At 50.1% G+C, this 70958-nt stretch overlaps 2 protein-coding genes across 4 annotated transcripts in view; both read right to left on the bottom strand.

Moving 5' to 3' along the window:
* The window catches only part of LOC140906236 (sphingomyelin phosphodiesterase 5), a 35223-nt gene extending 26532 nt beyond the window's left edge, over positions 1-8691 (bottom strand). The window contains exon 1 of one of the 2 annotated variants that reach the window (XM_078851379.1): positions 8525-8691. In XM_078851379.1, the coding sequence (XP_078707505.1) occupies positions 8525-8546 (22 nt within the window). In that variant the 5' untranslated portion in view covers positions 8547-8691. The remainder of the gene's footprint in view (positions 1-8524) is intronic. The other variant, XM_073329804.1, reaches the window with a different exon arrangement.
* A 24002-nt stretch (positions 8692-32693) lies between these two features.
* LOC140906235 (sphingomyelin phosphodiesterase 5) lies at positions 32694-65894 on the bottom strand. Of its 2 annotated transcripts, none has more exons than XM_073329801.2 (8): positions 65743-65894; positions 40552-41525; positions 39385-39478; positions 37698-37838; positions 37136-37225; positions 36711-36774; positions 36298-36454; positions 32694-34908 (listed from the first exon to the last, which is right to left on the bottom strand). In XM_073329801.2, exons 2-8 carry the CDS (start codon positions 41353-41355, stop codon positions 34813-34815), a joined length of 1446 nt encoding a protein of 481 aa, XP_073185902.2. In that variant the 5' UTR covers positions 41356-41525; positions 65743-65894; the 3' UTR covers positions 32694-34812. The 2 variants fall into 2 exon arrangements, with proteins under 2 accessions (XP_073185902.2, XP_073185901.2); XM_073329800.2 differs by lacking the exon at positions 65743-65894 and adding an exon at positions 60891-61260.
* Positions 65895-70958: the final 5064 nt, after the last annotated feature.

Genomic DNA, 70958 nt, shown 5'->3' with positions numbered 1-70958 from the left:
AAAAGTTAGCACATGTGACTCCATTTTGGTTTGGGGCCCACCATTGTCTAAAAGCAAGCACATCATGCACCAGGAGGAGTGTTCCTTAGATACTGCATTCCTGTGAAAATCCTCCTCCTTGTCTCCAGCCTGCCTTGACTCCCGGTATCTGTTCTTTGTCTGTCCGTAACTCCCTATCTCCTGGCCTTTGATGTGAGGCCTCCCATCCTGATAATAAAAGTTACTGATGCATCGCTTTAGGACCATGCTGTGTAATTAAACATACTAGTTTCGCATGAGGAATGTACCAAGCAGGGATAGGTGGTAGATAAGAAAAGGGTTTGTTTATTGGCTAAGGTTTCCGATGCACGAGGGCAACATGCTTTGCTAAGAGGTATATAACCTTTGTATAATCTGTATTCGGGGTCCTCTCCTGGCTAGCAGGGGGGCACCACGCTCGAGCATAATAAACTTGGGTTTTTTTGGGAACTTTGCAGTTGTGGACTTTGTTTATATGCCTAAGCCTAGATTAGAACTGTGTGTGACCTATTAGGTATAATTCGTAGCATTTGTGTGCATGTCCTACCAGGTGTAATTCATAGCAGTTGTGTGCATGTCCTATCAGATATAATTCGTAACATCACCCAGACCACACCACACGATCCATTGTCTACAGCCAAGCTCTACGATACAAACCGCATTTGCTCCAACCCCTCAGATGGAGACAAACACCTACAAGATCTCTAACAAACATTCTTAGAACTACAATACCCACCTGCTGAAGTGAAGAAACAGGTTGACAGAGCCAGAAGAGTACCCAGAAGTCACCTACTACAGAACAGGCCCAACAAAGAAAATAACAGAACGCCACTAGCCGTCACCTTCAGCCCCCAACTAAAACCTCTCCAACGCATCATCAAGGATCTACAACCTATCCTGAAGGACGACCCATCACTCTCACAGATCTTGGCAGACAGGCCAGTCCTTGCCTACAGACAGCCCCCCAGCCTGAAGCAAATACTCACCAGCAGCCATACACCACACAACAGAACCACTAACCCAGGAACTTATCCTTGCCACAAAGCCCGTTGCCAACTGTGTCCACATATCTATTCAGGGGACAGCATCATAGGGCCTAATAACATCAGCCACACTATCAGAGGCTCATTCACCTGCACATCTACCAATGTGATATATGCCATCATGTGCCAGCAATGCCCCTCTGCCATGTACATTGGCCAAACTGGACAGTCTCTACGTAAAAGAATAAATGGACAGATCAGTCGTCAAGAATTATAACATTCAAAAACCAGTCGGAGAACATTTCAATCTCTCTGGTCACTCGATTACAGACTTAAAAGTGGCAATTCTTCAACAAAAAAACTTCAGAAACTGACTCCAACGAGAGACTGCTGAATTGGAGTTAATTTGTAAACTGGATACAATTAACTTAGGCTTGAATAGAGACTGGGAGTGGATGGGTCATTACATAAAGTACAACTATTTCCCCATGTTTATTCCCCCCCCCCGCCCCCGCACTGTTCCTGACATGTTCTTGTCAACTGCTGGAAATGGCCCACCTTGATTATCACTACAAAAGTTCCCCCCCCCCCCGAGCTCACCTTACCTGATCACTCTCGTTACAGTGTGTATGGTAACACCCATTGTTTCATGTTCTGTGTGTATATAAATCTCCTCACTGTATTTTCCACTGAATGCATCCGATGAAGTGAGCTGTAGCTCACGAAAGCTTATGCTCAAATAAATTGGTTAGTCTCTAAGGTGCCACAAGTACTCCTTTTCTTTTTACCTACATGAAAGCGTCACCTGCCGGATCCCCCTGTGTCCTGCTGCAGTGTCCAGGGAGCTCTTCCCATGGGGCCTCCCAACCAGTCTGGAAAAGAGATCAGGTCGGTCAGTGATTGCAAGTGACCCTCCGAGAACCCAGCCGGCCCAGGCACGGCGCCATGTGCCACGGTGCCAAGACAGGCCACCCACGCTCACCAGGAGCAGCGGGAAGCAAGAAGGAAAGCAATAATTTCACAGTTCATCCATCTGCCTGTCCATTCCCCCCACCCGTTCTGTCTGTCCATCCCTCTACACCCCTTCTGTCTGTCCATTCCCCCCTCCTGTCTGTCCATCTCCTCTTCCCATTCTGTCTGTCCATCCATACACAGCCCCTATCTACCTGTCCGTCCATCCCCCACCCCACCCCCAAGCTCTCTGTCTGTCTGTCCGCATGAACATCCCTCTGTCTATCTACTGCTTCCCCTGGCCAGGCTGAGCCTTCCCCTTGGCAGTGAGCAGCTCCCTAAGCCAGAGCTGGCAAGGACACGGAACAGGGATTGGGGGCAGAGACGGTCATAGCTGCTAGGGCCCATGCAGCCCATCTTCTGGGTGATGCAGGACCGTTCCCTGCTGCCCTTGTGCATCCCAGGGCTGGCAGGCAGTGCCCAGGCTCCTGCCCCTTCCAGTGGGAGCTCAGCCAAGGGATGGCTCTGACCGACCCTGCCCCAAACTGGCCCTGTGGTGTGCCAGGATCCTTCTCCCCCCGTCTCTTCTCCTCTTGCAGCAAGTCCACGCTGCTCCCCCTGGGTCCTGCACAGCACAGCTCCTACTGGCAGCCCTGCCCCCTCCCACTCCTTATGCTCCATCCCTGCCGACTGCTCCCAGCGTTTCCTTCCTGCCTGCCTGACCTTGCTCCTCTGGATGTCCCAGCGCCTGGAGCATGGCCCAGTTAGCGCTGGCCGAGCACCTCCCAGCCGCCCCTCTGGAGGGGTGTCCAGCTGCAGGGTGCACACAGCTCTCGTCCCTGCCCAGCCCGCGCTGTGCTGAGCCCACCGCCCCTCCCCTTCCGGCTCTCCCGTCACTGTACAGCGCTGTGCACGCCTGCAGCACTGGCATCAGAACAGCAGGTGGGGAGGAACGGAGGGCACAGGGGAGGCAAGATGTCAGCCAGGCAGTGCCCCGCCTGGGGAGGGGCTCTGGCAGCCAAAACCAAGCCGGACACCCGCAGGCAGCCAGTACAGATCCCAGGGGTTACATACCCAAGGGCAGATCAACAGGCTTCCCCCTTCTGCCCCTGGGCTGCGAGAGCCATTCTGGAGCAGCAGGGAGCTGCTGGGGGTGAGATGCAGCGTGCTAGCCCCACGGCCACACTGAGGTTTCTGGGGGCCCAGGGAACAATCTGAAACTGAGGCCAAAATAATTACCATGGGGCGGGGACCCAGCACGTGAGATCGCAGCGCCACTCAGGTGTAGCCTGGCCACAAGGGTCACAACACCACTCGGTTGGGAGGCCCTAAAATGTGGGGCCAAGGGAAAACTGCCCTTTTGGCCTCCCGGGTGGCCCCAGCAGCCCCCTGAAGCGGACATAGGAATGGCCAGACTGGGTCAGCCCAGTTTCCTGTCTCTGACAGAGACCAGCCCCAGTTGCCTCAGGGGAAGAAATCCAAGATATTCTTCCTCATGCCGGCCTCCTTCTGACCCTAATCACAAGTGAAGGGCTGAAGCCCTGAGAGGCCTCACCCTTCTTAGCACCAACTCCTTTCACTCAGGCTATTCTCTCTATCCCTATAAGTGTCCAATCCTTTTCAGAATCACGCTAAGTTCTTGACCTCAACAGCTTCATGTGGCAGTGAGTTCCACAGGCTAATCGCATGTGGGAACACAGCTTTCCTTTCATCAGTTTGGAATTAGCCACCTTTACATATTCCCTCCCGGCTGTCTTCTGTTATGAGATGGGGAGAACCAGAGCTGCCCCTCTCCTGTCTATATCCCATTCGTTATTTTATCATGTCCCTTCTTGTTCAAGTGCTAATCCTCAGAAACGCTTAGATCCAGCACCACTCAGCACCCACTTTATTTTGATTTTTTAAGGCTCTTGTCACCAAGGTACCCAAGGGCCTCAGAACCCTTAATGTGTTTCTCCCCACACACTCCTATGGGGCAGGGCAGCGCTATTAGCCCATGTTACAGAGGCAGAGAGAGGCTAAGGGTATGTCTACAGTATGAAATTATTTAAAAATTATTCTATTTGAATTTTCGGAAGCGATTTTATACATTCGGTCTTGTGTGTCCCCACTAAAGGGCGTGAATTTGGCAGAGTGCGTCCACAGTTCCGAGGCTAGCATCAGATGTCAGAGCGGTGCACTGTGGGTAGCTATCCCATAGTTCCTGCAGTCCCAGCCGCCCATTGGAATTCTGGGTTAAGCTCCCAGGGCATGATGGGGCAAAAACATTCTCGCGGGTGTTTCTGGGTGTGTGCCGTCAGTTGCTCCTCCCGCCGTGAAAGCTATGGCAGACAATCGTTTTGCGCCTTTTTGGCTTGCAGACGCCGTATGGCTTTCAGCAGACGGTGCAGTACGGTGCACCGCTTCTCTCCTGGTAATATGAATCCACCTCGCATTTACTCTCGTCTTTCTGTGGAGTCTCTATAAGTATCTGCTCTTTCTCTTCCTCATTGACCGCTTCCGCTGCCAACTGTGCTCTCCCACTCTTGCCGCACTACCGAGCTTCTCCATGTTGTCCGTCCTGGGCTCCCACCTCCGTGAAAGCTACAGAAGACAGCCATTTCCCACCTTTTTCAGCTATCGTGAACCGAACAGCACCTCTTCTGCTGCCACTCTGCTCTCCTACGTTTCGCGCCCTTTTTCCAGGATTACCCGGGCAGGCGCCATAGTGCGGCAAGCATGGAGCCCGCTCAGATCCCCGCTGCAGTTGTGACCGTTGTAAATACCTCGCGCGTTATCCAGCCGTATGTGCAGTACCTGCGAAACCGGGCGAGGAAGCGACGACAGCGCGATTACGATAGTGATGAGGACATGGACACAGCCGTTCCTAGAAGCACGGCATGTGGCGATTGGGAGATCATGGTGGCGTTGGGCCAGGTTCATGCCGTGGAATGCCGATTCTGGGCCCGGGAAACAAGCACAGACTGGTGGGACCGCATAGTGTTGCGGGTATGGGATGATTCCCAGAGGCTGCGAAACTTTCATATACGTAGGGCCACTTTCATGGAACTTTGTGACTTGCTGTCCCCTGCCCTGAAGCACAGAGACACCAAAATGAGAGCAGCCCTCACAGCTGAGAAGCGAGTGGCCATAGCCCTGTGGAAGCTTGCAACGCCAGACAGCTACCTGTCAGTCGGGAATCAGTTTGGAGTGGGCAAATCTACTGTGGGGGCTGCTGTGCTGCAAGTAGCCAGCGCAATCATTGACCAGCTGCTATCAAGGGTAGTGACTTTGGGAAATGTGCAGACCATTGTGGATGGCTTTAATGCCCTGGGGTTCCCTAACTGTGGCGGGGCCATAGACGGAACGCGTATCCCTATCTTGGCCCCGGAACACCAGGACGGCCAGTACATAAACCGCAAGGGGTACTTTTGCACGGTGCTGCAAGCACTGGTGGATCACAAGGGACGTTTCACCGACATCAGCGTGGGATGGCTGGGAAAGGTGCATGACGCTCGCATCTTCAGGAACTCTGGTCTGTTTGAACAGCTGCAGGAAGGGACTTACTTCCCAGACCAGAAAATAACCGTTGGGGATGTTGAAATGCCTATAGTGATCCTCGAGGACCCAGCCCACCCCTTAATGCCATGGCTCATGAAGCAGCCTGGTCAGTAGTCAGGAGCTGTTCAACTATAGGCTGAGCAAGTGCAGAATGGTGGTAGAATGTGCGTTTGGACGTTTGCAAGCGTGCTGGCGCAGTGGAGGAGGAGGGAAGGACAAGTCCAGAAACCAAATCAAAATTTCAGATATGCCAGTTTTCTGCTGCTTGTGCAATCCTCTGGGGTTGACTGTGTGAGTCCCTGTAGCCTCCCCGCCCATATTCTTGGGCGTCTGGGTGAGGAGGCTATGGAACCTGGGGAGGAGGGAGGGCAGTTATACAGGGGCTGCAGCGGCAGTCTGTGGTCTTGTTGCCTTTCCTGCATTAGATCCACCATACAGCGGAGCATGTCAGTTTGCTCCTCCATGAGCTTGACCATAGCATCCTGCCTGCTCTCATCGCGCATGTCCCTCCTCTCTTCGTGTTCATGTAATGGTTTATGCGACTCCGCAATTGTTTGCCTCCACGCGTTCAGCTGGGCCCTATCAGTGCGGGAGGACTGCGTGAGCTTGGTAAACATGTCGTCCCGAGTTTGTTTTTTCTGCCTTCTAATCTGGAGCAGCCTCTGGACGGAGTAGATAGGAGCCACATAGTCAACTTGCCCGCTATTCCTACCTACATGCCTCCAGCTTTCACTGTTAAGGAAAAGTTAGCACGTGTGACTCCATTTTGGTTTGGGGCCCACCATTGTCTAAAAGCAAGCACATCATGCACCAGGAGGAGTGTTCCTTAGATACTGCATTCCTGTGAAAATCCTCCTCCTTGTCTCCAGCCTGCCTTGACTCCCGGTATCTGTTCTTTGTCTGTCCCTAACTCCCTATCTCCTGGCCTTTGATGTGAGGCCTCCCATCCTGATAATAAAAGTTACTGATGCATCGCTTTAGGACCTTGCTGTGTAATTAACATACTAGTTTTGCATGAGGAATGTACCAAGCAGGGATAGGTGGTAGATAAGAAAAGGGTTTGTTTATTGGCTAAGGTTTCCGATGCATGAGGGCAACATGCTTTGCTAAGAGGTCTATAACCTTTGTATAATCTGTATTCGGGGTCCTCTCCTGGCTAGCAGGGGGGGCACCATGCTCGAGCGTAATAGACTTGGTGTTTTTTTGGGAACTCTGCAGTTATGGACTTTGTTTATATGCCTAAGCCTAGATTCGAACTGTACATGACCTATCAGGTATAATTTGTAGCATTTGTGTGCATGTCCTACCAGCTGTAATTCATAGCATTTGTGTGCGTGTCCTACCAGGTATAATTCGTAACATCACCCAGACCACACCACATGATCCATTGTCTACAGCCAAGCTCTACGATACAACCGCATTTGCTCCAACCCCTCAGACAGAGACAAACACCTACAATATCTCTATCAAGCTTTCTTACAACTACAATACCCACCTGCTGAAGTGAAGAAACAAATTGACAGAGCCAGAAGAGTACCCAGAGTCACCTACTACAGGACAGGCCCAACAAAGAAAATAACAGAACGCCACTAGCCGTCACCTTCAGCCCCCAACTAAAACCTCTCCAACGCATCATCAAGGATCTACAACCTATCCTGAAGGACGACCCATCACTCTCACAGATCTTGGCAGACAGGCCAGTCCTTGCTTACAGACAGCCCCCCAGCCTGAAGCAAATACTCGCCAGCAGCCACACACAACACAACAGAACCACTAACCCAGGAACCTATGCTTGCAACAAAGCCTGTTGCCAACTGTGTCCACATATCTATTCAGGGGACACCATCATAGGGCCTAATCACATCAGCCACACTATCAGAGGCTCGTTCACCTGCACATCTACCAATGTGATATATGCCATCATATGCCAGCAATGCCCCTCTGCCATGTACATTGGTCATACTGGACAGTCTCTACGTGACCTCAAAAACTTCTAAGGAAGGAGATTCCACCACCTCCCTAGGGAACCCATTCCAGTACTTCACCACCCTCCTAGTGAAAAAGTTTTTCCTTATATCCAACCTAGACCTCCCCCACTGCAACTTGAGACCATTATTCCTTGTTCTGTCATCTGCTACCACTGAGAACAGTCTAGATCCATCCTCTTTGGAACCCCCTTTCAGGTAGTTGAAAGCAGATATCAAATCCCCCCTCATTCTTCTCTTCCGCAGACTAAACAATCTCAGTTCCCTCAGCCTCTCCTCATAACTCATGTGTTCCAGACCCCTAATCATTTTTGTTACCCTCCGCTGGACGTTTTCCAATTTTTTCACATCCTTCTTGTAGTGTGGGGCCCAAAACTGGACACAGTACTCCAGATGAGGCCTCACCAATGTCGAATAGAGGGGAACGATCACGTCCCTCAATCTACTGGCAATGCCCCTACTTACAAATCCCAAAATGCCATTGGCCTTCTTGGCAACAAGGGCACACTGTTGACTCCTATCCAGCTTCTCATCCACTGTAACCCCTTGGTCCTTTTCTGCAGGACTGCTGCTGAGCCATTCGGTCCCTAGTCTGTAGCAGTGCATGGGATTCTTCCATCCTAAGTGCAGGACTCTGCACTTGTCATAGAATCATAGAATATCAGGGTTGGAAGGGACCTCAGGAGGTCATCTAGTCTAACCCCCTGCTCAAAGCAAGACCAATCCACAATTTTTGCCCCAGATCCCTAAATGGCCACCTCAAGGATTGAACTCACAACCCTGGGTGTAGCAGGCCAATGCTCAAACCACTGAGCTATCCCTCCCTCCCTGTCCTTGTTGAACCTCGTCAGATTTCTTTTGGCCCAATCCTCTAATTTGTCTAGGTCCCTCTGTATCCTATCCCTGGTCCTGCCCACATTTGGTGCCAGAGGCAGCAGCCCACCTTCCCCCAGGTGTCTAGAGGAATGCAGCACACTGATACAAGTTCCCGCTGCTGGCTCCCCATCACATTCCCTATTCTGTGCTCAGTTTTATGACAGCACTTACCTCCGCCTCCGACAGAATTCATCACCAGCAGGCCATTTGGTGTGACTGAGTTACACGTTCAAGTCCTTTGGAAGAACTGCGACCAGTTAGCAGCTCTGAGTCAGGATGTGCAACGTGCATTGGGCTCCCTCTGAAGAAATGTCTCTCTGCCATCAGGGTGACCTGTGCGCTCAACAGCGACAGTCTTAATCATGTTTCCTTGGGAAACGCCCTGCACACCTGGCTGCTCAACACACACATTCTTGCTGTAGGCGTGTTTGGAACTCCACTCGCGGAACGCCCTCTGGTCTGCTGACTCACAGGTCTTGCTTCCAGACCTCCTGCACGTTAGTATTATTACAGAGTCATTTTACTGCACCCACAGCAGGAGTCCAGGGCACAGGGTCTGCCACAAGGAAACTACAGCCTAATTATAGACGTGCCCCAAGCACCACCGTTAACAATCACACAAAAGGAGGACAGCAGTGGGGAAGGGGAAGGGTTACGTTGTTACCTGGTTACTCAGCTGGCATGGCTTTGGCTCACTCAGTCCATTTACTGTCTGCTGAGCCTTCCATGCTGAAGAACATTCACAATGGGAGAGGTTAATTTGTCACTTTTTGCACCTGCCTCTTCGTGCTAGTAACATCCATATCAGACCGTTTAAAGGGGCCCCATTTCCCAAAGCTAAAGAGTATTAGGTGCAAAACTGATTAGCAGAAGAATGTCAGGAGAGATGGGACCCAAATCAGGGACCTTTTCTAGGTGTCCCAAAGCCACAATTTCCCAGTTGCCAAAAAAAAAAAGCAAAAAAAAAAGCTGCTTTCCTTAAAAATCGTTTGATTAAGAGGAGACATGAAAGCGGCAATGAGGAAGGAAAAGCAAATCCATTATCTGCCAAAGGGGAGGCAGAGGGCAATGGGTACCGGGCAGAAGTTAAAAGCCTCCAGCGATTGATACAAGAAGCTGAAGGTAGCAATGAAATGTCTATGGTCAGTAGAGTTAAAGACAATGAGCAAGAAGGTTTTAAATATACCACAAATAAAACCCATGACTAGGTGGAGATGGAAAATTGTCAGTAATGATGCAGAAGAGCCAGAGGTGTGAAAGAGTTCAGAGTTTGGAACCATGCTGGAAGCCATATTCATATCTTACAAGGAGGATGAAAGACTTTCTTGTCCAACAGGAACTAAGGCGGATGTCAAACAGGATCTGCTAAGCAGGTAATCTGCATCAACGAGTTTCATTTAAGAGATGGCTGAAGAACTCTCAAGGTCACTCATGTGCATTTGTAATAAGAGTGTAGGAAACTAGGCAGGGGCCAGAGGATTGTGGAAAGTCAATGTCCTGTCAAACAGGGCAAACAAAATGGCCTAGGTAACTTTAGGCCAGTTACCTGACACTGATCCTGGGTAAAATAATGGAATGACGGACACAGGACTCTATCAACAGAGAATGGAAGGAGGGAAATATAGTCCATGCCAGTCAGGGAACACAGTCATTCCCTGGCAAGATCACAAGTCTGGCTGATGAAGGGAACTAGGATTCCAGCTTGGTTACAGTCTCTGAACTCTTCCACACTTCGGGCTCTTCTGCATCATTACTGACACGTTTCCATTTCCAGCTATGATCCTGAAATTTTGGCCAGGTGTTTGGCTTTGCGTCGCAGGACATTCGGATGCTGGAAAGAGCTGTCGGGTGGCAAATAATGAAGAGGACAGTCCAGCCTGGGAGTTGGACGCAGAGAGGAGAATGGGGACATGAGAAAACTGCACTACAAAGCCCATGAGGCATCATGGCAGCATTTACAAATCAAAATGAAAAGGGGACCAAGGCCAGAGGGGTTGGTCCTGCTTTTGGGAGGGTGAGGTGTGGGGTTTGGACTAGATGACCTCCTGAGGTCTCTTCTAACCCTGATCTTCTATGAGTCTATGATCCCTCTCTAGTCCCAGTCCAGAAGCTTCCCTCTGGTTCTAGCCACCCACATTTAACAAACCCAAGGGGCCCCTCCTTAGTTCTTTGTTCTTATTCCTGGGAAACCTGGTCACCTGGCCTCCTCCTCAGCCCTTTGTTCTCCAGCTCGTCACACCTGGCTGGCTTCCTGCAGAGAGCCAGTTAGTTGCTAGGTACCAAATGTCTGGGTAATTGGAGTGGCCATTGTCTTTACCAGGCTCTCCATGGGCCCAGGCCCCAGACAGCCGAGTGTCAGTCACACCTGGCTCTCTGCAGAGTAAACAACCTTTCCCCCAACCCAGTGGCAATTCTTCAACAAAAAAACTTCAAAAACAGACTCCAAGGAGAGACTGCTGAATTGGAATTAATTTGCAAACTGGATACAATTAACTTAGGCTTGAATAGAGACTGGGAGTGGATGGGTCATTACACAAAGTAAAACTATTTCCCCATGTTTATTCCCCCCCTTCCCCCCCCTGCACTGTTCCTCACATATTCTTGTCAACTGCAGCAAATGGCCCACCTTGATTATCACTACAAAAGGTCCCTCCCTCCCCTCCCCCCCCTCGGCTCTCCTGCTGGTAATAGCTCACCTTACCTGATCACTCTCCTTACAGTCTGTATGGTAACACCCATTGTTTCATGTTCTCTGTGTATATAAAACCTCCTCACTGTATTTTCCACTGCATGCATCCAATGAAGTGAGCTGTAGCTCAGGAAAGCTTATGCTCAAATAAATTGGTTAGTCTCTAAGGTGCCACAAGTCCTCCCTTTCTTTTTGCGGATACAGACTAACACGGCTGTTACTCTGAAACACTGCAAAATCCATAGACTAAAGTGGGAATTTACAAGTATAAAGCTGGGGTGTTTTGCCATAAGACTCTGGGTTCAGTCCTGCAAAGCCTTGAAGCATCGGATCGCGACCAACAGAGCCCAGCTCTTCAACTTGCCCTCAATCTAACTGGCCATTAGATTGACTCGAGCTACGGCAGACTGATAACATGTGTGTGTGTGTGTGTAAGAGTGATTAAATGCATGTGTTAACTGTTGTATTTTCAATAAATGCAGCGTATTGCCTTTTCCCCTGAAAAAGATCCCGTGTGCTTCTTGTAAGCAAAACACTGGGAAAGCCCAGGCACTGGGTATTCCGGTAACCACATTCCAAAGAGCAGGCCCATGGCCACCCCAGCACAGAGGTACGGCACAGACCAAGGGTGGGCAAACTATGACCTGGGGGCTGCATCCAGCCCCCCAGACGTTTTAATCTGGCCCTCATGCTCCCATAAGGCAGCAGGGTCCAGGGCTCGCCCCACTCCACGCAGCTCCCCGAAGCAGCAGCATGCCCTCCCTCTATCTCCTGTACGTAGGGGCAGCCAGGAGGCTCCGCATGCTGCCCCCACCCCAAGTGCTGCCCCTGCAGCTCCCATTGGCTGGGAACTGCGGCCAAGGGGAGCTGCAGGGGCAGCACCTGTGGACAGGGCAGCGTGCGGAGTCGCCTGGCTGCACCTCCGCATAGGAGTTGGAGTGGGGACATACCGCTGCTTCTGGGAGCTGCTTGAGGTAAGCGCTGCCTAGAGCCTGCACCCCTCACCTCCTCCCGCACCCCAAACCCCTACCCCAGCCCTGATCCCCCTACCACCCTCCAAACCCCTCCGTCCCAGCCCGGAGCAACCTCCTGCATCCCTAACCCCTCATCACCAGCCCTACCCCAGAGCCCGCACCCCCAGCTAGAGCCCTCCCCCCCCACCACAACCCCCTGCCCCAGCCCAGAACCCCCTCCCACACCCTGAATTCCTCATTTCTGGCCCCACCCTAGAGCCTGCACTCCCAGCCAGAACCCTCACCCCCTTTTCCACCCCAACCCCCAATTTCGTGAGCATTCATGGCCCGCCATACAATATCCATACCCAGATGTGGCCCTTGGGTCAAAAAGTTTGCCCACCCATGGCATACACCCAGTCCTGAGCGGTGGCCCAGGGCCACCCCAGCACAGAGGTACGGCATAGCCTCATTCTGGGGAGCTGGCCCAGGAACATACCGACCCCAGGTAAGACAAGGACGGAAGGACAGGATGATGGATGGGAATGTTTTGTTCGATTCAGCAGGTGCAAGGTCGGTAACTAACCACGGCAGGAGCAGGACACGTAACTAGAAGGAGAAGTCACTGGAGGGGCCCCTGTGTCCAGCCGAGGGGGCAGCAGAAAGTCCCATTCCTGGCTGAGCTGGGCCATTGTGACAGGCACACGTGTGTTGTGTACTTGTAACCCTGGAGCCAGGGTGCGAGGACCGAGCTTTCTTGTCCTTGCAATAGACCTGGCCGAGCGCCCTCTTTGTCTGTGGGCTGTCCGGGGTGTGCTAGCGGGGGCCTGCTGAGCCAGCTACCTGCGCAGGGCTGGGACAGTGCGTGGAGAGAACACGCACGCCAACTGACAACACCCCCTCCCCTCCCCATCCCCTGCACTGCCCCACTGCCCCAGACCCCCTCCCCTCCCCGCTTGCTACCCCCTGCACTGCCCCACTGCCCCAGACCCCCTCCCCCAGCCTGGGGTCACTGGCTGAGGGTCTCGGGGCTGCGTGGTGCAGGGGCAGGCTGGGTTTCCAGAATGGTCCCTTCTGGCCTTCATCTATGGCATCTTTTGCCCGACCACAGTTCCCGAGAGCCAACTCCTCAGGCCCAGCGGCCGCAGGCGCACTCAGAGCCGCGGCCCTTGCTGCTTTCACAAGCTCTTGGCAGAGCCCCATTACCTGGGATTTAATATGCAAGCGGGAACAGAGGCACCCCCGGGGAATGCTGTCAGCAATCTGATGTGTTCCGTACCCCTAGACGAAGGTGGAAATCTCTTGGACATGGTACAAGAGGTCTCTGGCCCGATTGCATGCTGCTCCCAGATGCAATGTTGCAATCCACCAGGTGTCTACATGGAAAGACAGGTCTGGGTGGGTTTGGGAGCTTTCCAGCTTCCTCTCTTCCAAACCTCTCCCCTCATGCCCAGCGGCAGCCCATACACAAGTGCACCTGGGCACTCAGCATTGCCACTTCGGGTTAGGTAGAGCCCCAGCAAGGAATGGGGAGTTGGACCCAAACTCAAAGCTTTAGGCCCAAGGTGACAGAAGCCGCCCTGCCCGGACGCAGGGTCACCCGGGCTGCAGTACCTGAGCGCTTCCCACTGGCACCAGAGAAGTCCCTGGTGGAGTCTTTGGCTCATCCACCTTTGACTTAGCCAGAAATAGCCAGCAAGACAGGTGAGCAGGGTAGACTGAGCTCGCCCGTGAGCCAGAGTGACGAGCTGGGGGGGACTTCAGCAGCAGCCGGGTTCACACAGACGCGCCTCCTCTGCCTGGGGCACAGAGGGTGGGGCTGCCTCTGCCTCACCAGCCTGATCCGTTTGGGCTGGTTTGTGTGATAATCACTCTGATATCGCGCGCCGGGGTAATGCAGTGTTGGGCTCCTTACCGTACAGTGATGGGACTGGCTCTCCCTGGCGCCCCCACATGCCAGCTGCTACTGAATTATTCTGCATGCAACTGAGCCCTGGGATCCCTGTGGGACAAAGCAGGAATTTTCTGAAACATTTGATGATGCCAGTGTGTGCCTCAGTTTCCTCTATATTTCGCAGGTTACCCGGTGGGGAAGGGGGAAGGACAGGTCAGGCTGAGAGACCTGGCTATGAATGTCATTGGGCTGTATGAGGCGGGATGCACCATTGAAAAGGACTGGCCCAGCTGACCCCATATCAATGGAGGACCCAAGAAGACAATGGCAAATCCAATTACAGGACACTGACACCTGGCACCCAAGGCGGGGGAGGCTGGGGAGGGGTTTCCCCACCTCTGCAGGGAGGCTGAGCAAAGACCCCCCAGCTTGAGAGCACAGGCCTGGGAGGTGGGAGGGGGAGGGAAGTGCTGGCTGCTGGAAGGAGCCTGGGCTCACCTGGGAACTGCCCAAGGAGGACAGACGGACAGAGCTGGAACAACGGGGCTCTTACAGCTGGGCTCTGGGCTCCGGGCTGACCCCACCAGTCGGGGCTTTAACCCGCGTTTCCCTGGGCCACCCTGAGCACATCCCGTGCTGTGAGCAGCTAGCTAACAACCCGGCTGTGACCGCGCGGAGAGTGTCCCTGCGAACGCCGGGCGAGGGGCACTAGCCCCTGCTGTGTGGCCGGGTCTCCCCAGGGGTCTGGCCCAGTTGGACTCGCTGGGCAGAGCTGAGGGTGTGGGGCAGGAGCCCGGGGGATCAGTCTGAAGTAGCCTGGGGATAGACACAGTGCAGGGGGGACCGTGGGAGCCGCAGCCCATGCCCTGCGGGTCTGGAGGCCCTGGGAAGGGCAGGCTGGCCCGTAGACTGGCTCTTGGGGCAGGGGCTGTCATTGTCACCCGTGAGTGCAGTGCCTGGCCCAGCAGGGCCCTGGGCAGGGACTAGGTGAACTCCTTCCTGACTTGGGCAGGACAGTCTCACTAATATACATTGCAAATGCCAGTCCCGGGGCGAATGGTTTCGGGACAGCATTTGTCCCAGATTCCCTGCGATGCCACTCAGCCCCGCTGCCACGAGGCCTCGCCCCCCGCTCCTCCTCTGCCCGCTGAGGCCCTGCCTGGCCAGGCCAGAGGCCGGAGCCAGGCCATGGTAAGAGCCACCCAGGGAACCCAGGCTGCGGTGGGGAGCCCAAACCCTCCACCTGCCCTGAGCAGCACACTCCTGGGGGTGGGGACGCAGGCTGGAGGCTGCTCTCGGGCGCCCCTCCCTCCCACCCACCGCCTGGCTCTGGCTTCTGGCCTGGGAGCAGGGCCTTGGGGGAAGAGGAGGAGCAGGGGTGTTAACTATCAGCTCCGTGTTCTTGGGGAACAAGGGCGCAGCTCCCAGCCTGTCTGACTCATGGAAGACCTTTCCCCGCCCCCAGCCTCTGCTCGAACCAAAGCCTATCAGAAGAAAGGCTGACAAAAGGCAATGAAAAGGCCATGGGAGACCCCTAAACCCCTGGGACAAGGGTGACAAGAACAAAGGCAACTCCCCTAGGCTCATTTGCATCGAAGATGGGACAGGGAGGCATCTCCATTAGCATACAGATTGGAGAACAGAGACTCCGAGGCAAGAACCGCAGGGAACGCTGGGACCAGAAAAGCAGGGAAGCACCGCATGATGGGGGATCTCTGCTCCAGATGTTAACGAACCCACGCCTGCACAGACCCAGCTCAGCAGTTATCAGACCAATTCTAATAATAAATCCTTGACTGATATCCAAAATAGTGAAGCTTCCTAATTGCACTGTGAGCTCCCTCCAAGGAACACCACCCATAGCCAGGAATGATCCGTTCCTATTGTCTAGCCTGAACAAAACAACTTGGGATACTCCCCTGAGCCATCAGCTCAAACTTTCTGCACATGGAATCACAGAATATCAGGGTTGGAAGGGACCTCAGGAGGTATCTAGTCCAACCCCCTGCTCGAAGCAGGACCAATCCCCAATTTTTGCCCCATATCCCTAAATGGCCCCCTCAAGGATTGAACTTACAACCCTGGGTTTAGCAGGCCAAAGCTCAAACCACTGAGCTATCAGTTTACCCATAAACAAATCCCTTGAACCCTTGTTCTTTCCCTACACAAACCCCGACCCATGCTCAAGTAAGTGCTCTAATGCCTGGATCCAAAGTGTGCATCCGTTCCACTGGGACCTCATCTTCTCCTGACTGATCGTGCTGGGGGCTCTGCCTGTCTCCAGCACTCCGGACCCTCATCTACCCCCACCTGGGCCCCCCCGATCGATTCCAGCTTCACGGAGTGGTGAGAACCCAGCTCTCTCTCTCTCTCTCTCTCTCTGTGTAGCCTTCTGACCCTGACTTGTGGGATCAGTTATAGGTTTCTAAATCTGACTTTTATAATCAAGTTTAAGTTAGATTTAGTATTATCCCTGTTTTGTTTGTTTGGCTCCCCTCTGGTTATTACCTGGCAATAAATAACTTTCATGGTCAAGCTGGTTGCTTCTCTCTCTCTCTCACATGTACTCTGTTAATGTGTGCGTGGGCTCATCTGATTCTGGGGCTGGAGGAACCCAGCCCTGGGAACCGAGGTCCGGCAGGACAGCGCCACTGGGCGGGAACTTGCAGCAGGGAGAAGCAGAGCTCCATATGAGAACACAAGGGACACAAGCAGGACATGGATAGAATTACAGAACCCCCCCTCCCAGAAGAGTAACCTTAATAAATGAGCATACCCCAAAGTAACAGGCAAATCTGCTAACAGGGGGTGGGACCAAAGAGGGGGAGCAGGGCCTCATTTCCCCCCACACATACTTCTCCTGATAGCACCCCTGCATCCGGCCCTCTGCCCAATCCGTCACCAAAGGGGGCATGTGGGGTCCCTCCCCAAAGTGAGGAACTCGCTAGTCATCATGGTGATTGCATGGGAAAATGGTAGCGTTACGTGACCCAGAACACGGGGCTCCACATCTCCGGGAGGTGAAACGTCACTCGGGGTGGGGTGGTCTCGGGCTGGCTCAGTCGACGCTGAGAACAGCGGAGATCTGTCGGCACAGCCCCGTGGTTACAGCCTGACCAGAAGCAGGTGTGAGCACTACCAGAGAGAAACGCAGCCCAAGGGCGACTGCTGGCCAGGGCCCAAGAGGGCCCAGATGAAGTTGATGGACTGCCCCACTCATGAAAAGAGACAAAAGCCTGGGGCTGAGAGAGAAGACCGGACACAGGCTGGCATCGACTCCGGCAGAGATCCTCTGCCAGCAGTGAGGGGTTCAGCCCCACATTCTACCCGGCCTTTCCCCTCCCAGGCACTAGTGCCCCTTTGCAGGTTCCTCCTGCTGCCCGCCTGCTCTGAGAGCCAAATTCGGTGTCCTCAGTGAGTATTTTAAATAAACTTTACTAAAGAAATGAGAGGAAACCCATAAGCACTGGAGCCCTGGGGGCCAGGCAGAGTCACAAGTGGGACAACCACATGCAGCCAGATTGCCAAAGAATTGGTCACCGTGTACAAGAGCTGTACATGATCAAGGGACCAGTCAATGCAGGCAAACAGGTTCCCAGCTCAGAACCTCTTGCTGGGAAGGTAAGAAACTGGGGCTAGATAGGGTTGCCAACTTTCTAACTGCACAAAACCAAATCCCTGCCCTGCCCCTTCTCCGAGTCCCCACCCCCCACTCACTCCTTCCCCCTCCCTCTGTCGCTCGCTCTCCCCCACCCTCACTCACTTTCTCCAGGCTGGGGCAGGGGGTTGGGGTGTTGGCTCCATCTGGGGGTGTGAGCTCTGGGGTGGGACCAGGGATGAGGGATTTGGAGTGCAGGAGGGGGCTCAGGGTGTTGGGAGGGGGGTGAGGACTCTGGCTGGGGCTAGAAATGAGGGGTTCAGGGTGCAGGAGAGGGCTCGGGGCTGGGGGGTTTGGAGTGCTGGAGGAGGTGAGGGCTCCAGGTGGGTTGGGGATGAGGAGTTGGGCTGAACAAGGGGGCTCAGGGCTGGGGCAGACTGTTGGGAGGGGGGTTACGACTCCGGCAGGGGGCGTGGGCTCCAGGAGGGAGTTTGGGTGCGGGAGGGGACTCTGTGGTGGGGCAGGGGGTTGGGAGGGAGTTTGGGGTGTGGAATCCCAGCAGCGCTTACCGTGGCTCCCAGGAAGCAGGTCCCTGGAGCTCCTAGGTGCATGGGTGGCCAGGGAGGCTCCGCGCGCTGCCCTGCTGCCCACAGGTGCCGCCCCCGCAGCTCCTATTGGCCAAGGTTCATGGCCAATGGGACCTGCAGGGGCGGGGGCAGCATGCAGAGCCTCCCTGGTGCCCATGTGCCTAGGGGCCGCAAGGAGCTGGTGGCTGCTTCCAGGATCCGTGCAGAGCTAGGGCAGGCAGGGAGCCAGCCTTAGCCCCAGGCCCCTGCTTCGCCACCGGTTGGACTTGTAATGGCCCGGTTGGAGCCGCCAGGGTCCCTTTTCGACCAGGCGCTCTGCTCAAAAGCCGGACACCTGGCAACCCTAGTGATGGGCAGAGGACTAGCAACGTTCCCTGAGTCCCAGTCACACCAGGAGCTGTCCTGCACACCTCTGGCCTGGAGGCCTTTCTGTAAGTGTGCAGATCCACAAAGGTCCCTATTAGGAGGCTTATTCCTTCACCCACTTACTTCCCTGGTCCTGCTCGCATGAACAAAGAGCAACAATACCCGAAGTCCAAAGGTGCAAACAATTCAATGTTTATTGGGGTGAACTTCCAGCAAGCATGATTCCAGTTTCCTTCCTTCGTGTCCCCCTTCCCAGCTCTGACACCACAGAGCCTTACACTTGTGCCCCTGTTCCCATTCCCCCCTTAGCAAAACATGATTCCCATTTCCCCACCCCCATTCCCTGTTCCCATTTCTCCCCCACACAGCCACCCACTTCCTGATTAACTGCAGACTATATAGTAAAACTTGAGTTCTGCTTAGCTATACCTTAACCAATCATTTGACTGAAATTTAATTAACCAATCCGAACATATTGTAACATGATTATTTAACCAATTATATCCCACCATCTTAATTAGTGTACACCCAGCAAAATTAATACAGCAGACAGAAACAATCACAGAACCAGACAGAGATTATACAGACAAACAATAGCAAAGTGGGAACTATAATGATAGAACAACACAGAAGTGAGGATTTCACATCCCAGCTATTGATAAGTGAGTTCTTGCCAGACAGGATGCTCTCAAACTGTTTCCTTTTATATTTTCTAGGCACTTCCCTTTCTCTGGAGGTGATAGGCACCTTGATTATCATACACATTGTAAGAAGAGTGATCACTTTAGATAAGCTATTACCAGCAGGAGAGTGGGGTGGGAGGAGGTATTGTTTCATGGTCTCTGTGTATATAATGTCTTCTGCAGTTTCCACAGTATACATCCGATGAAGTGAGCTGTAGCTCACGAAAGCTTATGCTCAAATAAATTGGTTAGTCTCTAAGGTGCCACAAATACTCCTTTTCTTTTTGTGAATACAGATTAACACGGTTGTTACTCTGAAACAGGACAGGACTGTATCCCTAACAGCCCAACAGCACCTTCTTTCAATGTGAGGATGTGACCGGTCGCTTCCCAGCTTATGGCTGCCTCTGTTGCTTAGCCAAAGGCCTTAGCCTAAGAACAGGGGCTCAGACTGTCACAGGGAGAGAAGGCCCTTACACCAGCAGTGATTTTGATTCTTTCTTTTAGACCTCTAGAACTAACCAAGTGATAAGAATACACCTAAATTCTTAGAGTATGGGCCTTTACAGGCAGGCCTGGATACCTATATCCTAACACTCCACCCCCTTTTTTTTTCTTTTACTTTTGGGATCCTCCTGCCCAGGTATCCCTGGAAAAGCCCAGGAGATATGGCAACACATTTCCTGATAGGGCCAGGCATCCAGGTGGAAGGTGTCGATATTCCATTTGTCCCACTGCCCCTTGTGTAGTACCATGCTCTGCACCTTCTCTCACACGGGCATACCACACCTATTCCAATTAGTGTTCCAGCCTTCCCATTATAGTGGGCCCGAGAAGGTTGGGTCTGGGTTGTCTAGAACATTGTAGGGGGTGGAGGGCTTACTACATAACCTATAAGTAATCTCCATATGCAATGTAACACAAGTATAGTTAACAATACAAAATCCACAGCAACACCGAGTCCTGACCACTGCAGTATGGTCCAACATCCGAGCCACCCCCAAAACACTGCCCCTCCTCCTTCGACGGGGTCAAGATTGTGTGTGTCCAGTTGCTGGCAGTTGCGACAAGCTGCCCCTGCAGGTTTTGCCTGTTTTTGTCCATATCATAAGTCCATTGAATGTTCACAGAGAAATGGGATATTGTCCAAACCAGCTTAACGACTTGGTATGGAATCAGGCCGTATGCCCTGGTTTGATTATTTACAGCAATAAGATTCACAGATCCATTTGTGCACCAAAGTCCAGATAGCAGCGTGTAGATGGGTGTTGTTTGGTTATGGGCTGGTGTAATTCCCACCAAAACCCCTCATACACAGTACACGCAATTGTCTACCCCTTGCCATAGGCCACTGATCCTGCTCCTCCATAGTCATAGGAGAGGGGCACATCCAAATATCTTCTCTTGCTGTACACTATTGTACACACCCCTCTACTGATTCCCAGTGAGCTCCTCCCCTTCTCATTATTCCTATAGGGCTTGTGGGGACCACCTTAGTTGCTGTTCCATTTCCAGGTACCACGGTAGCTATTACACAGGTGCTGGCCTCCCAGTTGAGTATTTTGCATTTCCATACACATCTCCCCCCCACCCCACCCAGGTTAGTCTTTTGAAGCCATCCCCCACCCACGTCATGAGGTTTTCTGTTCATTGAAACACAACAATGCTAGCAACAAGACAAACACAAAACATAGATCCATGGTATTCTGGGTTATTCTTCTGCTGGTGCCAGCTTGCTTGTAGAGTGTCTGAAAAACAAAAGAAACAATTTCCACCACCCCCTAGTGGGGGACAGATTATTGCTTAATAATAATACCACTTCCTTTTACAAATTTCCTTGCTAATTGCAGGAAAAACAGAAGAATTACCTCCTGGCTGTCCTTATTTTGTTATATAATCAGGCTAGCGAATTACCCCACTCACTGGTCATTTATGAAATTCATGAGGTGGTGTACCTCAGTTTCCCCTCTTGTACAACAGACCAGGTTTGCAATAGTTTCTCTGCTGTACCAAGCTTTACATTTATTCTCAGGTAATAGCAGAGACACAGCTTCAGACTTTAGCACTGTACACCTCCCCAACCCCCACCCTTAGGATTAAACTGTTCCCCTTATTTTCAAGCTTGACTTGTTTTTTCACCTCCCTTTCCTGGAGGGCCATAATCTGAGTCTTCTAGTAGCTTGATTGCTGACCAGATGTATTCATTATTTGCAGCTCCTTTGTGCCCATCAGCTAGGTAATTTGCATTTACATAGAGGCTTTCTGGCTTGCTTTTGGATCCAAAGCTATTAGCAGCTCAGAGACTGTCTTAAAAGGGAAACAGTCCACTTCCACTAGAGTTCTGATGAAAGTGAAAAGTAATCTCCTGCTCCAAAACACACAGATCTGAAAAAGAAAGCACAACTTATTGTGGCTCCTTTTGGAGCCCTAATAGGATTTTAATTAAGTTACCATGTTTTGTTTGCATTTTTTTCCCCCCACCCCTTCTCTAATATACACTGCACACGTCCTGGGAAAATGCACATTCCTTCCCTAGTTTAACCTCCATAACATTGTATTAGCCATATTAATTTTACACAAGGTGTAACTGCCTCCCCCATGCCCAGAGTTTTTATGCACACCCACCAAAGCAACAATCTGATCCCACAGAGACACCCCAAGGCTCAGTGTTCCCATCATTCCTCCCCCTTTTCTTTTCTTTTCCCTGTGCACACACACAAAATTCTTTTTTTGCCAAACATCCCTTGCACTGTGATTACTCCTTTTTATACAACTGTACCCTGATTACACTTCCATCTTGTACAACTGGACACAACCGGGGCAGCCAAGTTAAGTTCCAATAGAAACCCCTTACATCCTTTAGTGATTTTGATTACATTACCCAATAGTCATAATTTTGATCAGATTCTCTCTCTGCCTGCAGCAGTCCCTTATAGATCATTTATAGCTGGATGAGCTATAGCTGGACGAGCACAAGTCCATGGGGCCGGATGCATTGCATCCGAGAGTGCTAAAGGAGTTGGCGGCTGTGATTGCAGAGCCATTGGCCATTATCTTTGAAAACTCATGGCGATCGGTGGAGATCCCAGATGACTGGAAAAAGGCTAATGTAGTGCCCATCTTTAAAAAAGGGAAGGAGGAGGATCTGGGGAACTACAGGCCAGTCAGCCTCACCTCAGTCCCTGAAAAAATCATGGAGCAGGTCCTCAAGGAATCAATTCTGCAGCACTTACACGAGAGGAAAGTGATCAGGAACAGTCAGCATGGATTCACCAAGGGAAGGTCATGCCTGACTAATCTAATTGCCTTAGATGACGAGATAACTGGCTCTGTGGATGAGGGGAAAGCAGTGGACGTGTTGTTCCCTGACTTTAGCAAAGCTTTTGACACGGTCTCCCACAGTATTCTTGCCAGCAAGTGAAAGAAGTATGGGCTGGACTATAAGGTGGATAGAAAGCTGGCTAGATTGTTGGGCTCAACGGGTAGTGATCAATGACTCCATGTCTAGTTGGCAGCCGGTATCTAGCGGAGTGCCCCAAGGGTTGGTCTTGGGACCGGTTTTGTCCAATATCTTCATTAATGATCTGGAGGATGGTGTGGATTGCAACCTCAGCAAGTTTGCAGATGACTCTAAACTAGGAGGAGTGGTAGATACGGTGGCAGGTAGGGATAGGATACAGAGGGACCTAGACAAATTGGAGAATTGGGCCAAAAGAAATCTGATGAAGTTCAACAAGGACAAGGGCAGAGTCCTGCACTTAGGACGGAAGAGTCCCATGCACAGCTACAGACTAGGGACCGAACGGCTCGGCAGCAGTTCTGCAGAGAAGGACCTAGGGGTTACAGTGGACGAGAAGCTGGATATGAGTCAACAGTGTGCCCTTGTTGCCAAGAAGGCCAATGGCATTTTGGGATGTATATGTAGGGGCACTGCCAGCAGATCGAGGGACGTGATCGTTCCCCTCTATTCGACATTGGTGAGACCTCATCTGGAGTACTGTGTCCAGTTTTGACACACTACAAGAAGGATGTGGAAAAATTGGAAGGAGTCCAGCGGAAGGCAACAAAAATGATTAGGGGACTGGAACACATGACTTATGAGGAGAGGCTGAGGGAACTGGGGATGTGTAGTTTTCAGAAGAGAAGAATGAGGGGGGATTTGATAGCTGCTTTCAACTACCTGAGAGGTGGTTCCAGAGAGGATGGTTCTAGACTGTTCTCAGTGGTAGAAGAGGACAGGACAAGGAGTAATGGTCTCAAGTTGCTGTGGGGGAGGTTTAGGTTGGATATTAGGAAAAACTTTTTCACTAGGAGGGTGGTGAAACACTGGAATGGGTTCCCTAGGGAGGTGGTGGAATCTCCTTCCTTAGAAGTTTTTAAGGTCAGGCTTGACAAAGCCCTGGCTGGGATGATTTAGTTGGGGATTGGTCCTGCTTTGAGCAGGGGGTTGCACTACATGACCTCCTGAGGTCCCTTCCAACCCTGATAGTCTATGATTCTATGATTTCTGCGGGAAAAGGGCCCATTTCCCCTTAGAATAGCAGTAAAGGCTTCTGGGGACAGAAGCCTAGTGGTGGTAGTAGCCACTCTACCTGTCCCCCTGGAATAATTTAATTACCAAGCTTCCATCCAATGTGACTGCACAGAGTTGCACACACAGTTACATTGATAAAAAGAAAAGGAGGACTTGTGGCACCTTAGAGACTAACCAATTTATTTGAGCATGAGCTTTCGTGAGCTACAGCTCACTTCATCGGATGCATGCCGTGGAAACTGCAGCAGACTTTATTTATACACAGAGAATATGAAAAAATACCTCCTCCCACCCCACTGTCCTGCTGGTAATAGCTTATCTAAAGTGATCATCAGGTGGGCCATTTCCAGCACAAATCCAGGTTCTCACCCTCCACCCCCCCACACAAATTCACTCTCCTGCTGGTGATAGCCCATCCAAAGTGACAACTCTTTACACAATGTGCATGATAATAAAGTTGGGCCATTTCCTGCACAAATCCAGGTTCTCTCACATCCCCCCCACCCCCATACACACACGAACTCACTCTCCTGCTGGTAATAGCTCATCCAAACTGACCACTCTCCAAGTTTAAATCCAAGTTAAACCAGAACATCTGGGGGGGGGGGGGGTAGGAAAAAACAAGAGGAAATAGGCTACCTTGCATAATGACTTAGCCACTTCCAGTCTCTATTTAAGCCTAAATTAATAGTACCCAATTTGCAAATGAATTCCAATTCAGCAGTTTCTCGCTGGAGTCTGGATTTGAAGTTTTTTTTGCTTAAGATAGCGACCTTCATGTCTGTGATTGCGTGACCAGAGAGATTGAAGTGTTCTCCGACTGGTTTATGAATGTTATCATTCTTGACATCTGATTTGTGTCCATTTATTCTTTTACGTAGAGACTGTCCAGTTTGACCAATGTACATGGCAGAGGGGCATTGCTGGCACATGATGGCATATATCACATTGGTGGATGTGCAGGTGAACGAGCCTCTGATAGTGTGGCTGATGTTATTAGGCCCTGTGATGGTGTCCCCTGAATAGATATGTGGGCACAATTGGCAACGGGCTTTGTTGCAAGGATAAGTTCCTGGGTTAGTGGTTCTGTTGTGTGGTATGTGGTTGTTGGTGAGTATTTGCTTCAGGTTGCGGGGCTGTCTGTAGGCAAGGACTGGCCTGTCTCCCAAGATTTGTGAGAGTGTTGGGTCATCCTTTAGGATAGGTTGTAGATCCTTAATAATGCGTTGGAGGGGTTTTAGTTGGGGGCTGAAGGTGACGGCTAGTGGCGTTCTGTTATTTTCTTTGTTAGGCCTGTCCTGTAGTAGGTGACTTCTGGGAACTCTTCTGGCTCTATCAATCTGTTTCTTTACTTCCGCAGGTGGGTATTGTAGTTGTAAGAAAGCTTGACAGAGATCTTGTAGGTGTTTGTCTCTGTCTGAGGGGTTGGAGCAAATGCGGTTGTATCGCAGAGCTTGGCTGTAGACGATGGATCGTGTGGTGTGGTCAGGGTGAAAGCTGGAGGCATGCAGGTAGGAATAGCGGTCAGTAGGTTTCCGGTATAGAGTGGTGTTTATGTGACCATTGTTTATTAGCACTGTAGTGTCCAGGAAGTGGATCTCTTGTGTGGACTGGACCAGGCTGAGGTTGGTGGTGGGATGGAAATTGTTGAAATCATGGTGGAATTCCTCAAGGGCTTCTTTTCCATGGGTCCAGATGATGAAGATGTCATCAATATAGCGCAAGTAGAGTAGGGGCTTTAGGGGACGAGAGCTGAGGAAGCATTGTTCTAAATCAGCCATAAAAATGTTGGCATACTGTGGGGCCCTGCGGGTACCCATAGCAGTGCCGCTGATCTGAAGGTATACATTGTCCCCAAATGTGAAATAGTTATGGGTAAGGACAAAGTCACAAAGTTCAGCCACCAGGTTAGCTGTGAATTATCGGGGATAGTGTTCCTGACGGCGTGTAGTCCATCTTTGTGTGGAATGTTGGTGTAGAGGGCTTCTACATCCATAGTGGCCAGGATGGTGTTATCAGGAAGATCACCGATGGATTGTAGTTTCCTCAGGAAGTCAGTGGTGTCTCAAAGGTAGCTGGGAGTGCTGGTAGCGTAGGGCCTGAGGAGGGAGTCTACATAGCCAGACAATCCTGCTGTCAGGGTGCCAATGCCTGAGATGATGGGGCGCCCAGGATTTCCAGGTTTATGGATCTTGGGTAGTAGATAGAATATCCCAGGTCGGGGTTCCAGGGGTGTGTCTGTGCGGATTTGATCTTGTGCTTTTTCAGGAAGTTTCTTGAGCAAATGCTCTAGTTGCTACATTGATATAACTGGGTTTGATCATTAAACAAAAACTTCCTCCTTGTAACACCACAACTGTCACTCTTTTAACATCTTCACAACAGTTACCTTTTACCATTTCCACAACTCCCAAATGTTTACTTTCCTGCAAACCCTGTATCATCAATTTTTGCAAAAGCTATTTCTAACCTTTCACTCACTTCTTTAAATCACTTACTCCTACATTCAGTTCTTTAAGGTAGTGCAATTTGTCTGTAACAACTCAGCCACCAAGTACAATTATTGCCACACAGCTGCCTTAACCTGTGCTGTCTTCACCTTGAGACTGTTCAAAGAGGCAGTAAAACATTTGTCTCCATGGATGCCCATAGATCTTTTACTCCAAAAATTCCAGTGGAATACAGCAGACCTCCCTCATACTTTGTCCAAAATAACCAAAAACATCTCACATAATTATCCAAAGTACCCTCCATTAAAACTTCAGAAAAACAAAAGTGTGGAAAGGCGGGGGAGAGGAGGGTGAAGAGGTGGAAAGAAACCAATTAAGCCTGTCAGGTCAGTTTAAAGTATAGGCTACCAGCAGCAAATTAAGTAAACCGAGAAAAAAGAAGAAGGAAAAGAAGAAAAGGATACAGTTAGCTCTGAGCCAAGAGTAGGCTTCTTGGGTTGCAACAGTTGGGAACCCTTACCCACAGGTTTTCATCCTGGCTCTGGGAGAAGAGTGGGGGTTGTTACCTGCTCCTGCAAACCCTGCCATTTTGCACTTTGAAGCCTTCCCCCCACTCACTCCCCCAGGACCAAGTCCCAGCTCCAGTCTCTAAGGGAGCCTGTTAACTCTGCTTTTGATTTTAAACCCTGTTGTGCCAAATCATGTGTAACCACCCATGATTAGTTATACAGCAGACAGAAACAATCACAGAACCAGACAGAGATTGTACAGACAAACACTAGGGAAATGGAGACCACAATGATAGAACAACACAGAAATGAGGATTTCACATCCCACCTATTGATAAGTGAGTTCTTGCCAGACAGGATGCTCTCAAACTAAGTTTCCTTTTACATTTTCTAGGCACTTCCCTTTCTCTGGAGGTGCTAGGCATTATCAGGACAGGACTGTATCCCTAACAGCCCCATGGCACCTTCTTTCAGTGTGACTAGGTTGGAATGTGAGGAGATGACCGGTCACTTCCCAGCTTATGGCTGCCTCTGCTGCTTAGCCAGAGGCCTTAGCCTAAGAACAGGGGCTCAGACTGTCACAGTGAGAGAAGGCCCTTACACCGGCAGACTGTGATTTTGATTCTTTCTTTTAGACCTCTAGGACTAGCCAAGTGATAAGAACACACCTACATTCTTAGAGTATGGGCCTTTACAGACAGGCCTGAATATCTCTATCCTAAACAGTCCCCCAGCAGACACCTTGATTGACAGCCCATAGGCTGCCCTCGCTTTACTGGCCCTGTGCTGTTTGCTCAGCCTCCTCCCCACTGCTGTGTTTGCTGTTAGATCCGGTGCCTAGGCCTGTCTTAGGTTGTCCCTGTCTTTCCAGGGATCTTACTGGTCTTTGGCTCCCGCCTCCTCGAGGGGCTTCCCAGCTGGGAATGCATCACAGGAGGGTCCTATCTACAATCTGCCCCACAAGTTCATTTCAAGTCACTTTTCATAAACCCAACTTGGTCTGGATTAACCATAATGTAGCATTTTCCTGGTGCCGCACCACATGGATATCTCCAGTAAAACACACACAGTTTGTATCTGCCCAACAATGCAGTGGGGTGCGACATTTGAGATCCAAGTCGCAGTAGGTGAGTTCCCACCAACTGTGGTGACCTGTTTTTTGGATGACCTCAGCTGCTTTTATAAATCTCCTCTTAACAATTTCCAGTTTTACTCTAATGGCTCCCACTTGTTTTTCCAACTGAGTGAGAATTTGTATAATTGGGGTTATTATACAATGATACAGATTGTAAATGCGTAATAATACAATACATGAATATATACAGCTCCCAGGGCTGAGAGCTCCCTGGAGCCCCACTCCCCAGCTGCACACACTGGGAGCAACTGGCCCCATCTCTTCGCTCCAGGATTGAGGGAGCTTCACCCAGACCCCTGTAGCTCAGAGCCGCCTCTTTGGGGTGGGAGACCCCTGTTCAACTCTTCCCTCCCCCTTTGGCAGCGAGCTGGGATTGAACCGAGGGCGCCCACTTTCCTCAACCACTGGGGTCAAAGGGCTAAGGTGTGCAGCACCCGCAGCTCCTCCTCCATCAGCTGGATTCTGAATGGACTCCCGTCCGGTCGGTGCTGGCTCCGCACGCCTGCTGGGTCGGGCCCTGCACACACCGTGGACACCGAGCGCTGCTCTTCCCTGGGTCGTGGCTCACGCTAGTGCTTGGATGGGTAGGTGTCCGGGTGCCCAGAGGGCAGCAGCCGTGCCCAGGGCAGAGCCAGAGGCGCTGGGGGACTTTTACCCTGAGCACTGAGGTGCCGGGTATGCTCAGGCGCCCACAGGTGTCAGCTGGTGTTTTGCGGATCCTGTCACAGGGAGATGCAGCGTAACCGCTGACGCTGGCAATCCCAGGCCTGCAGCTCCGTGGCCGGGATCATGCAGGTGAGCCAGGCACCTCACCAGAGGCTCACTGCAGCAGGTAGGGGCGTGTAACAGGGTTGGCACCCACCTCTCACATGCACCCCCCTAGTCAAGTGCATGCACCTGCCATCTCTCACTTTGTGGTGCTGTAATGGGGTGGCACCCACCTCTCACAAGCACACCCTTGGTCAATGGTTTCTTCAGCAGGTCCTCAGCAACTCAGCCATCCAGCCAAGTCTTAGCTGTCCCAGTCCCAACTGAGCTGTTCACAAGCCTGTTGCGCGCGCTCTCTCTCAGCCAGCCAAGAGCACAGTTCTCCCTCTTCCAGCTCCAGGTGGCAACCAACTGACTTTGCCTCTGCTGCGCCTTCTTATATGGCCCTCCTGGCCCCTGATTGGCCACTCCTGCAGCCCCTCTGATTGGCTGCTTCCCCTGCAGCCACTCTAGGCCACTTGGAGGACTTATCTTCTGCTCCTCTCTGGGACGGGGTGTGGCAGGACCCTGAGACCTCCAGCAGGGGGCCTCTGGGCATAGTCCACCCTGTCACAGGGAGGCTGCCCCTCGAGGAAAGGGGGTGTGAAGGGGGGAGTTGATTCTTCCCATGCCCTGGGGGAGGGTAACGCCCAATGAGCCCATTATAGGGGCCCAGATAAGATGTGACCCCCAGTTCTCTGCCCCCCCAAGGAACCCTTCTCCTCTCACCCTTTTGTTAACTGTTGGAGGGTGGGGCATGGCCCAGCTGTGGAACCCACAGGACCCTTCACAGGGCCGGGAGGGCAGGGTGACAGCCCCAGAGGGCCCTAGGGCTGGGAGGGCAGGGAGATGGCCCCATAGGGCTCAGTGACACACTGGCCTGGGCCTGAGCTTACATCTGCAGGGAGGTTTCAGCTCCCACTGTGGGGAGGATCCAGCACTCCCTGCCCCAGATCTGTGGGGCCCAGGTGCAGCTGGAATAGGGGTGTGACAAGGGGGCACCCAGGACTCCAGAAAAGGGGCCTCTGACCTGACATGGGGGCCTGGATGTGACTGTGGAGGGTAGGGGGCTGACCTAACCCAATGGGGTGGGTCTCTGGGGTACTGAGGGGGTCCAGTGCTGTGGCGGGGCCCAGGCCCAAACCCCACAACCAGTGCTGCCTGGCCCTGCCCCCCACCATCCCCCAGCCAGACTACAAGGTTGTGCAGCTCTGGGGTGGTGGGCTCAGAGCTGTGGGCGGGGGGAGAGGGGGCTCTGGTTGTCAGAGGGATAGTTGCTGGGATGGGGGGGTGGAGCTGGTTGTTGGGGGCAGTGGGGGGGTGATGTTGCACTCCATATGATTTTATGAAAATATGCTAATGAGTGTGAATATAATGTAACTGGAATATGCTTCATGCAAAAGATTTCTTGTAAGGTATCATTACAGAGCTTATAGCCTACTGAGTGTGGTCATCCTGTTTGTATAAATGTATCATTCTTGTATCTGAAACTAGAAATATGAAATATAACTCCTATTGTAATTATGGAAAATGTGGGCCATTAATGGTGATTTGGAATCTTGATGGCTCCCATCAACTAGAACAACTGGTTGTAAATGGCTCTGTTTACTTGCAAGCCTTCCTGTGAGTCAGTCCAGAAAGAATGAAGGCTTGGGGTGTTACAGGGCATGTGACCATGTCACCTGGTACTGGAATCCATCTTAAACCATCTTAAAATGCATCCGATGAAGTGAGCTGTAGCTCACGAAAGCTCATGCTCAAATAAGTTTGTTAGTCTCTAAGGTGCCACAAGTCCTCCTTTTCTTTTTTCATCTTAAACCTGGTGCTTTAGAAGGAGGGGTGGGGGCCCAGAGAGACAAAGGATTCCCGCCTTGTGTCAAAGCCATAAAAGGGGGTGGAACAGAACAAAGGAGGTTCCAGTCATGAGAAAGCCCCTAGTTACCATCTGAGCTAGAGCTAACAAGGGCCGTACCAGGGGAAAGGATTGGGCCCAGACTAGGAAGGAGGCTAGTCTGTGAAAGAAGCTTAGAGGGAACATCTCTGAGGGTGAGACTTTATCTGTAATCAGTTTCTTAATGTATTCGGCTTAGACTTGCATGTTTTGTTTCATTTTGCTTGGTAACTTACTTTGTTCTGTCTGTTATTACATGAAACCACTTAAATCCTACTTTTTATACTTAATAAAATCACTTTTTGTTTATTAATTAACCCAGAGTAAGTAATTAATTCCTGGGGGAGCAAACAGCTGTGCATATCTCTCTATCAGTGTTATAGAGGGCGGACAATTTATGAGTTTACCCTGTATAAGCTTTATACAGAGTAAACCGGATTTATTTATTTGTTTGGATCCCATTGGGAGCTGGGTGTCTGGGTGCTAGAGACAGGAACACTTCTTAAGCTGTTTTCAGTTAAGTCTGCAGCTTTGGGGGCATGGACCAGACCTATGTCTGTGTTGCAGCATGTCTGGCTCAACAAGGCAGGGGTCTGGAGTCCCAAGCTGTCAGGGAAAATGGGCTCAGAGGTAATCTCAGCACATCAGGGGGCAGTCCCAAGGGGGTCTCTGTGACAGAACCCATCTGGTTGCTGGGGGGGTCAGGTTGCTGGGGGATGGGGGGGCATATGGTAAGTGCTGCCTGACCAAAGCTGCTGCTCCCACATTATGGCCCCCTCCCACATTTGTCAGACATTTAATCCCCTGGGCTCCTGCCTGCCCCCCCCCACAGCTTCAGTGGCTCAGAGCCCAGCACGCGAGGGGGGGTTGGACTGCAGGGGGACTGGGTGATTGGCAGGTCTGACCCCACCCACTGCTTGACCCACAATACCTTGTCTGTCCTGCTCACCTTCCTCTGTTTGCCCCCTACATTCTCCCCACATACCCTACCTGTCCCCCTGTGACCGGGGTCCCAGGCAGGTCACACCGAGATTGTTCAATCAGGGCAAACAGCAAAGAATGGGGCAGATGATCCACAAACTGGTGGATTACGCTAATATTCAGATTCACTCAGCCAGCAACAAAACCAGTTCTGCAATGTCTTACTGGTGACCCAGGAGCCAACACACACTTCCCCTAGAGCAACCCAGCCCTGGGCTTCCCCACGACAGCCAGCTCAGATAGGATGAGGGATGCTGAAAATCTTATTCATCATATAAAAAGTTCTACCATCCCAAAGGGTCGGACATGTCACCTCCAGTTTAATGACTAGTTCAGATCTTACCCAAATACACGCTACAGCCCGTTCTTGTTAACTACACTAAAATTTATTGAAGAAAAGAGAGTATTGGTTAAAGGATCATTCTACACACAGGCAAGAATCGAGTTCTTAGGGCAGTTTCATAGCAGAGCCGGTGAGCTCAGAGGTGCACAGTCTTTTCAGAACTAGACCACAGATTCAGTCCAGTGTCCAATATCAGGGGGACCCATTCTCAAGCTGGGGACCTCACCCTTGCGACTCAGACTTCCCCTGTCGAAGCATAAGCAGATCTGAGAGCCAGGATCAGGGCCCCTGAGTTCTTTTTATAGTTCTCTGGCAGGCTACTGATGTCTCTTGAAAGCATGCAGTCCCTGGGTGAAGCCTTGTGGCTCTGAAGTAGAATTACCTGTTTCCTGTGTATACACCGGTAACTAGTTGCATTCACCAGCACAAGGTAATTCTCCAGTGAGCCGTTCATAGAGAGTTTACTACAAACTTCAAAGAGAAACATAGACAATGAAATTATTACACCCAACTTTCATCGAAGTGTTACTGTTCCCTTTTTGATCCCTGAATCAATAGAACATAGTGACAGACAGGAACCGTCTGTTCACACGGTTAACATCTAACAGTTAGTATTACCTCTAATTCTCTAATGATACAGGGCTGCATTTCAAAGCTCTAGTCTGTTTCCCATGGCTATATTCCTATTTATAAGGAATAGCCACAATTACCATTTACATACTTCTCTAACATGTCTTTAAAGGTTAAATTTGGGTCATTTCGTCTGCTAGTTAACTCTTTCTGGCTCAATGTCCCCCCCCCCCCAATTCCATCCCCCCACATCCCCTGCCTGTCCCCCCCATGTCCCCTGCTCCAGACAGGCCGGTGTCAGTCACACCTGGATTTCTGCAAAGAGTAAACAACCTTTTCCCCTGTTGGTCCCAAGGGAGGGCTCAGATACACTCAATGAAGCCACACCAGGTGTGTAAATATAACCGGTTTTATTGCCAAAGTATAATAAGCTTCCCAGCCTTCATGTGTTACTGAATATGTGCTTTCCAGCAAGCAAGCAAGAATCAATGCGCACGCCCCTTCTTCTACGGACAGTCCTGGACCCTCCAGCCTTGTCCTTGAGGGCTCGTAGCAGGCGCTGCTCCAGCGTGGGGAATTCCTGGGCACCCACAAGGCTGAGGTCCGCAGGGGAGACTGTTCGTCGAAAGCAATTCTCAGAGCCTTATTTATCATCATCTCTTTCTAAGGGGGTGTATTCATCCCCAACCAGGCTCTGGCGGGCAACACTGTTGCTTCCTATTCGCACACTGCACAGTCTTGGTCCTCGCTTGTCTCTTCACTTGTTTATCCAGTCGAGTGGCTGCAAGACAGCCCAGCTGGTCAAAGCCAGTTCACTACTACCTCCACCCGGACCACCCTGTAATAACGGGCCAAGGTAACTTGCAGTCAGCCCCAACATCCCCCCATCTAGTTAACCCGGCCCCACACAGGAGAAATTGAGGTGGCTCCACACCGTAGTGATCCCCCACAGGCCCTGAGCCCAGACCCAAGGTGCTGGGCCTCACCGGCCAGAGGGGGCACAGTGGACCAGCATGTCTCCTGCCCTGGGCCCCCTGGCCAGCGCAGACCCACCTCCCATGGGACCAGCAGAGCCCCTGGGGGCGACTCTAGCCCAGCCCTAACCCTAGCCCTTCAGTCCATCCAGCCCCATCCCGCCAAGAGCTTTGCAGACTGTCCAAGTCAGGGGGAAGGAGCACAGGGAGGGGGAATGGGAGGGCCCTGCCCAGCCCCACCATAACGAGGACTCTACATTGACCTTCCTCCCCGGACACCGGGGTTCACACTCGCTGCTGTCACTGTGGCGCAGGGTTCAGGAGCAGCCGCAGCCCCAGAGCCACATGGTCCAAGCAGCCGGCCAGCTGGGTGATGAAGGAGAACTTCTCTATGTCCTGTGATGGTATAAATCATTGTTGCAACCAAGGTCCTATAGTTGCACCAAATCTTCTACAAAGGAGGTCAAGTAAGGTGTCTATGAAAAGGTTGTAATTTGCTGGTTATGATTATGCTGTTTGTATGTGTGTATCATTTTTGTATTTGAAGTTATGAATATTGGCTCTGTACTTGTATCTCAATGTGTTTGATTCTAAGTAGCACCAGTGAAGCATTTGGCCATCTTATTGAGAAGGGACTCTTCAGATTAAGTGCCCAATCAAGAAACACTTAACTGACAATGGACCTTGGGAGACTCCAATCCACATGTGAGAGTCTTCCTGGGAATGTTCAAGGTAGCATGTGAGCAATGGTTGCTCTACCTGTAAAGAACTGAGTCATCCATGGACATGTGACTTGCCCGTGTGACTCCAAACTCCATCTTGCTGCTGTGATTTCTGACAGTAAGAACAAAGGGGTTTCCTTCCACATGGCAGAGGATATAAAAGGCCCCAGAAACCACTCCATTTTGTCTTCAATCATGTTTCTTACCTCTGGAGGAACTTTGCTACACTGAAGCGCTGAACCCAGGACTGAAGGACCCACCCCAGCTGGGGATGTGCTCCAGAGACTTGATTTGAACCTGCAGTTTATTCCCTCACTGCTACAAGCCTGAACCAAGAACTTGGCCGTTACTGTCTGTCATTGATTCCATTCAACCCATTCTAGCTCTCATCTCTATCCTTTTCCTTTTATGAATAAACCTTTAGATTTTAGATTCGAAAGGATTGGCAACAGCGTGATTTGTGGGTAAGATCTGATTTGTATATTAACCTGGGTCTGGGGCTTGGTCCTTTGGGATCGGGAGAACCTTTTTTTTTTGGGGGGGTGGGGGGGGAAATTGGTTTTTCGTAACCATTCATCCCCATAAGAAGTGGCTGCTGGGGTTGATACTGGGGAACTGGAGTGTCTGAGGGAATTTCTTGTGTGACTTATGGTTAAACAGAGGGTTAAACCAAAGTCCTCTCTGTTTGGCTGGTTTGGCGTGCCTTAGTTTGTAAAGGACTCCCAGCTTTGGGCTGTGACTGCCCTGCTCGAAGCAATTTGTCCTGAATTGGTACTCTCAGTTGGGTCCCTCCAGAGGCTGCGTCGTTACACTGGGGTTCACACTCGCTGCTGTCACTGCGGCGCAGGGTTCAGGAGCAGCCGCAGCCCTACAGCCACGTGGTCCGAGCAGCCGGCCAGCTGGGTGATGAAGGAAAACTTCTCCACCTCCTGGGGAAAGCAAGGGGACAGCGGTGTCAGGAGCACAGCAGGCTCCCTGCTCCCCCCCTGAGAATGCATGGGGGGGTCCCCTGAGACCACAGATCCCAGCATGCAATGAGTCCAGGTCTAGCTAAGCCAGAGCAGTGCAGGCTGGGACTTGTAGTCCCATGGGCTGCACCCTCCCCTCAATCAACGCTGAGCACTGACACAGCTCACTACCCCTTCCCAGCCATGGCCCGGCCAGGCTCCTTCCCCCGCTACAGGGCAGGAAACAGCCCAGAGTGGAGGTCCCACGCAGAGTCATGCAGCACATAGGGTCAGAGCCAGCAGAGATCCCAGGCGTCCTGGCCCCCAGGCTCGGACCCTTCCAGGGAGCCCTGGACCATGCTGACTAGCTCTCTGAATCCCCCGCACCCTGAGCAGCGATTCGGCAAGGCCAGCCCCCTGCAGCCTGGCTCCACGGCACCATACCATGAAAACCCCAGAGCGTGGGAGCTGCTGAGAGCCCCTGAAGGAGCTGACCTAGTGAGTGCAGCTACCAGCCCCAGCCACCTCCCCAGCATGGGCCCCTGTGGCCCTACCAGCCCCCAGCAGCTGGCCCCTGAGCCAGGCAGGCCCCAGAGCTGAACCCCCCTGCCCTGGGCCCAGCATCCCTGGCTGGGAGCTTACCTGCACCCTTGGGCTTGGGGCCTGCTCTTCGTTCCGTGGGGCCCAGGCCAGGCTGGGGGCTAGGGGCTCCTGGGTACCCCTGTACGGGGAGACTTTGGCAAACCAGTAAAGTGCCTGAAACCACTATGGCTTATTACTAAAAGCAGCCAAGTCAGCAGGCTTAGCTTAACCAAGGCAGGAGGGGAGGGGGGTCTTTGGGTGCCACGGGAAGGGCAGCTTGACCCTGCATCCTTCCTGATAAGAATTGTGTTGAAGTTGCTGATACATGCATCTTAGAAGAGCAGGATGTGCCCCAGGAATGTCTGCTGGGGCCTCAAGGCTGCAAACTCTGGAAAAACCCACACCGATAATCAGAAGGAGCCTCTTGCTTGCCCATGGGAACTGCTGGCTGAACAAGTTTGCTTTAAGGGACATAAAAAGAAAAGGAGTACTTGTGGCACCTTAGAGACTAACCAATTTATTTGAGCATAAGCTTTCGTGAGCTACAGCTCACTTCATCGGATGCATACTGTGGAAAGTGTAGAAGATCTTTTTATACACACAAAGCATGAAAAAATACCTCCCCCCACCCCACTCTCCTGCTGGTAATAGCTTATCTAAAGTGATCACTCTCCTTACAATGTGTATGATAATCAAGTTGGACCATTTCCAGCACAAATCCAGGTTTTCTCCCTCCCCCTCACCCCCCCACAAACCCACTCTCAAGCCGGGGTCCCTCTGGGCACTCACCGTTGTCAGGCTGATGGGGGCGGGGTGCTCGCGGTACAGGATGTAGTCGATGCGACGCCCTTCCCAGGGGCTCCCTGCTGCCGAGGGGTCGGGGCAGCCGTCCTGCAGGATGGGACAGGCCAGGTACTTCCGCCTGCCCTCCTCTTGCTCCAGCGTCCTGCGGGGTGCACGGGGGAGCCGTCAGCAGGGGGCCGAGTGGCAGGGGAGGAGGAGCGTGGCTCTGCGTAGGGGGCTAGTCACACCTGGGCTACAGGGGGCTGCATGGCAAGGGAGGGCCTTCCACAGGTTAGCCTTTACCCTGTCCCATTAGTGTCCCATTACCCTGTGTGGGGGTGGGGCAGAGCCTGCCTTGAACTAGGGCTGTAAGCCCCCCGGCCCCCCAGCGCTCTGGAACCTGCAGGTGCAGCCGTTACCTTTTCAGCTTCTCTGGGGTCGACACGGCCTCCTCGTAGATCTCCAGGTAGTTCAGCAGGGTGCCTGCAGGGACGTGAGCAGCACTTAGAGCCTCCCCTGCTCTGCCGCTCCCCCCACCCCAAAATCTTCCTTCACCCACAGGTACCTCAGCAGAGATCTGGGTGCGGGGAGGGAGCAGGGCTGGGACAGGAGGGGGCTCCGGGTCTGGAGGGGCACGGGCAGAGCTGGGGGGCAGGCCTCGGCTAGCAGGGCCCCTGGACCCCTGACCCCCGACGTCTCACCCGGGGGTTCCAAAGGCTGGGTCCCCCTGTGGGGATCTGGATCTAGATGTTTATCTGCAGCCCCAGATGGGGGCCCGGCTCCGCGGAACTGAGACAGAGAGGGCAGCAAGCTGCACTGGGCACTGGGCCAGCCAGACACGTACCTATGGCCCAGGGCTTGTCCTGCCTGGGCCCCACTCGGCATGGGTCTTGGTACTGCCGGAAGATGTTGTGGGTCTGCTCCAACTTATCCCCTGGAAAGATCCGGCAGAGTGAATGGGCACATCTGCACTCCCCCCTCCCCTCCCCCTCCTCCAGACCACCCTCCCCCATCCCCTCACTGCCCCCCGCACTCCTTGTGTGATGAAGCAGGAATTTTGTATAATATTTATATGATGCCGATGTGTGCCTCAGTTTCCCTCTACACTTTGCTGCTCCTGGAAGAGTGCAGGAGACTGGTGTGCCTGGATTCACTGCAGGGAGCCACGGAGCAAGACAGGATCACTGAGGCCTGACAAGCCAGCTCTGGAGTGTCGGAGGCCGTGGGCCTGCCGTGGGGAAGTGTGTGAACCCTTGGAGTGCGGCATTCTGGAGGGGTCACTTCCAAGGGATGCGTTACAGGCTGGGCACAGAGAAGACCCTGTGACTCCACAACACTTGGTCACCCCGCCAGGCTCCTTTCCTCCTCCGCAATCCCCATGGGTTCTCCCTCGGGCCAGACTCCACCTGAGGAGCAGTTGTCGAAGTTGAAGTCCCCGCAGAACACATCGAAGGCGACGACGTCCCCTTGCTGCGCGTGGGCGTCCTGGAACAGCTGCACCCAGGAGAGCCCCATGGTGAGCTGGTCAAAGCGGATCTGTGCATGGGCTGAGGAGAGAGGGCTCCGTTACTGGCTGCACCCCACATCCAATCCCTGCAGCACTCCCCCTCAGGGATCAAGAGCAATGGAGCCAGGAGCCCCAGGGCAGGAAGTGAGCACCCCCCACCCACCACTCACGGAGACCCTGCAGTCAGGGGAGCCTTGGCCCATGGCTGGAGGGTCGGCACTGGGACCTCAGCCCAGCCCAGGGGACAGGTGTCCCCCCCCTCGCTCGCAGGGGGCCCTGCAGGGGAGAGCTAGGGAGGCAAGCAGAGGGAGCTGGGGCAGCAGAGGACTGAGGGCCCAGGACTGGCACCACAGAGCACAGCACTGCCACCAAGCCCACTCCAGGGAGAGCTCTGTAGCTGAGTTGTTTCCAGGAGCAGAATGGGGAAGGGGGGGCCTGATTGTTCGTGTGACGCTCCGTACCTCAGGGGACACCCTGCGCCCCCATGTTAATCCTTATAATAGGATTGCATGGTATCCAGTGCAAAGTTTGGCGTGTTGGGTGGCTTCGGAGGCTCATGATGCACTGAGCAGTGTTGTTATAGTGATTTTATAGGTGGTAATTTCATGTACATAGTTACAAGGCTGAAAATGTGTCCTCATGGCTTAAAACAAGCCCAAGCAAAAACTCTCCAAGAGCAGAGGGGCCATTCACACCTCATGAGGGCATGTATGGGACAAACCCAGCCCAGCCTCACAGGGACAAAGGACACTGGCCTAGGCAGCAACAAAGGATCTGCTGGATTCTTGAGTGAGTTACCCCCCTTCCCTTGGTCAGTTTGGGACGGCGATGAGGTAATGCTCACCTGACTCTAACGGATGGGGGGCAAAGCCAAGAGGGAAGAAAGGACATGATAAAAGGAAGAGACATTTGCCAGGCTCTTCCTCTCTCTCCCACCTCCATCTACACACACCACATCAAACGACTGAAACGCTGATCAAAGGGGAGAGCCTGGCTGAAGGGCAACCAGCCAGCCTGTTGTGAGAAGCATCTAAGTTTGTAAGAGCATTGAAAGTGTTAAGATCAGCTTAGAATGTGTTTTGCTTTTATTTAATTTGACCAAATCTGACTTCTTATGTTTTGACTTATACTCACTTAAAATTTATCTTTTGTAGTTAATAAATTTGTCTGTTTGTTCTACCTGAAGCAGTGTGTTTGGTTTGAAGTGTGTCAGAGACTCCCCTTGGGATAATAAGCCTGGTACATATCAATTGCTTTGTTAAATTGACGAACTCATATAAGCTTGCAGCGCCCATTGGGCATAACCAGACACTGCAAGACGGAGGTTCCAAGGGTTGTGTCTGGGACCGGAGATATTGGTTAGTGTCGTTCGGTTGCACAATCCAAGCGGTTTACATGCCAGAGGCTGTGCGTGAACAGCCTGGGAATGGAGGTTCTCAAAGCGAAGCAGGGTAAGGCTGGTTTCCAGAGTCAAGGATTGGAGTGACCTAGCAGATCACCGGTCCAGATAACACCAGGGGAATGTCACTGTCCGGATGGGCTGTTTTCTCCCTCTCCAGCCCCCATGGGCTACAGCCCCAACTCACCTCCATAACACGTACTGTAACCAGCTGGAGCGTGCAGGTGGGTGCAGTTCAGATAGCCCACTATCCTCTGCCCTTGGGCTTCCCCCAGCTGCACCTAGCAGGTGCACATGGAAATGTTGCCAGTTACAAGCTGGAAGGCCACTGATGGGGACGGGGCACAGCACAGGCCCCATCATGGGGAGGGGTGGGGGTGCAGGCGTTTGGCCAGGGCGACGGTCAGAGCCGTGGGGAAGGAGGGTCAGTTTCACCTCGTCAGTGCAGGGCATGGCTGGGACCTGGGAGGAGATGACCCCCACGTGGTTCATGGGCCCACATGTCTGTCACCCCACGGATGCCCAGGACTCAACCCTTATTGTCTGGCTGGGGTCCCACTGCCAAGGGCTCTCACTGCTCTCCTGGCCGGGCTGTTCCTGAAGCACCTGCTCCCCCCAGGACCTGTCCCTGCCTGGGCTGCAGACACCCACTCCCCGGCCGGGGCTCCCGGAGCTCTCAAGCTCCGCAGACACTGCCTGAGGGACACCTCCCCACACAGGCTGAACAAGAGCATCGGGGGGCCCTGCTCCTGCCACCCACTGCTGGAAGCAGCAGCCCACAGCCCCCTGTCTGGGGATTCTGGGATTTGAGGCAGATGAAGGCAGCTGGTGCTTCTGGGACAGCTGGGAACCAGCTGCTTGCTCCTTCTTGTGGATGGGGCTAGGCTGATGGTGTGGGGCATCGTCCCTCATCTTCCCTTGGGTTGCAGGAGGCCCCAGGGTAACCAATCCCCTGCACGCAGGGGTCACCAGTTGAATGGTGCACGTGTGCACACGGGGGCTCAGACTCAGGTCCTCCCTACAGCTGGAGGCCGGGACACACGGGGAAAAGGGAGAGGGCCCAGGGTCACTTGGGGAGTCCAGGGCAGACCCGGGAGGAGACCCCAGGAGTCCTCACTTCCAGTCCCCTGCTGTAATCCGCTCCGCCACCCAGGCCCACCTCTGCCCACATAGGCCCAGCGCCCCTGCAGGGAGCGGTGGCTCATACGCGGATGCAGCATTGCCCTGAGCAGGGCAGGGAGGGAATGCCCCACGCCGCCCTGCAGCGACCCCGTCAGGCTGGCCGGGGAGAGGCCACGCCAGGCCCAGGAGGGTAGAGGGCCCTGGGCTCCCCGCAGCTGGGGCAGCTCCTCACCTGCACGGAGAGCAGCCCCTTGGCGGACAGCGCGTCCTCACGGATACCGTTGGGGTAGCAGTGGTACTGGGCGGCCAGCACGGGGTAGTGGCTGGCCAGGAAGAGCCCGCTGTTTAAGACCTTGAGAGTACAACACCCATTCAGCCCGTAGGTGCCCACGTCGTACACAATGTGCTCGTAGAAGGGGCTCAGCAGCTGGCAGAGGCGGGCGCCTGCTTGCTGGTCGAACACCTCCTGCAGGCAAAGGAAGTCCACGTCTGGTGGGAAGGATGCCGAGATCTCCCCAGGCCCAGCCCCTTCCTCCCTGTCGAACTGGCTGCTCCTGGGGCTGGCCAAGCTGGCACTGGCCTCCCCCTGCGTGAGGCGCTGGCCGATGCGGGCCACGCGCTGCTTCATCTGTCCCAGGTTGCTGTTCTTGGCCAGGCCGTCGGGCAGGAGGCACACGTTGGCGCTGACGAAGCTGAAGGCCTTGCCCGTGCCCGGCAGCTCCCACGGCTCTGGGTGGCGCGAGGGCGCGGTGTGTTTGTAGGCGAAGGGCCTGCGGGCAGCCTGCAGCGGCAGCCACAGCAGCAGGCCCAGGAGGGCGACTGGCATGGAGAGGAGAAGGAGCAGCAGCAGCAAGGGGCCGGTGACCAGTGCCCGCAGGGGGCAGGGCCGGCACCGGTTCTGCTGCTGCTCCGCCGTGGTCTCTCTGAGGTCGAGGAGGCAGTCAGTGGCCCAGTAGCTGGGGAAGAGCAAGTACTGTCCCAGGCTGTACAGGCCGCTCAGGAACCGGTTCGTGAACGGAGACTCCCGCAGGACCATGCTGCACGGCACCAGGGGCCGGGGAGCCCGGGCGTTACTGCTCCACCCGGGGGCTTCCCGGGGGCTCCGGTCACACCTCGCCACGCCCCGGGGGTCCCAATGCCCGGCCCGGGGGTCCTGCAGGGCGGGAGGAGCGGCTGATCCCGGCTGGCTTCGCGTCCCGGGAGGTGCTGAAGGGAGAGAACGGGCAGGAAGGTTTCAGACAAGTCACGTCGCACTCGCTGGCTGTGAGACTGTCTCATTAGCAGACTAGCTCCCTCTCACACGCATTCCTAAGCTCCTCACACTCATTTTGAGTAAATATAGAAAGATTTAAAATATTTTTGAAGGAGACAGTGTTTGTAGGTTGGTCACAAAACATGTTGCATGGATGGGTGGCACATGAACCGCTGGCTCAGGGAGGCTAGTCCCCGGCTTGGCCCATCCCTTCTGCCCGAGTGTGGTGTTTAGATGTTGCTTATAATTATTAGAATTGGGAGCACTGGCTGTTGGGAGTCTGAAAGGACAGGAAACAGGAAGGAGGGGGGAGGAATTGAAGAGGCTGAGGGAGAGCTACTGAGGGTGCAGCAGATTGGAAAAGAGGTTTCCACTTTAAAAATAAAGTCCTGTTGAAGTTTGTTAGTACCTTGCCTGGCTACTGCAACATTTTGGTGAGAAGAATGGATCTTCTGCCTCTGAACCCACCTGCATCCTTTCTACAAAGCCCAGGTGAGCCTCCAATTGCTTTTACTACCTGGATCCATATGTTTGAGACTTATCTGCTTGCAATTAGTGCTACAGAGATTTCTGAAGCAAGAAAGCATGCTCTGCTAATCCACTGCCTTGGAGCAGAAGGGCAGCGTATATTTTACACTTTTTCCCTTGCAGACGATAAATAGGAGACTGCACTCACTGCAATAAAGAACTTTTTTGTACCAAAAGTAAATGTAGTAGCTAATTGCTACAGATTTTGCCAGCATGAGCAGAAACCAGGGGAGACTATAATGCAGTATATTGCTTCCCTGAGGAGTCTGATTGTAACTTGTGACTTTGGGAATACAGCAGATGAGATGATTAGAGACCAGCTCATTGAGAAAACAACCATGCTTCGTGTAAGAGAACGTTTACTTCTAGAACCACAACTTACACTAGAAAAAGCAATAACCATTGCTACCCAGATTGAGTCAGCTACAGCTGAAGCCAAAATAATGATCATGGATACAGGAGGCACAGTCCAGTCTGTGACTCCTTTGCAGAAAAGTTCACTATCACTGCAGACAAACAATTACAAGAGGAAAACTAATGAAAAACCACCAAATCAGCAAATTCAAAATACAGTAAAAGCATGCTTTTGCTGTGGATCCCCACAACACCTTGCAAGCTACACAGGATGTCCGGCAAAAGTAGCTCAGTGCAATCATTGCAAAAAGATTGGACATTTTGCTAAAGTATGTCGCAGCAGCCAGTTCAATCAACAGGTGCATGCTGTTACGATACCAGATGTTACTGTGCTGAGCATGGACAAAATCAGTCCTGCACATATTCCAGAACAAATAAAGTGCATGGTAAACATTTCCGCCATACCCTCAGGCAAACCACACTCTATTCAGCTAATGTTGGACACTGGCTCAGCAGTATCTATACTACCTGATTCCATCTATCTGCATTACTTTAGAGATGTGCCTCTCACTGAACTCAAGCTTCACTTGGTGTGCTATTTGAAAAACCATATTCCAGTACGTGGCTGCCTGCCAGCAATAGTTACTTTTGGTGATTGCTGTGTAACTGCAGAGTTCTACATTGTCCACAAAGGCACTCCTATCCTTGGCAGAGATTTACTGGCTGCTTTAAATCTCAGGGTAGTTAATGGACGAATTGATCTTCCTCAGCAAAGCACTCTTGCGGTACACACACCAGTTTCAGCTAGGACCCAACACCAAGTTGAGGAGAAACTCGGCTGTGCTTTTGGGTTTCTGCATAAAGTTAAAATGCAGAATAATGTGATGCCTGTATGACAAAAGTTACGGCGCTTACCATTTTCAGTCAGGGAAGCTGTTTCAGAGGAACTTAGAAAACTTGTTCAAGAGAACATTACTGAAGAGAGTAATTCCTCAGAATGGGTTTCACCTGTCGTAGTGACGCAGAAGAAGGGTGGAGGCATTTGCCTTTGTGTGGACTTAAGGGAGCCAAATAAAGCTATTGTGATTGACAGCCATCCTCTTCCGCACACAGAAGAAGTATTTGCAGAACTCCATGGAGCAAAGATGTTTTCTACTCTTGATTTGCAGAGCACATACCACCAGCTTATGTTGCATGAAGATAGCAGAGACCTCACAGCATTTATTACGCATGAGGGACTATTCCATTTTAAACGTGTTCCATACTGTCTCACATCTGCCCCAAGTGCCTTCCAAACAATGATGTCATTGATTTTGAAGAATCAACATGGAGTTCAGTGCTATTTGGATGATATTATCATGTTTGGAAATACTTTGGAGGAACATGACAATAACCTGCAGTCTGTAAACTGGATCAGCAAAGCAGGCCTCCAGCTCAATAGGTCCAAATGCAAATTTAGACAAACTGAACTCTCCTTTCTGGGGCATAAAATTTCACAGGCTGGACTAAAACCTGATCCAGATCATATCCTGGCAATTTCAAGTGCTCCTCCTCCAACAGATTTGCAAACCTTACATTCCTTCTTGGGTCTTACCTCCTGGTATGCAAAATTCATTCCCAATTATGCTTCTGTCATTGAACCATTATGAGAATTACTACAGGGAAGTTCAACCTTAGTGTGGACAATGGATGCACAAGGTAGTTTCGAAATGGTGAAAGACTTTATTGTACATAGTCCAGTACTTGCACTGTTCAGTCCTGCATTGCCCACAATTGTAACTACTGATGCTTCTGATTATGGACTTGGGGCTGTCCTCACACAACTTCATGAGGACAACACAGAGAGGACTGTTGCGTTTGCTTCAAGGACACTAAGTAATGCTGAGAGAAAATATTCTACAGTCGAAAAAGAAGCACTTGCTTGTGCCTGGGCTACTGAAAAATGGAGAACTTACCTGTGGGGCCGCACGTTCAAGTTGCGCACAGACCACAGCCCTTTGACGACGTTGCTCACCACGAAAGGACTGGGCAGAGCAGGATACCGTATTGCTCGAGGGTCTGCAGGACTACTCTCTTTCAGTTATGAACTGGAATATAAGCCTGGAAACCAAAACGTGGTCACCGATTGCCTTTCTCACCTGCCTTTGCTTTCACCAGATGGTCCACCAGAGGATGAGGATGTCGTGGTTGCGCTTATTACAAGCACTCTCACTGCAGTTACAAGAGAACAATTTCAAGCTGCTTGTTCAGCGTGTCCAATTCAACAGAAACTACGGGAATTTCTGACAAAGAGATGGCCCGGTCACCCTAAAAACCTTGACCCAGTTTTGCTGCCTTATTTTAGAGTTCGGGACGAACTTTCTTTGCTTGATGGCTGTGTGCTACGAGGTACACACCAGCTCCTTATGCCAGAAGAATTACAGTCAGAACTCATACACCTGGCACACAATACTCATCAAGGAATTGTCTGAACCAAACAACAACTACGGGATCTGTATTGGTGGCCAGGGATCGACTCTCAAACTGAAGCACTCATAAAATCCTGTGTCACTTGCCAAATGCATGATAAGACAGCAGTGACATGTACCCCTCCATTACAGCCTTTTCCTCTTCCTGAATCTGCATGGGAAAAAGTGGTGATTGACATTGTAGGACCCTTTGATACGGCTCCAGGTGACTGCCGTTATGCCATCACCTTAATAGACTATTTCAGTAAATGCCCTGAGGTAGCGTTTACATCGCAAATCTCTTCCACTACAGTAATTAAGTTCCTCTCCTCAGTTTTTAGCCGGGAAGGTAACCCAAAAGAACTGATTTCAGATAATGGTAGTCAATTTACTTCCCTGGAGTTTGAAACTTTTCTAGCACAGAGGAACATTTTACACAGAAAGTCATCCCTATACTACCCTCAAGCCAATGGGGAAATCGAACGGTTTAACAGAAGTTTGAAAGAGAGTTTGCAAATGGTTAAACTGGAAGGGCGATTGTGTATAACCTTCACTACTGATTTCTTACAAGCATACCGGGCTAAACAACATGCCACAACGCAAAGATCACCCGCAGAGTTACTGCATGGGAAACAGATGAATACTAAACTGAACATTGCGGGATTGTTAAAGGCACGACCTGAGGCCCCAACCGAGGATGATGTGAGAAAAACAGTTGAACAGAACCAAGCGAAGTATAAGCCTTTCACAGATAAGCAGTGGGGTGCTAAGGAACCAAAGTTTGAGTTTGGTTCCTTCGTTAGAATACGAAAACCTGGAATTTTATGCAAAGGGGACCATAAATTCACAGCTCCTCTTAAAATCATAGAGAAGAAGGGACCTTACACCTATCGACTTTCTGATGGGCGGGTATGGAATGCTTCTTCTCTGGCACCTGCCTATGCACCAAGAGGAGATTATGCCGACACCCAGTCTGCACTGGATGACTTCACCGTAGTATCAACACAACAAGACTTTGCACTGGAATCGGGGCTTGAAAGATGGCCTGTCAGACCCAGACCACCACCTGTCTGGACTAGAGACTATGTTATGTAGTATCTACAGGGTTTTCAGTGTAATAATTCTGTTAACAGTATAGTGCCTTGTTTTCTACTTGTTCCTGTGGTTAGAACAACAATGTTTATTGTAATTGGAAGAGTTTCTTAAGAGAGGAGGGAATGTGGTGTTTAGATGTTGCTTGTAATTATTAGAATTGGGAACACTGGCTGTTGGGAGTCTGAAAGGACAGGAGACAGGAAGGACGGGGGAGGAGTTGAAGAGGCTGAGGGAGAGCTACTGAGGGTGCAGCAGCAGCTTGGAAAAGAGGTTTCCACTTTAAAAAACACAGTCCTGTTGAAGTTTGTTAGTACCTGGCTACTACAACACCAAGGTGCCACCCCCTTCCTCCACCAACGCCACCTCCCCACCCCCGCCCCCGCCCTGGGCCGCCTGAGTGCCTCCAGCCCCGCAGCACTGGGTGGTTGGGTGGCACGGCGCCCAGGCCCCCCAGCCCCGCAGCACTGGGTGGTTGGGTGGCACGGCGCCCAGGCCCCCCAGCCCCGCAGCACTGGGTGGTGCGAGCACCAGCTCCAGCCGCCCGGAGTCCCTGGCTGCAGACCGGCCCCCCCAGCCCCAGCCCGAGCCCCACCACAGGGGAAGAGCACAGAGCGCCGATGGGAAGCAGAAGGGGTCTGGGAGCAGAGTGTGAGCAGGGCCACGCAGGGCTGTTTGGGGAGACTCAGCGTCCCCCGGCTTGTGATACCCGCTGCCCATGATTGCATGGAAGTTGGAAGAGCAAGGGGGGACATTAGTCCTTTTGCAAAACAAAAGTTCTTTTGCGCAGCCAGAGCATTCCCAGCAATGGGACTCTGGGAAGACCACTAGGGCTTTTGACACTGCTAAGATATGTCCACACAACATGCAGGAGAAGAGAGTGTTCAGTCTTGTTTGAAAGAAGAAGACACCATTCAGCCCAACTGTTGGACTGGCTGGGGCACTGTCCTCTATTGTCCAAGTGAAGCTGGCCAATCCTGAGCCATGTTTCAAGTCTGAGCCACCAAAAGAAGTTATAAAAACAACAAAGGGGCCACAGGGCAATATAATAAAGCACATGAATAAAATGTGAAAACAAATTAGATATTAAAAGAAATGTGGAATCTGAATCCTTTATCTATGGTTTATTAGCTTCAAATTAATTAAATTCAATGTCATTATTTTTACATTCATTTAATGTATTGTTTAGTTGTGTTTCATTTTAATTATTTAATTTTAGGGCTGTCAAGCGATTAAAAAAATTAATGGTGGTTAATCATCAATTAATCGCACTGTTAATAATAGAATACCATTTATTTAAATATTTTCGGGTGTTTTCTACATTTTCAAATATATTTAAGTGTTTCATATGCAATATTAAGTAGTGTATATTTTAAAACAAACTATTAAATGCTCGTTGGATTAAAAACCTGAACTATTGGATGTCGTCAAGGACCAAAGATAAGAGTCCCTGTCTTAAGCAATGACCTAATACGCTGTGACCCTATGCCACATATTCTTCATAGAGATATGCTTATGATATGAATATGGCATAACTAAGATATGTTTTATGCAAGATGGGTCATGTGAGGTGTCATTGGAAAGGTTATGATTTACTGAATGGTCAGTTTAGATGAGAATGGTCAGTTTAGATGAGCTATTACCAGCAGGAGAGTGAGTTTGTGTGTGTATGGGGGTGGGGGGGATGTGAGAAAACCTTGATCTATGCAGGAAATAGCCCGACTTGATTATGTAAAGAGTTGTCACTTTGGATGGGCTAGCACCAGCAGGAGAGTGAATTTGTGGGGGGGGGTGGAGGGTGAGAAAACCTGGATTTGTGCTGGAAATGGCCCACCTGTTGATCACTTTAGATAAGCTATTACCAGCAGGACAGTGGGGTGGGAGGAGGTATTGTTTCATGATTTCTGTGTGTATATAAAGTCTGCTGCAGTTTCCATGGTAAACATCTGATGAAGTGAGCTGTAGCTCACGAAAGCTCATGCTCAAATAAATTGGTTAGTCTCTAAGGTGCCACAAGTACTCCTTTTCGATTTACTGAATGTGATTGTCCAATTTGTATGCATGTGTGTATCTGAAGGTAGGAATATTGACTATGTAATAATTACAATTGTGTTTTCACTTGAGGAATGCCCACCACACAGTATGCAATCAGCCTGAATGGGCCATTAGGAAAGACAATAAGACTTTAAAGATACTAATTTCCCTCCTTCCTGAGAAGTTTCCTGGGACACTGCTTTGACACGGCAAGGTAAAGTGATCATGTCATCTGGTACAGGATATCTTGAAATGCTGGTACTTTTCCAGGGAAGGGGGTGGGTTAAACTAGGAGACAAAGCATTCCTGCCATATGCAAATCCTATTTAAGGCTGGGGAGTGAGTTAATCTGGGCTCTTCGCCACTGCCTCCCTGCCCAAGAAGGAAGACTGCTGAACATACCTGAAGAAATAAAGGAACTAACCTGGGGGAGGCAGGCAAGAGAGGTCGGCCTGTAAAAGGAATCCCTAGAGATTTAAGCTGCAAGCAGTGCAGTTTCCCTTCAAGAAACCCGGCAACCAGCTTGAAACATTAAGGGTGAGAAATTATTATTTGTAGCCAGTATTCCTTAGTGTACTAAGCTTCATTTGCGTGTTTTGTTTTATTTGCTCAGTAATCTGCCTTGATCTGTTTGCTATTCCTAATAATCACTTAAAAAATTTACCTTTTGTAGTTAATACACTTGGTTTTTTTAATTCTAAACCCAGTTTGTGCAATTCATAACGGGGGGCAGGGGGAAGCTGTGTATATCTCCCTCCACATTGAGGGAGGGGGGCTCAATAGGGCTGTATAGAGATCACTATACAAAGTAAGACAATTTAATTTTGGGTTTACACTCCAGAGGGTGTGTGCACCAGAGTGCTGGGCAGTTCCCCAAGCTGAGCCTTCCCATACAGAGCTGATTGCAGACTGTGTGTGATTCTACAGCTGGGTGTGTCCCTAGCTGGGTGTGTGCTGGAGGGGGCTTAAGAGCCACACTGGGTCAGACCAAAGGTCCATCTAGCCCAGGATCCTGTTGTTGGGATATATCTATATTTATAGATATATCTTCCAACATTCCCCCCCTTGATACATGATTAATGCCATTAATTATTGTATCACTTTATAATTTTGCAGGCAATTCAATTTCATATATCACTTGCTCCAAAACTTCTTGTGGCTTGCTTATTCAGCAGTATGAACATAGCATAATAAAGGTTAACACAATCATTAATGCAAATAATATGACAATAGGATGTAGTGTTCAATTTAGCAGAGCTGCGACACTGGGAGACCATCCTTTAAAAACATCATACCAGTGAGATATTTCCAATTCTTCTTTCCCCAGTTTTAATATTTGACCATTGTGGATCTAAGTGTTTATTCCCCCCTCCCCCCGCTAAGCAGGCTTCGATACATCTTTTGCACGTTGCTTGATTTTTTCGCTTTCATCCATCAGTTTTTCCCACTGTTCCCAACGTATCCCCATGTCAAAGGGCCAGTCCACATCTTTTCATTCCCAAACAATTTCCTTTTTTTAAAAATAGAGGACCTCGGTAAGTAATTCCATTCATAATGACCTCTGTTACATTACGTTTACCTGACTCAATTGGGCCTTTTTCTGTCATACTTCCCCAAAATACATGTTTTTCAGTGGTTACCACCCAGATATACCCATTGCCTAAATCAAACACTCTTGTGCCATTAAAGGCTAAATATTGCATGGTACATTGTCCGCTTGAATGGTTCAAATGACATCCCTCTAGGGACCAAGTTAGTTGTGGGCACACCCATTTGCTTCGTCCCCACTCTCCATAATGTTTCATTCATTCTACTAATTTATAATCCCCTTCTTCTTGAATCAAGGGTGTCCCACTTATTTCTATTTGCCAGAACTCTCCAGGAATAACTTTTGGCAACCCCCAGGCCATTGCTGCCTTTCGTTGCTTCCCTGTGTTGTGTAACATCATTCCGCCTTTCCACTCTCCCCTCAGAGTAGTTTGATCCCAATTAAACTCCATATATTTCTTCCATCCTGTAATTCGTTGATTCCATATATGAGGGTTTTTGAACCATTCCAAAGGCCATTGCCCATTACTTAACAGGGTAAGGCTGGTAGGCAGGACCCCATCCATCACGACTCTGGATGGCCGCCAACCACTGGCAACTTATCATCCCAATCTTTGCCAGTTTCTTGCACTGCTTTGCGTAAAGCTTGTTTAATAGTTTGATGAATCCATTCCACTGTCCCTGAGGATTGAGGATGATAGGGAATATGTAGTTGTTGTTTTATTCCTAAGGCTTTTAATAAACTTTTAATTACTCCTCCTACAAAATATGGCCCATTATCTGAATCAATTACTTTTGGAGTTCCACATCTACTGAACACTACTTCCCACAACTTTTTGGCAGTGGTCTCCGCAGTATGTTTTCTGGTGGGAATTGCCTCCACCCTCCCAGAAAAGGAGTCTACTATCACTAATGAATACTGATTCCCACTTTGGGTCTTAGGCAATTTATCAATATAATCAACCTGTATTCTACTCCATGGCCCCACAATTCTTTGGTGCAACAAGGGTCCTGAATTCGGTGGTCTGTTCCCAGCTGCTGCACACCTTATGCAATTTTTAACAAAGTTTTCTTTGTCCTCTTGCACCTTAGGCCATATTCCAATTTGTTTTACTTTAAAGAGAGTATTCTCTATTCCTTGGTGGGCCACAGAGTGACACAGGTTAATAAGCTCTTCTCTTTGAAGTTTCAGAGTAACAGCCGTGTTAGTCTGTATTCGCAAAAAGAAAAGGAGGACTTGTGGCACCTTAGAGACTAACCAATTTATTTGAGCATGAGCTTTCGTGAGCTACATCCGATGAAGTGAGCTGTAGCTCACGAAAGCTCATGCTCAAATAAATTGGTTAGTCTCTAAGGTGCCACAAGTCCTCCTGTTCTTCTTTGAAGTTTGTCAGGTACCCACTTTACCTCTCTTGTTTTCTTATTCACTGCATAGCCACCTTGTATATTTCAGTTTCCCCATCTTTCCTCAGGTTTAACCTCCTGTTTTATGGCTTGAGCTCTAGTAACTACCATAACTCCCTTTGCTGATAATTTTGTTAAAGAATCCGCTTTAACATTCCAATATTTATCATTCCCTTCTCGCTTTTGATGACCTTTAATATGTCTTACTCTTAATTTTCCTGGGTGTTTTTTCAACCAATCATAGATAGATTTCCAATCCCCCTTTTGGACAAATTTTTTTCCCTCAGCTGTTTCCCAATTATTCTTTTTCCAAATCCCAATCCGGTATAACAGTCCTTGTACCACAAAGTCTGAATCCATATAGACATAAAGACAGCCTGCTACATTATTCTTCTGTTTAAGCAGATCACTAAGAGCTCTGACCTCTGCTCCCTGAGCTGAAGTCATACTCCTAGAACCAGAAATAGTTTCCCCATCAATTTGTACAGCCGCATATCCCATATATTTCGTAGAGTTCTCACGGTATGAATGACCACTTGTAAACCAAACCTCTTTTTCTCTGAGGCTTAACACTTCATCTGCTGGGCACAGGTGCTGACTCCATGGGTGCTCAGGGGCTGGAGCACCCACGGGGAAAAATTGGTGGGTGCTCTGCACCCATGGGCAGCCAAGCTCCCCGCCCCGCCCCCCCCCTCAGCTCACTTCCACCTCCACCTCCTCCCCTGAGCATGCCACGTCCTCGCTTCTCCTCCCAGGCTTGCTGCCACGAAACAGCTGTTTCACAGCTTAACCAACTGTGGGAGGGATGGGGGAGGAGCGGGAACACGGCGCACTCAAGGGAAGAGGCGGGGAAGAAGCGGGGCTAGGGCGGAGATTTGGGGAAGGGGTCCAATAGGAGCAGGGAGGGGGTGGAGTTGGGGCGGAGCCTTTGGGGAAGGGGTTGGAATGGGGGTGGGGCAGAAGTGGAGTCGGGACGCGGGGCACGAGCACCCACCAGTGCCAGGAGAAGTTGGCACCTATGCTACCGGGGTTGCTTCTTCAACTAACTTCAATTCGGTTTCTGGAAGTGGGCATTCATGCTCCTCTCCTTCCATCAGGAGGGCATATGGTAACATGCTTGCTTGCTTGTTATTCTCATAAGTAACATCTCTGCTAGTTAACATCAAGGTCCATTGGGCCATCCTGGTATTTGTTACGCCTTCCCCTGCAGTTTTCCTGGTAAAATATACTTCAGGGGAGAGCGAGGTGTTTGTATGATAATGGCGGCTGGGCCAGCAGTCAAAGCAAAAGTTTCAGTGGCCCACACAGCAGCTAAACATTCTCCTTCACAGATCCCAAACTGCTGCTCCATAGGGGCTAATCTTCTAGACTCGTATGCTACCGGGATTAATTTTCTGTCCATTTCCTGCATCAGTATCACTGCTAGACTCTGTTAGGTTGCTGCCAACTTAATCACAAACAGCTTGTTTATCTCTGGGAATGTCAATCCTGGAGCTTGCATCAAGGCTTGTTTTAAATTACAAAAAGCTTTTTCTTGTTCAGGCCCCCACTCCCATTCTACTTTCTTTTTTAGTAAACGCCACAAGGATCCAGTTATAATGACAAAATTCCAGGTGTGTTTCCTTAAATAGTTAAACCCTCCTAACATCACCCTCAACGCATGAGAATCCTCTGGCCTTGGTAAATTCATTAATGATTTCACCTTTTGTTGACCTACCTGAATTCCTTGCTCCTCTAGGGTCATAGAATCATAGAATCTCAGGGTTGGAAGAGAACTCAGGAGGTTCCAGCCCCCAAATAGTTCTCACTCCTCTGCACTGATTGGGCTTTCTCTTTATTAGCCTTGAAACCCGTTTCCTGGATGAGTCTCTAGACTTTTTTAGTCCGCTCAGTCACCTCCTCTTCAGCGTCCCCCAACACTAATATGTCATCTACCTACGAGGTGACATTCTCCCGATCCTCTTTGGACAATTGATCCAGCATTCACCCCACTTGCTGGTGTGCAATAGCCGGAGAGTGATGTTGTCCCTGGTGAATTCTTTTAAATAAGTTCTGTTGTCCCTTAAATGTAAATGCAAAGCGGGCCCAAGAATCGGCATGCAATGGGATGGTGAAAAAACAATTTGCCAAATCTCTGACAGAGAACCATTCAGGGACCCCCCTGTGTTCTTGCCATTACTTGAGGTAGATCTGCTACTACTGAGGCCATGGGGGGGGGTCGCTTTATTAATTTGTCTAAAATCCACTGTCAATCTCCAATCTCCTGAAGCTTTTAATACGGGCCAAATTGGGCTCTTGTATGCGGAATTCCCCTTTTCAATCACTCCCTGTTCTCGTGATTCAATTATTTTCTCAATTCCCGCCTCTGCTTGCACAGGATATTTATATTGTCTCTGTGGTGGCACTTCATCCCCCACGATTTTAACACACGCTTTGATTTTACCACATTCTGCTTTATTCTTAATCCATACATCGGGAAACTCCTTTACCCACATCCTGATGATCTAGTATAATCTCCTCCACTGCTTCTACAGCACATATTCTTGGAATGTGCCCTGATGTCAGGACGCTCGCCATCCAGCCAGCCACACGCCACAGAACTCCATTCGTTAACTAAAACTAATCCAAAACTAACCCATTCCTCTTCAAAACAGGAGTCCCCAATATTACTGGCTCAGCCACCTGATCTATCTGAAGCATTTGTTCTTTACAACAAAAATCCCCCACTCTCTCTCTGGGTATAGCTACTTTGCCTGAATGACACATTTTTCCTGTCACTCCTTCCCCAATAAAGGAGGCTGCTGTAATAATCTCTGTCACATATCGAGTCAAATCACAACAAGAACAAATCATGTCAAACCAGCCTGAGAGCTTTCTTTGCAGGGCAACAAGCCTTGTGGATAGGTGGGAAGTGGTAGATGTGGTATATCTTGACTTTAGTGAGGCTTTTGATACTGTCTCGCAAGACCTTCTCAAACACAAACTAGGGAAATTCAACCTAGATGGAGCTACTATAAGGTGGGTGCATAACTGGTTGGAAAATCCTTCCCAGAGAGGAGTTATCAGTGGTTCACAGTAATGCTGGAAGGGCCTAACGAGTGGGGTCCCACAGGGATCGGTTCTGGGTCTGGGTCTGTTCCATATCTTCATCAATGATATCGATAATGGCATAGAGAGTACACTTATAAAGTTAGTGGACGATACCAAGCTGGGAGGGGTTGCAAGTGCTTTGGAAGATAGGATTAAAATTCAAAATGATCTGGGGCAAATTGGAGAAATGGTTTGAAGTAAATAGGATGAAATTCAATAAGGACAAATGCAAAGTAGTTCACTTAGGAAGGGGCAATCAGTTGCACACATACAAAATGGGAAATGACTGCCTAGGAAGGAGTGTTGTCAGACGCTACCGGTGTGGTGCTTTGTTCTGTTTAATGATACAGCTAAGGGTAGCCTAGAATTCCTCCTTACCTGTAAGGGGTTAAGAAGCTCAAATAACCTGGTTGTCACCTGAACAAAAGGACCAATGGGGAAAGAAGATACTTTCAAATCTTCAGGGTGGGTGGGGGAAGCTTTGTTTGTGCTCTGTGTTGTGTGTTCTCTGGGGAAGCAGAGAAGCATCAGGTCAGAAAACTCCTTCTCCTAAAATCATCCTAAAATGAGTCTCAATACTGCAAAAAGAGTAAATAAATAAGGCAAGGCATGTTAGATTATCTTTTGTTTTTAGCTTGTGAATTTTTCCTATGCTTAGAGGGAGGTTTATCCCTGTTTTTTATAACTTTAAAGTTTTGCCTAGAGGGGAATCCTCTGTGTTTTGAATCTGATTACCCTGTAATTACCTTCCACCCTGATTTTACAGAGGTGCTTCTTTTACTTTTTTTTTCTTTATAATAAAGTTCTGTTTTTTAAGAATCTGGTTTACCTATTTGGTTGGTAGATTATTCTCAAGCCTCCCCAGGAAAGAGGGTGAAGGGGTTGGGGGGATATTTTAGGGAACAGGAACTCCAAATGGTCCTTTTCCTGAATCTTTGTCTAACTCACTTGGTGGTGGCAGCAGTACCCATCCAAGGACATGAAAGGATTTGTGCCTTGGGGAAGTTTTTAACCTAAGCTGGTAGAAATAAGCTTACGGGGTCTTTCATGCAGGTCCCCCCATCTGTACCCTAGAGTTCAGAGTGGGGAGGGAACCTTGACAAATGTTGATAGCAGGCAGCTGCAAACGTGTGTTTGAATAACAAATAGAAAAACCCATAAAAAACAAAACAAAACTATGATTAATAAAAGAGAATTATTTTTGTTTGCAATTGCATTATTTGTTGAGGCAGAAATATATGTACATATATTTGTAACTGAAATCTTTTGAACTTTGCACAAAAAAATTGGTGTTAATAATACTATGATTATACCCCAACCATGATCTTAAAATAGTGTGATACCACATCTACATATATTTTTAAAGTTTTCAGATGACAAGTTTTCATAAAATTAACTTTTGTTGCAACAAAATAAAAATAATAAAAAGTAGTTACGTGACACACATACACATAACATACAACTGTGATGGAGCAGGGGCTGGGGCGGATTGACCTAGGGATGTCGCAGGGGAGTTTTACTGGGACTGTCTACATTGGGGATGGGGTAGCAGGGGCTGACTTCACTTGAGGGACGATACCTGAGCCTGTCACCTGAGCCAGGAGGGGGGTGGGGCCAGGTGACACCTTCTGCCCGGGAAATTAGACAAAGGCTGGAGGAGGAGCCGGGGGGTGGCTGGGGGAGACGGCTGGAGGGGGTTTCAGTTTGGAGCAGTCTGGGGAAACAGAGGCTGGGGTCTAAGCTCCCTGCCCCCAGAGGGACCTGACTGAGGGTCCTGTTTGCACCTACAAGCTCTGTCTGGACTGTGCTCCTGTCGTCTCTAATAAACCTTCTGTTCTACTGGCTGGCTGAGAGTCACGGGGAATCGCAGGAAGTGGGGGTGCAGGGTCCTGACTCCCGCACACTCCGTGACAACAACATACACGACACACAGGACTAACTTACAATGAAAAACAAATGGCTCCAGAATTCTATTTATAACTATATATAATAAGGCAAACAAAAATACAAAATAAACAAAAGGGTTAAACATTTAAATAGGGAAGTTATTACCTTGTTATTTAAAACTTTTAATAAAAAATGATAACATTCATATAATTATTTGCAAAATTTGTTGTATTAATTTAGTAACTCAAGGCATTTTGCATTACTTTATATTTAACATTATTTTAAAATGTTGCTCTATGGAAATAAGAAAAGCTCATGTTTTAAATATTAGTGAGTGGTTAGAACTAGAAACAGAGTGTGCATTTTTGTTGCTTGGCAACCATATCTTCAAGAAAGTTAGGAATAATTTTAGTTGTTGTATTCCTGAAGGTTAAAATAATTAATTTACTGGATTTTTATAAAGTAAAGTTTTTCTTGTTTTCTTTTTGTTTCTTGTTTTGTTCTGTTTTTAATTGATTTATTTTTTGGAGGTTTCTATAAAAACGATAACTTTTAACTTTTAAAACAAAGAGAGAGCCAAAGTGAGGAGAGGTGGGGGGAGGGGGGAGAAGAGCAACCTAGGAAGGTAGCGAGACCTGAGCCAGGAGAGATCAACTCTGAAGGTACAGGCAGCAGCTGCATCCGAGAGTGCTAAAGGAGTTGGCGGCTGTGATTGCAGAGCCATTGGCCATTATCTTTGAAAACTCATGGCGAACCGGGGAAGTCCCGGATGACTGGAAAAAGGCTAATGTAGTGCCCATCTTTAAAAAAGGGAAGAAGGAGGATCCTGGGAACAACAGGCCAGTCAGCCTCACCTCAGTCCCTGGAAAAATCATGGAGCATGTCCTCAAGGAATCAATTCTGCAGCACTTACATGAGAGGAAAGTGATCAGGAACAGTCAGCATGGATTCACCAAGGGCAAGTCATGCCTGACTAATCTAATTGCCTTCTATGACGAGATAACTGTCTCTGTGGATGAAGGGAAAGCAGTGGACATGTTGTTCCTTGACTTTAGCAAAGCTTTTGACACAGTCTCCCACAGTATTCTTGCCAGCAAGTGAAAGAAGTATGGGCTGGATGAATGGACTATAAGGTGGGTAGAAAGCTGGCTAGATTGTCGGGCTCAACGGGTAGTGATCAATGGCTCCATGTCTAGTTGGCAGCCGGTATCAAGTGCAGTGCCCCAGGGGTCAGTCCTGGGGCCGGTTTTGTTCAATATCTTCATTAATGATCTGGAGGATGGTATGGATTGCACCCTCAACAAGTTTTCAGATGACACTAAACTGGGAGGTGAGGTAGATACGCTGGAGGGTAGGGATAGGATACAGAGGGACCTAGACAAATTGGAGGATTGGGCCAAAAGAAATCTGATGAGGTTCAACAAGGACAAGTGCAGAGTCCTGCACTTAGGATGGAAGAATCCAATGCACCACTACAGACTAGGGACCGAATGGCTCGGCAGCAGTTCGGCGGAAAAGGACCTAGGGGTTACAGTGGACGAGAAGCTGGATATGAGTCAACAGTGTGCCCTTGTTGCCAAGAAGGCCAATGGCATTTTGGGATGTATAAGCAGGGGCATTGCCCGCAGATCGAGGGATGTGATCGTTCCCCTCTATTTGACATTGGTGAGGCCTCATCTGGAGTACTGTGTCCAGTTTTGGGCCCCACACTACAAGAAAGATGTGGAAAAATTGGAAAGAGTCAGCGGAGGGCAACAAAAATGATTAGGGGACTGGAACACATGACTTATGAGGAGAGGCTGAGGGAACTGGGGATGTTTAATCTGCGGAAGAGAAGAATGAGGGGGGATTTGATAGCTGCATTCAACTACCTGAAAGGGGGTTCCAAAGAGGATGGCTCTAGACTATTCTCAGTGGTAGCAGATGACAGAAGAAGGAGTAATGGTCTCAAGTTGCAGTGGGGGAGGTTTAGGTTGGATATTCGGAAAAACATTTTCACCAGGAGGGTGGTGAAACACTGGAATGGGTTACCTAGGGAGGTGGTAGAATCTCCTTCCTTAGAAGTTTTTAAGGTCAGGCTTGACAAAGCCCTGGCTGGGATGATTTAGTTGGGGATTGGTCCTGCTTTGAGCAGGGGGTTGGACTAGATGACCTCCTGAGGTCCCTTCCAACCCTGATCTTCTATGATTCTATGACCAGTCTCTCCCCTGGAAATGGGTCCTGAGGCGTGGGGGACGGTAACTAGAGTAAGGTGGGATTCAAATGGGAGGCCTAGGACAACTCTCCATTGTGGGAGATAATGGCCCCAAAGATGCCCTATTGGATAGCGGGGCTGGTGTGAATATTGTAAATAGAACCGTAGGACTGGCAGGGACTCGAGAGGTTGTCTAGTCAGTCCCCTGCACTCGTGGCAGGACTAAGTATTCTCTAGCCCATCCCTGACACGGGTTTGTCCAACCTGCTCTTAAACATCCCCAAGGACGGAGACTCCACAACCTCCCTGGGCAATTTATTCCAGAGCTTATCCACCCTGACAGTTAGGAAGTTTTTCCTAATGTCCAACCTAAACCTCCCTTGCTGCAATTTAAGCCCATTGCTTCTTGTCCTAGCCTCACAGGTTAAGGAAAACAATTTTTCTCCCTCCTCCTTTTAACAACCTTTTATATACTTGAAAACTATGTCATGTCCCCCTCAGTCTTCTCTTCTGCAGCCTAAAGAATCCCCATTTTTTCAATCTTTCCTCATAGGTCATGTTTTCTAGACCTTTCATCATTTTTGTCGCTCTTCTCTGGACTTTCTCCAATTTGTCCACATCTTTTCTGAAATGTGGCGCCCAGAACTGGACACAATCCTCCAGTTGAGGCCTAATTAGCGTGGAGTAGAGCTGAAGAATTACTTCTCCTGTCATGCTTACAACACTCCTGCTAATACAGCCCAGTATGATGTTCGCTTTTTTTGCAATAGCGTTACACTGTTGACTCATATTTAGCTTGTGATCCACTATGACCCCCAGATCCCTTTCCGCAGTACTCCTTGTAGTAAGATGAGGCCCTGAAACATAAACCCTTGGTATCAGAGCCCCGGGATGAGGCCTGAGGCCTGAGCTAAAGTAATGGTCAAGACTTTGCTGACATAAAGCAAAGTTAAGCTGTGAGCCAGAGGCAGGCCCGGCTCACAGAAGCTGGCAAAGAAAGGGGTGATGCTGCAGAAAGATACATACCTGAAAGGTCCTGGACACTAGATATCAGAACATCCTGGTATGAACACATTCCCCAGAGATAACAAGGAACAGGCGACCCCTCCTAAAGACAGGGTCAGAAGGACAATATGATGGATGGGGTTGTTTTGTTCAAACCAACATGTACAAGGTGAGAGGCGGCACCTTGTTACGTAGAGGGGTTGTACCTTACTGCGTAGGGGGTTGTACCTTGTTACGTAGAGGGGCTGCACCTCAGTATGGCAGGAGTGATGGGTGGCGTGTTTGCACCTGTGTATAAGATGCATCCCTGGGGCGGTGTCTCTGTCCGGCCTAGGGGGCAGTGGAGTGTCCCGCCGCTGACTGAGCCGGTCCATTCTCAGGGAGCACATATGTTACTAGCAGAACAGTAGACATCTGATCCGGGGAGCTAGAGACTGTGTTTCGTTTGACAATAAACCGGGCCAGGTGCCTTCGTACCTTATCAGAGTCTGTGGTCATTGGGGCTTCTCTCGGGGTCTGCTGTGTCAGCCTTCTGCGCAGAGCCGGGGCAGCACACAGAGGGAACACGCACGCAGCCGACTGTTATCAACACTGGACAGAGCAGAGCACTGCACCGGTGGCGTCTGACAACATTGGTGACCCCAACCGCTGATCTGGTAAGTAAGCGAGCTGTCTGCTGTAGGAATCACACTCTAACACGACAGAAAACCATGAGCTAGGGAACCCCCTTAACCCCTCCCTGCAAATCCCCACAACGTTTAAAAAATATAATGGGGAAGAAACACGTAATGAAATTCGTAAGGTTAGGGCAGAGATTGTAGCCTTAAAATGTAAAATATTGCAAACTATAACCATGGCTGTTAAATGGTTAAAACAACATGCCACAAAATTGGTGGAGCAAGTAACAGTAACAAAGAAAGCTAAAAAAATCAAAAGAAGCTACACAGCCCTAGAATGCTCCCACCTCCCTCGCAGGGCGGCAAGCAGCCCAGAGACAACCGGCACAGGAACCGAATAAAACCTTGGAAACAGCTACAAGAAACCACCAAAAAATACGTGTCTCGTCCCCTGTTCTAAGTATTGGTGGTAAAGAGCAGGCTTCAGGTAGCTCCCCTGTGCCTGAGGAATGGGGACAGAAGTGGAAAAAGGTGACCCTAACAAAATTAAAAGATGAAACAGGGTCCACTAGTGCAACCACTACCTTATGGTAAAATCCAGGTTCTGGTGAAACCCAACCCGGGACCGAGACTGGTGCCTGGCAGAACGGGACTAGTAAGTGCACAGATGAAAAAAGTGGCACACAACACTTTCACTGAATTGGTAAATCAAATAAAGGAAAAAATGAAACAGTTCACAAAGCACATTAGAAAACAGACACTGCGACTCAATCGCAGGGGAGTGAATGAAAAAGAATTTAAAAGTAAAAATCCGAAATTCAGTAGGTTAATGTCTAGAATTGATGCATTAACACATGGAGTTGCCCAAAAACAGTCAATTGCAGCCAAAAAGGGCACTCCCGCCATCCGTCTGGCACGCACACAAACGCAACGGACACTGGGGAACAAATTCGGATTTTACAAGAGCATGTAACTATCCCCACACCCCTCTCAGAGCCAGGATAAAAACCAGGGGCGCGGTTCTCAACTGTGCAGGTTCCCGACGGCTTTGACCCACGGAACCACACGCCACACTCATACCTAAAAGTAGACCCTTCTTTCTCAAATATTTGTACATACCAGTTAAGATTTTTCCTTTAGATGCTTTCTCAGTTTGCTAAACTTGCTGCTGCTGCCTGTACCTTCAGAGTTGATCTCTCCTGGCTCAGGTCTCGCTACCTTCCTAGGTTGCTCCAGTCAGCTGGTGCAGAAGCGGATTGAAACGATCGGTTGCAACTGCTAACGGCAGTTAACAGTCCTGCAATTTCACATTTGAGTTCCTCCAGAACTCTTGGGTGAATCCCATCTGGTCCTGGTGACTTATTCCTGTTTAGATTAGTAATTCGTTCCACAATCTCCTTTAATGACACCTCAATCGGGGACAGTTCCTCAGATTTATCACCTAAAAGGAATGGTTCAGGTTTGGGAATCTCCCTCACACCCTCAGCCATGCAAAGATTCATTTACTTTCTCTGCAATTGCTTAATCTTCCCTGAGTGCTCCTTTAGCATCTCGATCGTCCAGTGGCCCCACTGGTTGTTTAGCAGGCTTCCTGCTTCTAATTTTCTTAAAATTTTCTGCTGTTACTCTTTGAGTCTTTGGCTAACTGTTCTTCGAATTCTTTTTCAGCCTTCCCAATTCTGTTTTTACACTTCACTTGCCAGAGTTTGTGTGCCTTTCTATTTTCCTCACTAGGATTTAACTTCCACTTTTTTACAGATGACTTTTTGCCTCTAACCACTTCCTTTATTTTGTTTTTTAGCCACGGTGGCACGTTTTTGTTTCTCTTACTGTGTTTTTTAATTTGGGGTATACATTTAAGATGAGCCTCCATTATGTTGTCTTTGAAAAGTTTCCATGCAGCTTGCAGGGATTTCACTTTGGGTGCTCTACCTTTTAATTTCTGTTTAACTAACCTCCCCATTTTTGCATAGTTCCCCTTTCTGAAATTAAATCCTACAATGTTGGGCCACTGTGGTGTTCCCCTCACCACAGGGATGTTAAATTTAATTATATTATGCTCACTATTACCAAGCGGGTCAGCTATATTCACCCCTTGGACCTGATCCTGTGCTCCACTGAGGACTGACTCAAGAATGGCCTCTCCTCTGGTGGGTTCCAGGACTGGCTGCTCCAAGAAGCAGTCATCTAAGGTGCGAAGAAACTTTATCTCTGCACCCTGTCCTGAGGTGACATGTACCCAGTCAACGTGGGGATAGTTGAAATCCCCCATTATTATTATGGAGCATTTTATTTTTATAGCCTCTTTAATCTCCCTGAGCATTTCACAGTCACTCTCACCAACCTGGTCAGGTGGTCGGTAATATATCCCTACTGCTATATTCTGATTATTCGAGCATGGAATTTCTATCCATAGAGGTTCTATGGCACAGTTTGATTCATTTACTATTTTTACTTCATTTGATTCTACGCTTTCTTTCACATATAGTGCCACTCCCCGACCTGAACGACCTGTTCTGTCCTTCTGAGACATTCTGTACCCTGGTGTTACTGTGCCCCATTGATTATCCTCGATCCACCAATCTGATTCCATGTCGCTCTTAAGAAAAGCCAACCCCGGGGATCTCTGCAAGCGGGACCCCGTCAGAGATTCAAAGTCATGAGACAGACTCCCAAAATCCTGAGATCCAGAAACCCTCCAGTCCGGTCTTTTCATCCAGCTTTCGCCTTTTCCACTCCTCTGTCAGCCAGGGGGAGAAGTTCAGTTGAAATGCCAACTGCTAATGCCCACCACCATGCCCCTCTCTCCCCCCGGCCTGCTGGCTCCTCCACTTACCCTCTCCCAGCCCGGAGCCCAGGGAACTGCTGGCTGTCTTCCAGCACTGGCCAGCCTTCCCCTCCCGCTTAGTCCTGTGATAAGAGTCAGGCTGGGACCCGCCGACCTCCCGACGCAGCACCGTGGCCCTGGCCACGGCCCTCAGGGCACCGGGTGGACGAGTCGCACACACGGCACAGAATGGTAACGTGCCTTGACGGCTCCCCTCAGTGCCAGCCCCACAGAACAGCTGCCGTGGGGCTGGGCTGGCCTTTGGCAAGAAGCAATGTTCCCTGACATCCGCTGCCCCCGGCCTGAGACTGGGCAGCACCTCCCCCTTTCTGCCCAGCCCCACTGGTCTGGGCCCCCCGTCCCTCTCCTCCCCTCCATCCTGCCCCCACTACTCTGGGCCCCTCCCGTCCCTCCCCCTGCCCTGCCCCACTGCTCCAGGCCCCCCACTGCTCTGGGCCCCCTACCCATCCCGCTCTGGACCCCCTGTCCGTCCCCATCCCCCATACTGCCCCCACTGCTCCAGATCTCCCTCCACTCCCCTCCTCTCCCCCCATCCTGCCATCACTGTTTCAAGGACCAAAGGTCCACCTAGCCAGCATCCTGTCTGCCGACAGCGGCCAATGCCAGGGGCCCCAGAGGGAATGAACAGAACAGGGAATCGTCAAGTGATCCATCCCATCGCCCATTCCCAGCTTCTGGAAAACAGAGGCTAGGGACACCATCCCTGTCCATCCTGGCTAACAGCCATTGATGGACGTATCCTCCAGGAACTTATCTAGTTCCTTCTTGAACCCTATGAGCGTCTTGGCCTTCACAACATCCGCTGGCAAACAATTCCACAGGTTGACTGTGTGTTGTGTGAAAAAATACTTCCTTTTGTGTGTGTTAACCCTGCTGCCTGTTACTTTTACTGGGTGACCCCTCACTCTTGTGTTATGTGAAAGGGTAAATCACACTTCCTTATTTACTTGCTCCACACCTGTCATGATTTTATAGACCTCTATCATATCCCCCCTTAGTCGTCGCTTTTCCATGCTGAAAAGTCCCACTCTTATTAATCTCTCCTCATATGGCAGCTGTTCCAGACCCCGAATAATTTTTGTTGCCCTTTTCTGAAACTTTTCCAATTCCAATAGATCTTTTTTGAAATGGGGTGGCTACATCCGCACGCAGTATTCAAGGTGTGGACGTACCATGGATTTATACAGAGGCAATAGGATATTTTCTGTCTTACTCTCTATCCCTTTCTTAATGATTCCCAACTTTCTGTTCGTTTTTTGGCTGCGGCTGCACAGTGAGTGGATGTTTTCAGAGAACTCTCCACAATGACTCCAAGATCTTTCTTGAGTGGTAACAGCTAATTTAGACCCCGTCATTGTATATGTATAGTTGGGATTATGTTTTCCAGTGTGCATTACTTTGCATTTATCAACATTGAATTTCATCTGCCATTTGGTTGCCCAGTCACCCAGTTTTGTGAGATCCTTTTGTAGCCCTTCATAGTTTGCTTTGGACTTAACTATCTTGAGTAGTTTTGTATCATCTTCAAATTTTGCCACCTCAGTGTTTACCCCTTTTTCCAGATCATTTATGAATATGCTGAATAGGACTGATCCCAGTACAGACCCCTGGGGGACACCACTATTTACCTCTCTCCATTCTGAAAACTGACCATTTATTTCCACCCTTTGTCTCCTGTCTTTTAACCAGCTGCTGATCCATGAGAGGACCTTCCCCCTTATCCCATGACTGCTTACTTTGCTTAAGAGCCTTTGGTGAGGGACATTGTCAAAGGCTTTCTCAAAGGCCAAGTACACTATATCCACTGGATCACCCTCGTCCACATGCTTGTTGACCTCCTCAAAGAATTCTAGTAGATTGGTGAGGCAGGATTTCCCTTTACAGAAGCCATGTTGACTCTTCCCCAACAAATCATGTTCATCTGTGTGTCTGATAATTCTGCTCTTTACTATAGTTTCAACCAATTTGTCCGGTACTGAAGTCAGGCTTACCAGCCTGTAATTGCTGGGATCGGTTCTGGAGACTTTTTTAAAAATTTGACATCTGCCACGGAGTCGCAGGCTGGGTGCTCTGGAGCTGCTCTGAATGAAGGCAGGCAGGACTCTGGGGCAGCATCTCCCCTCTGGGCACACTTTCATCAGGACAAGAAGCCTCCTCGGCTTCAGAGCTTCCTGGGTCTGACCTCAGAGCGTTCAGCTCCCTGTTCGCTCCATGAACTCCCTGCAGTGAGTCCCCCCGGATGGGACACCTGGGGAAGCCTTCCACTCCCCCAAAGCGCCCTGCTCCCTACTCTGCAGTCAGCAGTGACTCTTAGCCAGCGTGTAACACAGAAGTTTTATTAGTCACCAGGAGCAAAGTGTAGAACAGAGCTTGTTAGCACAGAAAGCAGGAACATTCAGCAAAGTCCCTCCTGGGATGGGGGATCCTGAGCCCCGAACCCTGGGCTCTCCCCTCTTCAGTCCCCCAGCCGATGACTGCCCAGCCTCCGACACACCCATTGCCCCTTCTCCATCCATTGTCTCTTTCCCGGGGAATCAGGTCATCTGGCCTCCACCTCTCTCCTTGTTCCAACTTGTTGCAGCTGGCTGGCTCCTGGTAGAGGGTCCTGGGCCATCAGTTGCCAGGTTACAGAGTGTCCAGTCATTATCTATGCGCAGGCAGCCAGCCACACCTGCCCACTAGGGTCTCTGCAAAAATCACACACCCTTGTCCCACCACCTAGGCATTTGTGTAATACACAGGGGAAAGGACAGTATTCATGCAAAACATAAAGGAAAAACCTCCCACTTTGTCACAACGTCACATTAGCTATTCTCCACTCGTCTGGTACGAGGCTGATTTAAACAAGAGGTTACATACCACAGTATGTAAAAGCATCTAAAAGCATGAATTAGACACAAATCCCTTATCGTAAATTAAAGAGCATTTAAAATGACAGTAGCGTACAGTTTAAATGATTCTAAGTGATGTGCTCTTCCCCGGGGAATCAGTCTGTGACAGATCATTGACACCAATTCTCAGAAATACTTTGTTTTAAGTAGGAAAATCACATTTCACACACACATCCCCCCCCCCCACACACACACTCTATGCTTCTGCCCTAGTTCAGGGGAACAAGCTTACACCATCTGTTGATTCCGGTGCTTTGGCTACTGTCACTGCTGCTTGTTTCTGCGACTCTTGCAGCCTGGCTAGCTCCTGCTCAGCATCGTCTCTCGCTGGGCTACCCTTGCAGCGTCGCTTCTTGCTTTTCCAGCAGCTCGTCTTGCTGGCTCCTGACTGTTTAACTGCTTGTTGATTGTCTGCCTTTTATACTGTCCTATTGGAACTTCCTTTTATAATGCTATTTTTAACCTCTACCGAGCATGCTCACGAAGACACTTGCCTTCATCTTGGTTAGCTGTGCAAGCCGTCCTGAGTTGGCTCCAGCCAGTTGGGCTGAGGCTGCTTGGCCTCTGGGTCACCCCTTCCTGCACAGACTCTGCATTAGCTCATGCGGGACTTGCTCTCTTGTGCTGGTTTCTTCCTTCAGAATGATTATTGCTTCTCCCCTGCGGCTCGTGCTCCAGGCCTTTCACTACGGGCCATGCCTCATCGTGTGTCATTTGTACTACGGAGCGTGCTCAGCCCAGAGAGCTCCCCTGCTACGTCCCATGGTACGGGACGCACCATTTCTCCATAGTGAAGTGACTCCTGATTAGTCAAAAGGGAAACTGGAGACACTAAATGGAGTCGGGAACTTCTCCCCTCTCCACCATTCCTGTCCTGCCTTCCCCTGCTCCATCCTGTCCTGCCCCGACACACCGGATTCCTCTGCAGCCCCTAAATCTGGTGCCTACTCTCCCAGCCCCCTTTCCCAGGGTCTCTGCTGCTCCTCACAGCCCCGTGCCCTCTCCAGCCCCCAATCCATGGAGTGGCACCATTTTGCCCGTGATGGTGGCTTCAGCCTTACTGCACACGGTGGGAGGAGGCAGCTATCTTTGTTAAGGGCACCTCCCTTCCCCTTGCCAAGGGAGCACAGGGAAATGGCATCCACCTTGCCGGTGTCAGCCCCATGGACAGCAATGGGAGAGGGCGGCCATTCTGGATAAGGAAAAAGTCACCAGTTGTTTTCATGAGACTGGTAAAAAATCCCAAAATTGCAAGAACCGCAATGTTTGTTGTGGGGACAGTTTGACCATGTGCTTGATTGGTGGTTTGAAAAGTGTGACTTGGGAGCGCTTTGTTCCAGGTGAGCCTTGCGTGGGCCTGACTGCATAAAAAAGCCAGTCAGCTGTGAACCAGCAGAGCAGAGACCAGCAGAGCGGCTAACAGAGGGAGTTTCCCTGGGGAGAGCCCACTGAGGCTTACATCTGGCCGGCTTCTCAGTGTAATTACTACAACTCCTGAGGCAGCTCGTAGAAGAAAGGTAATATGGATGGGGGGTTTTCAGCTGTTGTGACCTGCACTGGATGTGCCATGTTTGTCTTTCTTCCACAGGACAGAAGCGACTTTGTCTGTACGAAGTGCAAGCTGGTCTCCATATTGGAAGAGAAGGTTCAAGGTCTGGAACAACAGGTATCGACCCTGCGTTGCATAAGAGAAACTGAAGATTTTCTGGACAGACGTCAGGATATGCTTCTACGGGCACAATGTTCTGAAGATTCAGAGCAGGCTGCGCAGCGGGGACAGGAGGATGGTGACGAAGTTTGGCAGCATGTGACCTCCAGAAGAAGAAAGGGGAGTGTCCATGTACCAGCAGGGCAGATATAGGTAAGCAACCGTTTTTATGTTCTCTCCACAGGTACGAATGCGGAGAGTGGCCCAGATGATACATCTGAGGGAAGGGAGCAGAAGGAGACTCCACCGATTGGAAGGCATGAGATCCACTGTCCTAGGGATGGGGGTTCCACGACCACCGCTCCCAAGAGAAGGAGGCGGGTGGTGGTGGTCGGAGACTCTCTCCTCAGAGGGACTGAGTCATCTATCTGCCGCCCCGACCAGGAAAACCGAGAAGTCTGCTCCTTGCCAGGAGCTAGGATTCACGATGTGACAGAGAGACTGCCAAGACTCATCAAGCCCTCGGATCGCTACCCCTTCCTGCTTCTCCATGAGGGCACCAATGATACTGCCAAGAATGACCTTGAGTGGATCACTGCAGACTACGTGGCTCTGGGAAGGAGGATAAAGGAGTTTGAGGCACAAGTGGTGTTCTCGTCCATCCTCCCCGTGGAAGGAAAAGGCCGGGGCAGGGACCGTCGAATTGTGGAAGTCAACGAATGGCTACGCAGGTGGTGTTGGAGAGAAGGCTTTGGATTCTTTGACCATGGGATGGTGTTACATGAAGGAGTGCTAGGCAGAGACGGGCTCCACCTAACGAAGAGAGGGAAGAGCATCTTTGTGAGCAGGCTGGCTAACCTAGTGAGGGGGGCTTTAAACTAGGTTCACTGGGGGAAGGAGACAAAAGCCCTGAGGTAGGTGGGGAAGCGGGATACCGGGAGGAAGCACAGGCAGGAACGTCTGTGAGGGGAGGGCTCCTACTGAAGCACTTACATGAGAGGAAAGTGATCAGGAACAGTCAGCATGGATTCACCAAGGAAAGGTCATGCCTGACTAATCTAATCGCCTTCTATGATGAGATTACTGGTTCTGTGGATGAAGGGAAAGCAGTGGATGTATTGTATCTTGACTTTAGCAAAGCTTTTGACACGGTCTCCCACAGTATTCTTGTCAGCAAGTTAAAGAAGTACGGGCTGGATGAACGCACTATAAGGTGGGTAGAAAGTTGGCTAGATTGTCGGGCTCAACGGTTAGTGATCAATGGCTCCATGTCTAGTTGGCAGCCGGTGTCAAGTGGAGTGCCCCAGGAGTCGGTCCTGGGGCCGGCTTTGTTCAATATCTTCATAAATGATCAGGAGGATGGTGTGGATTGCACTCTCAGCAAATTTGCGGATGATACTAAACTGGGAGGAGTGGTAGATACGCTGGAGGGCAGGGATAGGATACAGAGGGACCTAGACAAATTGGAGGATTGGGCCAAAATAAATCTGATGAGGTTCAATAAGGATAAGTGCAGGGTCCTGCACTTAGGACGGAAGAACCCAATGCACAGCTACAGACTAGGGACCGAATGGCTAGGCAGCAGTTCTGCAGAAAAGGACCTAGGGGTGACAGTGGACGAGAAGCTGGATAGGAGTCAGCAGTGTGCCCTTGTTGCCAAGAAGGCCAATGGCATTTTGGGATGTATAAGTAGGGGCATAGCGAGCAGATCGAGGGACGTGATCGTCCCCCTCTATTCGACATTGGTGAGGCCTCATCTGGAGTACTGTGTCCAGTTTTGGGCCCCACACTACAAGAAGGATGTGGATAAATTGGAAAGAGTCCAGCGAAGGGCAACAAAAATGATTAGGGGTCTGGAACACATGACTTATGAGGAGAGGCTGAGGGAACTGGGATTGTTTAGTCTGCAGAAGAGAAGAATGAGGGGGGATTTGATAGCTGCTTTCAACTACCTGAGAGGTGGTTCCAGAGAGGATGGTTCTAGACTATTCTCAGTGGTGGAAGAGGACAGAACAAGGAGTAATGGTCTCAAGTTGCAGTGGGGGAGGTTTAAGTTGGATATTAGGAAAAACTTTTTCACTAAGAGGGTGGTGAAACACTGGAATGCGTTACCTAGGGAGGTGGTGGAATCTCCTTCCTTAGAAGTTTTTAAGGTCAGGCTTGACAAAGCCCTGGCTGGGATGATTTAATTGGGGATGGGTCCTGCTTTTGAGCAGGGGGTTGGACTAGATGACTTTCTGGGGTCCCTTCCAACCCTGATATTCTATGATTCTATGATTCTATGATTCATACTGAGAATGAGGGGCGATCAGCGGGTTATCTCAAGTGCCTATATACAAATGCAAGAAGCCTGGGAAACAAGCAGGGATAACTGGAAGTCCTGGCACAGTCAGGGAATTATGATGTGATTGGAATAACAGAGACTTGGTGGGATAACTCACATGACTGGAGCACTGTCATGGATGGATATAAACTGTTCAGGAAGAACAGGCAGGGCAGAAAAGAGGGTTGGAAGGGGGGAGTTGCACTGTATGTAAGGGAGCAGTATGACTGCTCAGAGCTCCGGTATGAAACTGCAGAAAAACCTGAGAGTCTCTGGATTAAGTTTAGAAGCGTGAGGAACAAGGGTGATGTTGTGGTGGGAGTCTGCTATAGACCACCACACCAGGGGGTTGAGGTGGATGAGGCTTTCTTCCGGCAACTCACGGAAGTTACTAGATCACAGGCCCTGGTTCTCATGGGAGACTTCAATCACCCGGATATCTGCTGGGAGAGCAATACAGCGGTGCACAGACAATCCAGGAAGTTTTTGGAAAGTGTAGGGGACAATTTCCTGGTGCAATTGCTGGAGGAACCAACTAGGGGCGGAGCTCTTCTTGACCTGCTGCTCACAAACCGGGAAGAATTAGTAGGAGAAGCAAAAGCGGATGGGAAGGTGGGAGGCAGTGACCATGAGATGGTCGAGTTTGGGATCCTAACACAAGGAAGAAAGGAGAGCAGCAGAATACGGACCCTGGACTTCAGAAAAGCAGATTTTGACTCCCTCCGGGAACTGATGGGCAGGATCCCCTGGGAGAATAACATGAAGGGGAAGGAAGTCCAGGAGAGCTGGCTGCATTTTAAAGAATCCTTACTGAGGTTACAGGGACAAACCATCCCAATGTGTGGAAAGAATAGTAAATATGGCAGGTGACCAGCTTGGATTAACAGTGAAATCCTTGCTGATCTTAAACACAAAAAAAGCAGCTTACAAGAAGTGGAAGATTGGACAAATGACCAGGGAAGAGTATAAAAATATTGCTCGGTCATGCAGGAGTGAAATCAGGAAGGCCAAATCACACCTGGAGTTGCAGCTAGCAAGAGATGTTAAAAGTAACAAGAAGGGTTTCTTCAGGTATGTTGGCAATAAGAAGAAAGCCAAGGAAAGCGTGGGCCCCTTACTGAATGAGGGAGGCAACCTAGTGACAGAGGATATGGAAAAAGCTAATGTTCTCAATGCTTTTTTTGCCTCTGTCTTCATGAACAAGGTCAGCTCCCAGACTACTGCACTGGGCAGCACAGCATGGGGAGGAGGTGACCAGCCCTCTGTGGAGAAAGAAGTGGTTCGGGACTATTTAGAAAAGCTGGATGAGCACAAGTCCATGGGGCCGGATGCGTTGCATCCGAGAGTGCTAAAGGAGTTGGCAGATGTGATTGCAGAGCCATTGGCCATTATCTTTGAAAACTCATGGCGATCTGGGGAAGTCCCGGATGACTGGAAAAAGGCTAATGTAGTGCCCATCTTTAAAAAAGGGAGGAAG

The sequence above is a fragment of the Lepidochelys kempii genome, chromosome 2 (assembly GCF_965140285.1).
Source record: "Lepidochelys kempii isolate rLepKem1 chromosome 2, rLepKem1.hap1, whole genome shotgun sequence".
NCBI classification, from domain to species: domain Eukaryota; kingdom Metazoa; phylum Chordata; order Testudines; family Cheloniidae; genus Lepidochelys; species Lepidochelys kempii.
Note: the sequence above shows the minus strand (reverse complement) of the source record. Positions and strands in the feature narration are given on the sequence as shown.

Bases quoted from the DNA above. Each gene is read 5' to 3' on its own strand.
- LOC140906235 (XM_073329801.2), bottom strand. From the start codon at position 41,355: ATGGTCCTGCGGGAGTCTCCGTTCACGAACCGGTTCCTGAGCGGCCTG. The intron at 39,479-40,551 runs GTGAGGAGCTGC...TGCACCTGCTAG, and splicing joins AGGGGCTGCTCTCCGTGCAG to GTGCAGCTGGGGGAAGCCCA. The intron at 37,839-39,384 runs GTGAGTTGGGGC...CTCTCTCCTCAG, and splicing joins TTACAGTACGTGTTATGGAG to CCCATGCACAGATCCGCTTT.